The following is a 63,020-nucleotide window of genomic DNA, read 5'->3' on the forward strand; positions in this document are numbered from 1 at the left end:
GGCCTCAGATGCTTAATAATTACATAACTGTATGACCTTGGGCAAGTCATTTAACCCCCTTGCCTTAAACAAATATTTAACACCATTTTCTTGTAAAAAAAGGGGTGTTCCCTCCCATTTTTATTGAAGTTCCAATTTCTCTGCATCAAATGAACTCCAGGCAAAAGCTTCTGTTTCTCTTTCATGTTAACATTTTATTTAAAGTGAAACATTGAAAGTAATTTTATTTAAAGTAAAACACCATAATTAACTAAGACAGTTTCAAATGAGCATCCAGTTTGAGACCACAGATTGATACAATATCTAAAACCCAAACCACTGGTACCATTGAACAGCTTCATGGGACTCTTTAAGATTCACAGGACTGAGCATGAATGTTTCAAGCTCATTTCACAAGGTTATGCTGGAACATTTCTATTATAAGAGAATTTCCTTAGCATGTCAGAGTTTTGAAAATGCTCTAGTAATTGTGAGCATAGAAACTCACATTTTCCTATGCATTTAATTCCCTCCTTTAAAGCCAAGTATAGCATTATCTAGTCATTTTGATGGTAGGAAGATAGATCAGGAAATAATCAACATTTGGGGTTTTGAGTTGATTCAACTAAGGACTCATTTTTTGTGCCAAGTGAGATACAAGTCTATTTACATTTTTTTTCTTGAATACAAAATAAGATTTGGCCAGAGATGTTTGAGATATATACTCTCAAATGATGCTTGTTCTTCATAATCTGGTTCCTTTCTACATTTTCCGTGTTGTTCTCCCTTAGTCTTCTTCACGTAGCTTGTGATCTTAGGTCTTATTCTTCACCCAAGAGCATTGCATCATATTTTCTATTGTTTTTCAGCTGTGTGGGAATCTTCATGGCTCAGACCTGAGTCAGACTTTTATGGCAAAGTTTGACTCCCCAAATAGGAATTTAAATTGATGGGAGGAGAGAAGTGCCTTGAGACCTTTTGCTACAAAGGCTACTACTATTTGTCATGACATTAACACTTGCTTAAACATAAGAGAGTTTTAAACATTATTAATCATCAAATAGTCATTTCCAAAAATAAGACAAAATTGACTCCTTGTAAAAAAAAAATAAGTATGCTAAATTCTTTCATAGGGCGGCTAGGTGGCGCAATGAATAGGGCACCGGCCCTGGAGTCAGGAGGACCTGGGCTCAAATCCGGCCTCAGACACTTAATAATTACCTAGCCGTGTGGCCTTGGGCAAGCCACTTGGCCCCATTTGCCTTGCAAAAAAAATCTAAAAAAAAAGAAATTCGTTCATACTATTTTTATTTCTATAGTGAATAAGATAAATACTATAGAATCCTTAGAGAAATCAATGTAAGTCACGAGATCTTTATTAAATACCCTACTATTTGCCATCTGAGTGAGAATTTCTTCAAATGCAATTGGCCTTCCCATAGTAATTAAATATAGAAATTTGTGCCTAATTAGTTCAAGCTTTTGCTGTAATAATGAAAAACAGAAGGAAGCCAGTGATTTCCCTAATATTATCCTAACTGGCAAGAGTCACTGAAGTAACAGTCCTGAAGAAATTGGTTTTTAAAGTAATCAGACACCATTCCAAAAGGCCCAAGATCTGAAAGTCATTAGACAAGGGAAAGAAAGAAAACCATGCAGAAATATTTGAATATAAAAATTAGATTACAAACCATAAGGGAGGGGTTCATATCAGGAAGGTGGAGAATATAAAAATGGAACAATAAATTCTATAACAATTCTTTGAGGAAGTAAAAAGACAGGATTGAAGAAACTATCATAAACAAATTTAATTGTAATAATATTAGTACTTTTTTAAGGCTTTTTTTTTTTGACAAGGCAATGAGGTTAAGTGGCTTGCCCAAGGCCACACAGGTAGGTAGTTATTAAGTGTCTGAGTTCAGATTTGAACTCAGGTACAATGACTCCAGGGTCAGTGCTCTATCCACTGTGCAACCTAGCTGCCCCATAATATTAGTACTCCAAGGCTTGCAAAGTGTATATATCCAATGTCATTGATTCTCACAACAATCATATAAAGAAAGAATTATCTCCATATAAAATTGTTTCTTAACAACCCTTGTTAAGTGCGCTCCATCCTGGCTAATTGATGTTTTGGATTGATGTGTTTGACTAATTCAGAAGTCCAAATTCTATCCTCAGACATCATTTTCTTAATTCCCTTATCTTTTTTAAGTCAAGGTGAAAACAACACCTATGTCCCTAAAAGTTTCAGTGTTTTCCCACAGAATTTCATAATTCTTAGCAATACTTTCTAGGTTTTTTTCTGGAGGTATCATGAATTTATTTGTCCCTACACAAAACACTAGAATCATGGAGGAGTTGTGAAATTTGACAAGTCTCCAAAAGCTATTCAACATGACCCAGATACTTTTCTTGAAGAGACAGGAATTTTTTTGTTGTTTCTGAGGGGGGGAATATATCCTCTAGAATGGAAGTTATTAACTACCCTTCTTCATTTCTTCTCCTGTTGACCATTACCAGATGTTTTCATTAATCAAGAATGAAAGTCAGAGGTTCGAAGATAATCAGATGCCATCATAGTTGAACATAAATGATGCTGACTAGGGATTCCATGATGCACCAGGCAGCTTCTAGGAAACCAAAGTTTTTGGGTTCCAGGGGGAGCATGTTGAGAGGAAAGTTCATATTGATGATTAGTCCACCAAGGGACAGTTGGAATAACATGTTGTTGTAGCCCAATACTGCTAAAACACCAAGGACCCTCTTGCTATACAAAGAAAACCCATTCAGAAAATTAGTCCATGAGAGACAGCCTTGAATATACCATGTGTTTGGACTTTGTCACTAGATATCACACATTCTTGCCTAGGAGTGCTATGGTGCCTCACTGATACAGGAGAGGAAATCATATTCAAAGACCAAGGACTCCACTATCATCCAGACCATCACCAGAAGTCCTGTTTGCTTTTCAATCAAGTCAGAGGGTGAATTGCCTTTTGGAAAAGGCAAGTGAGAAAGATGTCTTTGTACAATTTACCCTTCACTATAATAAACATAATGTGCAAATCATGCCATCATTTACTTGGTTGGCATGGTTCCCTTTGAATGTGAAAGACAAGTAATATTATTATTATTATTATTAATAGATGTCCCTTACTTGGGATCATTTGTCACTCTCCACCTTCAAACACAAGAGGTTATTTCCTCTAGAGATGGCTCAACTCCCCCTCTCCAGGAAAAGTTTCATATCTCTTAGTTACAGAAATTCAAGACTCTTCCTTTCTTCCTTCCTTCCTTCCCGGTGTCCCATTCCTTCACTGCCATTTCCACCCCCCCCCCCCCAGTACAACTGAGAATTTCCTTGTTCCTCCTCACCCCCTTTTTCTCCTGGGGTTTTTCCTTGAAACACTTTTCACATCCTTTCACATCATTGTTCCTGATAACCTGGAAAGTAGGCATCTGTTCCTCTAGCCTTTTCACTTCCACCTTCATACATCCTCTTTAGGTCAAAGCAAAACCCTCCTTGCCCCACTATAGATATTTGAAGTAAGGTCCATAATCATGTTTGCCCTGGTGACTCACTTGTATAGCAAACTAACTATATGCTACATGCGTCTTCTGCAAAAGTCCTTTATCCTGGGAGACTCATGGCCAAAATGTTTTAGAAAAGACTCTTCCCTTACAGGATACTGTCATCTGCTTAGTATTTAATTGGATATTAAGACTTTCTTGTCATGACCTAACACACGTCCATACACAAGCACTCAATTATTTAATTAGATGTGTCCCTATTTTTCACCTGGCAGTGGATCTCCAGTTCTCTTCTGTGCTTCCCTAATCCCCAAACAATCTATCATTGTGGTGGCATTAGGAGAAGACAGAGGAGAGATACAGCTGAATGTGTTTGGCGGTAAACACAGGTCAGAAGCCCATAATACCTTTATTATATAATAAAACAACCAATGAAACAAAGAGGAAATCTGGATGATTTAATTAGAACAATACACATTTCACCTTGCTCCCCTTGGGTTATCTATCATCTACAGAGGTAGTCAGCAAGGGTGGACGCAAGAAGACTCCAAAATGTCTTAACACCTCACACCAAACCACCCCTTCTTTCTCTACAGACTTTAGCTAATCTCTTTCTAAAAAAAATAGAACCTAAGCTTCCCAGCCTGGGAATTCAAGGTTCTCCAATATGTGACTCTAACTTAACTGCCACTAGACTTCATCAGGAACTTTCTCTGATCAAGGAAGACTTCTCATTATTGTCCTCAGAATATATCATGTTCTTTTTCTTGTGCTAGCTATACCAACCATTCCATCAGTCAAAATTCAATATAAAATTGAATTATATATAATTCAAATATATATGTATATATGCATATATGTATATATACACATATATACACATATGTGTATATATATATATGTATATTATATATATATACTTTCAAATGAGGAATGATTAACTTCTCCAACAGAAGGCAAATCTTCCTCCTCTCCCAGTTTCCACTCTGTTTTTAGTTGGGACCCAGTGTATTGATATAGAAACCTACAGTGTCTTCTATGATGTTACATGGCTATTTCATCTCTCCCATCAAATCCCTTGAGATGATATTCCTTGAGAGCAATTCTATTTTGACTCTTCTATTTAGGATCACAGATCTGTAACTGGATGGGATCTCAGAGGCCATCAACTTCCATCTTTTTTACAGATGAAGAAACTGAAACACAGAAATCAAATGACTTGCCTAAAGTTAGGTAGTAAGGTACAAAAGGTGGTTTGGGAATCCAGGACCTCTGACTCCAGAACCAGAACTATTTCCATTGTGCAATTGTGGGTCCTCCCTTCTTTCATTTCTCTACAGCATCTAGTCATGGCATGGGATATTTGCATTTTCCTAAGCAGGTTGATTAATTTTCTCAAAGCACTTGAAGACCCAAGTAGGTCACGTCGGAAAGAGAAATGTGACAGTAATTATGGTCATCTTTGAACTCAACTTAATTCTATTTAACAAATGTTTGGAAGGCAACTAAGACATTTTTAATGACTATGTTGTAGAGTTATCTGTGTTGTATATTATCCCATTGCATGAAGATACGAATTATATTTTCTTTAAACTTTCCACTTCCCCCAGTCTCTAGCATGGGGCCCAACACACAGTAAGTGCTTATTAATGTGCTGTGAATACAAGAAGTGCTTCATGAAAAAAAAAATTGTTGAATGACTGGAAGCATTTCTTGTGTTCAGAACAGTGGTCCAGGCACTGTGCAGATTCAAGAGTCATGGTAAGACATGTCCCAGTAGTGTCTGAGGGCTAATGAAAGAATCAGACATACATTATGAGCAGTTCTAATGCTCCATGATCCAGGCCCAGAGGTCACAAGGTGATGGGATTGAAAAGGCAAAGTAACAGCCAACATCAAAGCAGGTTTCCAGGAGGAGAATGGGGTTTGAACTGTCCTCTCAAGAATGGCTAAGACTTCTAGGAGAAATGATGAAGAAGGGGGTGACTTCAAGGATATGGAGAGCATAAACAAAGGCATTAAGCCAGGAGGTTGCCATATGCACACCAGCACGGAGTTGGACTGGTAGCAAAGGGTCCAGGTTAGTTGAGGAGAAGGGTGGTTGTATGGGATGAGACTGGAGAATGAGGATGTGGATAGACTGCAAGGCAGCAGAGAGCCATTGATGTTTTTGAGAAGAGGAAAAGCAAAGACTTATAGAAGGATTATAGGTAACTATGTTGTTTCAGATATGAATAAAAAACAAATATGAATAGGGAGCAAAATGTAATAATAAAAATAATTACATTTGTGTTGCATTCAAGGTTTGCCAAGCATTATAAGTATGCTATCTCATTAGATGAATAACTTCTGTAAGACATTGATTCTGGGTCTATAGTAGAAATATTGTGAGGCAGTGGAAAGAGTTTTAAATCTGGACACAGGGGACCAGGCCCAAAATCCTACCTCTGACACGATCTCTGTGACTTTGGGCAAGATTCTTCATCTATTTTGGTCTCAGATTCGACCTCAATCAAATGAGAATTAGGCTGACTTATTTTGCCTCTTCCACTCCTAAAGTTCAGATCTTATCCAAGTAATAGAAAAAATAGGTGGGTTCTGTCTTTGGAAGCTACAGCCCCTGGGCCCTTCTAATGACTCTTTTCTCTCTCTCTTTGTTCCAGCCTTCAGGAAGCTCTGCATCATCCAAGCTGTCCTGACACTCTCTGTTCTTACCCTGGCTGCTGCCCTTAAAGTTGTGGTTATTCTGTGTAAGTTTTCACCCTTACCCTTATAGGTCTACAGAGCTCCAGGCATCCAGACTAGGAGAAAAAAAAAACAGAAAAAATCTTGGGAAGGAGAAGAGTCTACATGGACATGGGGGGTTGGAGGGGCAGAATGAATTCTAATAAATCACTAATAAATCAATCACTTATTAAGCACCTAGTGTATGCCAGAATTTGAGATTCCCAGACCTCAAGAAATTAACACTTAATCAGGAGAAATAACATTATATTTATTAGTATATACCAAACATCCACAAGGGAATTTTGGGTCATGAATGGGGAAGCCCCAACTAGCTGGGAAGAAGGATTAGGAAAGGTCTGTCTGGTAGGACATGACTTTAGGACTGAACCTTTGAAGGAAGTGAAGCTTATAAGTCACTAGGTGGTGCCAGAGTGCGCAGTTCACCTGGATTCAAGAAGAACCTTTCTGAATTCAAATCCATCCTCACTATTGGTGTGACTGCACAAGCCATTAAACTCCCTGCCTCAGTTTCCTCATCTATAAAACGGGGTGGAGAAAAAAATGGGTAAACCACTCCAATTTCTTTGCCAAAAAAACCCCTAAATGTCATCATGAAGAGTCAGAAACAACTGAAAAATGGCTGAACAACAATAAAAGGATTCTAAGAGGAGGCAGTACAATCCATACATAGGGGATGGCATTGGGAAGGGAAATTCCAAGTCAGTTTGACTGAATAGGAGGACCTGGGAACAGACCAGCAGTCCAAGGATGCCATAGGAGGTCAAAAACCCTAACCTAGAGAGGCAGTGTGGTCTAGTGGGGAGAGACATAATTACCTGGGTTCAAATGCTATGTCTAAAATCTATCTGCTGCATAGGGTTGGAATACAGGTCCTCTGACTGCAGATCTATCCATCTTTCTCTCATATCACATTGTCTCCCTTATCTGTTTACTTGTTGCTTCATCTTGATACAATGTGCTATTATGATATTATTGTGATATTATGCCCTTTGGAGGGCATAATAGGTTGGTAATTGTTACTGCCCTCTTTTATCTATTACTTTGGCTCTCAGTTTTTAATTAGCCGCACTCTGTTACAACATTATCTTTTTTAAATCTGGAAATAATGTAATGATCTTTCAAATTCCTTGAGTGCTTTCTTATGCTTTATAGAGTAAATTGAATAAAAGTTAGAACTTTAATTGCAATAGCTCAGAGCCCCCAGGTAGGGAAATAGTTAACATTTAGGCAAATGTTTGTATCTCTGTCCTAATTTAAATGAATGCTTAAGTCTAGCTAATCTCTGGCCTCTCTGTGGCTGAGGGAAAGTTACCAAAACCAATGAGATTAAGAAATGAGGGGAGAATGTTCTAGTATCTGTTAATGAGCAGGCTTTGGGAGGGGAAGTTGGAAGAAGAGAAGACCTTTTTCCTGGAAACTTACCTTAGTCTTTACAAGGTCAATACAACAAGTCCCTTTAACCGAAGGCTTCTGATCCAAGATTCCCCAATGGCCCTCCTCCTTCTTGTTTCCCCTGTTGGGACCCAATTTAAACTTATATTTTTCTTTCCCTTATCATACTTTGTCTCTCAAACTCCACTTCTTGGTAGCTCCATTCCTGAATTCCTTCTTCTCTTGGTCTTTCTCCTGAAGACTGTTTGTAGTGTTGCTTCAAGAACTCAGGAACCTGATATAATTCCCCATTCTAGACAAAGAGCTAGATGGCTTCAGATCATTCTCAAGACACAAATGAAATGTTCATCCCTTTCACCTACAAGTTGCAGGATGCCAGTCAATTCCCAAATCTCTGTTCCAAAGGCTTATCAATGTTTATTGAGTTTGGACTAACCATCTCCCTGAGATTTCTCTCTTTTGAATCTTATGTTCCTTTGATTTTAGATCTTCTTGGGAAAAATGACCAGCTTGAGAGGGCCAAGGTCGCCAATGAAGCTTTGAAACTACAAAACCGTAAGTCCTCTCCCCTCCCCCCAAACTTTTTGCAATGGTCCCCAAGCTCCTGCCCAGTCCCTTCATCCTTCAAACCTCACATGGGGAGGTAACCAAGGTGTAGGCAGCCTCTTCCTCCTCTGCTAGCTTGCTCACTGTCTCTCTTCCTATTTCAGAAAAAGAGAGACAGTAAAAAGTGCCTCAATTCTAGTCCAATAAGGGCCCTTTCCCCTGATACACCTGAGTCTGAGACAATAATAGTGTAACTCTGTCTCACACTGCCCAAACTTTGGTCACTGTTATATACCCAACAGGGTACAGGGGTACAGGGACAAGAGGTCAAGTTGAATCCTGTTCAGTTTTGGTTTGTCCTTCCTCATTCTCACTCTTCTTTCTTCCCAAGAAATCCTTCATCAGAGAATCTCAGAGCGTAACATTGTCCATGGTGGACATCTCTACTACTTTTCCTGCTGCAAAATGTCCTGGAATGATGCTGAGAATTACTGCATGTTACAGAGTTCCCATCTGACCTCCGTGACCTCAGTAGAAGAACAGGTCAGTGCTTTCTTGGTGGTTCTAGAACTGGGAGGTAGAGATGTCAAAAAGTCAGGAATTCTCCCAACTTGTATATAAGGGGAGAATAAATGGAGAAGTCAATAGATCCGTTGGCAGCTCACTTTACCTCTCTACTAGTCTGCAAGGACCCCATACACATAGTTAGGGCTTATTGAAAACATACAAAGGGGCATAGACTAACTGCTTGACCAGGGATAAATCATTTCAACCTGCCTCAATTTCCTTAACTATAAAATGGGGACGATAACAGCATTTACTTCCCAGGTTATTGTGAGGATCAAATGAGATAATAATTGTAAAGGACCTAGCCCACACAGTGCCTGGGACCTAGTGGCTACTGCCTAATTTTCACTATCATTATTATTGCTACCCAAAATCCCCCAGTTGGTATATATAAAACTCCCTGACTATAAGACTTAACCCTTTAGAGATTATCCACCAGCTCCACAGGCAAGAGTAATTTGTAAAATTGATAAAATCAATAAAGGAGATTTTCAGGGTAGAGTAGGAGGTAGAACCCAAACCGCTGGGGAAGATGTATGAATCTCATGGAAAAGTGTCCAAAAGGACACTAGGGATTCTAAGAGACGGGGGTGAGGAGGGACCCTCATGTCCATTTATATAGGCCAATATGAGGGAGGGAAATATGTCATCTGCAAAGAGCAACAAAAAGGGTCCTAAGGTTTGGGAATAGCAACAACAGTTCATATTCATATAGTGCTTATTATGGGTGATGTTTGAAAAATCTTCACAACTAGAGGTGACATTATTATCCCCATTTTACAGTTGAAGAGAGGCAGACAGAGGTCAAATGACTGGCCCAAGTCACTCAGCTGATCCTGAATTTGGAATCAAGTCTTCCAGGTTTCTGGCCTAGTACTCTATTCACTACCCTATTTAGGTAGAAAGTAATAAATTGTCATTCTGGAAAAATAGGTCAGAAACAGAAGTCAGGGAGAGCAATTGTATTTGAACCTAGAGTTAATAGGAAACCACTGGATTGTAAAGGTCAGAGGAGTGAAAAGGGCAGCCCTATGTTTGAGGAACATATATAGACACTATGACAGACCCAGATAGAAAGTATGTGTGAACATGCCTATATATACATGCACATACATCTACATACTTACATTGAAATATTCCTAGGCAGAGACAATCCATATATGAGTACACACTGACACATGCACAAACCTACACAGCTACTCATTAAAAATCCTCTTTTCACTCCATAGGAATTTCTTTATACAAAAGCCAGAGGTACCTACTATTGGATTGGACTGAGTAACCAAACAACTATTGGTTGGCGATGGACTGATGGGACCCCATATGATGAAGTCCAAAGCAAAGAGTGAGTTCAATCCCCCTCCCTCCCCTGCCTTCCCCTTTCCTGTTCCAAAAGAGGTTCTTGGAGATTTCCCCAAAGGAAACTCAGGTTGCCCACCCAGTGTGGCCTCTATGGGAATGCTAGGGGTGTGTGTATGTGTGTGTGTGTGTGTGTGTGTGTGTGTGTGTGTGGCCTCAAGAAGAGAGGAAATTAGGATAGTATATGATCTAGGGTGTGGGGAAGGGGGAAAGAGTGATCATCCAGGTTATCTCCAGAAGGAATTAGAATTGATGATCCACTGGGAAATTGAAGGCCGGGACCCTCTCATTTCAATGATCTTCTCTCTCTTTAGGTTCTGGGCCCAGGGAAACCCAAGCAATGAAAAAGATTATAATTGTGCCCATTTCTGGAGATTTGAACAAAAATCGTGGAATAATTTCCTTTGCTCTTATCATTCTAAGTTTATCTGTAAGAAGAAGTATATATCCCAAGATATGTTCCAAAATAGCTGCTGACACTAACTGACTCCTACCCAGGCTGATCCAACTACCATGCATACAATGGAGTTTGTGGGTGCCATTTTCCTTTTAAATTTCAAATTCTTCCAAAGAAACTCAAAAGATTATATAATGGCCTGATCATCTGTTCCAAATGATGTCCTTCAGACCCTCCTTCTGGAACAATTGAACAGGCTTGTGCCCTCATCATTCATTTATTTCTCTGGGTGCCCCTCACATATACAATGCAGTTCTTGTCCAGACTTCTTTCCTCTTCTCCCATGGGTTAAGGAATAACTCATATGAGGAGAGGAGCCTGACAAACGACTAATCATCCTGCTCCCGCAAGGAAAATAGATCCAAAGATTCCTACCGACTGATCACTAGGTCTGGAAATCAAAAGATTCCAGCTCACCATAGCTTGGAAATACTCCCTCAGGGACAGTCTGGGCCCTTTCTCTGTCTAGGGCTCTGTCCAGTTTGAATGTTTTTGTCTCCTGAAGATTCTGGAAGAAGAAGGCATATGAAATTATTAGGATTCTATACAGAATAAGGAGAGATGAGGGTATGATTGTGAAGGAAGGGTGGTGTTATCTATAATACATATATTCATGCAGATGATACAGATAGAAAGAGATAGATTCATGTTAGAGGAGGTGATAGATAGATAGATACATAGATAGTTATAGATGATAGCTAGCTAGCTAGATAGCTAGATAGCTAGATGATAGATAGGTAGAAAGAAAGAAAGATAGATAGAAAGAAAGATAGAGATGATAGATAGAAAGATAGATAGAGATAGAGGGTGGCTGGGTGGCACAGTGAATAGAGCAACGGCCTTGGAGTCAGGAATACCTGGGTTCAAATCTGACCTCAGACACTTAATAATTACCTAGCTGTGTGGCCTTGGGCAAGCCACTTAACCCCATTGCCTTGAAAAACCTAAAGAGAGAGAGAGAGAGAGAGAGAGAGAGAGAGAGAGAGAGAGAGAGAGAGAGGAATGATAGATGGATGGATGATGAATGGACAGATGAAGAGAGAGAGAGAGATGATGGATGGATGGATGGATATATGGATGGAAGGATGGATGGATGGATGGATGGATGGACAGACAGAAGAATGGATAGATGGCTGGACAGACAGAAGAATAGATAGATAGATAAAGATAGATGAGAGATATAGATAGAAAGATAGATGATAGAGACAGACAGAGACAGAGACAGATAGACAGAAAAACAGAGTCAGATAGATAGATAGATAGATAGATAGATAGATAGATAGATGATAGATAGGAAGATGGTAGAGAGAAACACTTTGCAAACCATTGAGGGCTCTTTAGATACAAAACTTTGCTAAGATTTCATTCACATTTTTTAAATGACTTTTGGATAGAAGTGATCCTTGTATGATAAACTGATGGTTAAATTTCAGTGTGAGCAATTACACCTTAAAAATAAGCAATAGCTCCAAATCAGGACTTGACATATTGTTCTGTTAATTATCTAGGCTTAAGAAACTGTTAATAATACAGTTTAAATTTAAATGTGTCTCATGAGAACATTTACTTTTGAAGAGTCAGGTGGTTAAACATTTACCAACATACCCATGGCCCTGGGAAAAGCCACCAAAGATAGCACTCAGTCTGTAATATCCTGCTATTTCTTTTTAAAACATTTCTTGTTGGGGCAGCTAGGCAGTGCAGTGGATAGAACACTGGCCCTGGAGTCAGGAGTCCCTGAGTTCAAATCCAGCCTCAGACACTTAATAATTACCTAGCTGTGTGGCCTTGGGCAAGCCACTTAACCCCATTTGCCTTGCAAAAACCTAAAAAAAAGCCATTTCATATTTTATGTACTATTGACAAGATGGATGAAATAACAGCTTTCTATAATTGAATAAAAGAATTTGGAAGTAGCCATATCTCCATTTTGGTCTCTCTATCTTTGGTGCCCAGTGCAGATGCTTCTCCAATGTCTAGAAATGAATCAACTGTAACTTCTAGAGCTTTGCACTGACCCAGACCTCCAAAGTTCAACAAAATTCAGCCACTCTACATAACTTCTTCCTCCAACAAAAGATTGAAGACTGGATCCCTTGAGACATTAGTGAGAATAGCAAATGCTGCCTGAGGGATGGAGAACTCTCTGTCCTCTGCCCTTGAACCATCCTGTTGTTGCTCCAGTCAAACCAGAGAGACTTCAGGCTCATTGCTCAGCAGTTTGCTTCTATCATTACTAGGCCAGGGACACACAGACCATCATCAAGCATGGCGTATGACATTTCCCATCCACACTTGACCTTCCGCTCATTTTGGAACTCATATGTTGTGAGAATCAAAAGTTCCGAGCACATAATAAACATTGTATGTATGTTGTTATTGCTGGTGTTATTAGTACTACTTTTCAGAGTTTTGTGAGGACCAAATGAGGCAATATTTTTAAATAGTTTAACACACTATATGACACATAGTAGGTACTAAGAAATGCGTGCTTCCTTCTTCCTTTGTTTTTATGATGAAAAGGCACCTATAATCTCTCACTGTGATTCAAGATTGGTTTTTTTTGTTCTCAAAAGAGGAACAACAGTTTACTGTTCCAGAAAAAATACTGGAAGACAGTTGAGTTCTGTTCTCTTCTCACAACCACCTTTTCCAGCTCAGGGTATAAAATATATAAAAAAGAGCAGAAAATTTAGATATAAAGGCACTTGGTCCAGGGAAAGGTTTGATAGGCATGACAAATGATCAGATCAGAATGGATGAACAGATATGGCTGTTATCCTTGGAAGATTAGGTTGAGTTCTATAAAGAATATATATCCTCTAGATTGATAGTCTTTGTCTTTTGCTCCTCAAAAAGGACTAATGAGATCAGGAAGATGACATCTTGACTTGGAAGGGAATTGATTTAAATGAGTTAGGGCTATGAAAAGTCATCCACTTCACTCTCTTCTCCAGTGTTATCAGAGTCCAGTGGCAAGACATAGGAGGGGACAACTGAAGATGACCCAATATGCAGGAGAAGACTTTGACCTTTTTTAACTTTTTTTAAGCTAAGATGTTTCCCAGGTCTCAGTTTGTCAGGCAATAGCCATTAAGTGATTTGAGGTTAGGTAAGAAATGAAGCAAAAGATGGTCTAATTTGAATACACACACACACAAAATCAAACTGTGAGGGGAAGGGAAAACCCTTGTGGTTTCTGACCAAAACAGAGACAATAGGGCCGGCAAGAAGGCATTAAAATCATTCTCCCTTCTCAGATGATAGTGAAGGTTGTGTACTTCTGCTTAAACAAGATGGAGAAATCCAATTTGAAAAAAAGATAATCAAGCAAAGCTTGTTATACTCATTATCACATTTCAGCCTTTGTGTGATATATAAATATATATAATATAATATATAATATATATAAAAATATACACATATATACAATGGCCCATAAAGTCTGTGATTCTCTCCTCTTCTTATTTAGGTAATTTATTTTAGGCACCAATTATAAGTTCATCCAAAATCATTCTGAGTACCTAGTTAGAAAAACATTCTAATATTTAGACAAAGTATGATTTTCTGCTTAATTTGACATTTTTATCTATCTCTAATAAAGTTCTCCCTTTTGGGGGGTTCATGCAAAGTTTAGTTTACTGGATATATGTGTGTATTGTATTGTATTAAATTGTATTTTTTGCATTGTATTATACCATAGTGTATTGTATTTGCAGATAGACAGGTACTGGAAAGGGAAAGTGGAGAAAGCCACCCTTTTCTTGGGATTTCTTCTAGCATACTTCTACTCTAAGGTGGCCAGAGAGCCTTTGGCCTGCATCAATATCTCCCTTTCCCCCCACAGCTTCACCTTACCTTTGCAACTCTGAGATGTATTAGAATGCTATGATTATGCCAGTTTCGCTAATTCTGAACCCTCAAAATCTCTTTCTGATTTAGAGATAGACCTTCCTTTTATATGAATTCTTTCAATATGACCAAGTATTTTACACAATGATTTATTTCATTGATTCAAAGAAATATTCAGACTAGCTCTCAATCAGTTCTGATTTATTAATTCAATCAAGAATTGGTCTTACCTAAAAAAGCCATTACTTTTAAGTGAGTAGAATCCCACTGTCACAATAATCAAGACAGAAAATTATGAAGATTATAAAAGAGAAGAGAAAGAAGAAAAGAGATGAAGCAAAAGAAAAAGAGAAAAGGGAAGGGAGAAGAGATTAAAGAAAAGTTTTAATACGATCTGATTAAAATTACTTTTCATTCTCCTTAAGTCAAACAGGCAAAGAATACCAAAAAAAATTTTATAGTAACTCTTTGGCGAAGACAAAGTTTCTCCTCACTGAAAGTCTTCAAAACATAGGTTAGATGACCACTTGTCTAATATATGGTATTGGGGATCCTTTTTCAGGTATGACTTAGACTAGCTGGCCACTGACTTCCTATATGACTTTCCTTCAGTTTCCAGACCCACAATGACACAGATGGTGCAGAGCAAGGAAGTACTGATAGTCATTTTTTTAAAAATGTGGTTTCAAGTGGAAATTTTACATAACATACATCCTCAATGCCTTTTTGTTTCTCCCTCTGGGATGCTTTCTTGATTATATTGTGGGGAAATCTACCTTTGCCTCATCCCTCTCACTCCATCACCACCATCCTCTCTCTCGACCCCAATTCCTTGCTTTGATTTAATGCTCTGAACTCCCTTTAATTACTCAGGTTCATCAGAAAATAACATGGCACCATGGAAATATGACTGTGTGGTGTCAAAAGATTGGGTTATTGTCCAGATTCCACAATTAATTAGCTGTGTAATCTTGGGCTACTGATATACCAAGGAAATGGGAGGAGAATAACCTGGCAACCCCTTTTGACTTCCAAATTCCAAGACATCATCCCCTTTTTTGTGGCTTTCTTATGGGGGTCCAATTGGAAGTAAGAAGTAAAATTTCTTCTTATTTCAAAGAATTGGAAATTGAATGAATGCCCATCAATTGAGGAATGATTGAATAAGTTGCAGGATATGAATGTTCTGTAAGAAATCATGAATGAGGACGGCTAGGTGGTGCAGTGGATAGAGCACTGGCCCTGGAGTCAGGAGTACCTGAGTTCAAATCTGACCTCAGACACTTAATAATTACCGAGCTGTGTGGCCTTGGGCAAGCCACTTAACCCCATTTGCCTTGCGAAAACCTAGACAAACAAATTAGTAAATAAGCAAATAAATAAATAGAAGAAATCATGAGTGATCAAACATCAAAGAACCATGGAATGACTTGCATGAACTGATGAAGTGAAGTGAGCAGAACCAAAAGAACATTGTTCACAATAACAGCAACATTGTATTGTTGGATCAACTATGATGGCTGCAGTTCTCAGCTGTTCAGTGATCAAGGACAATTCTGAGAGACCTACTATGTACAATGCCATTCACATCCAGAAAAAACTATGGAATCTGAATGCACAATAAAGCAAACTATGTTCACTTTTTAAAAATTTCTGTTATGTTTTTCCTTTCTTTCTCATGTTTTTTTTTCCTTTCCCCTTAGTTCTAAATCTTCTTTCACAATATGACTAAGATGGAAATATGTTAAATGCAAATGTACACATACAACTTTTACCAGACTCTTGGCCTCTATGGGGAGGGGGGAGGGAAGGGAAGGAAGAAAATGTGGAACTCATAAATTTGCAAATGGATGAATGTTGAAAAACTACCATTGCATGAAATTGGAAAAATAAAATTTCAATTAAAATAATTCTTATTTCAAAATAAAAGTTTCCCTTTTTCCACTGACCTTTGAGCTTGATTTATGAGAGATAGACAACAGGAACCTTAATCCCACATGCAGAATCCCTGAGCAAGTCATAAATTTCCCAGCTATAAGTCACAAAGAGGGTTCAATGATAAAGTAAAAAAAGGGAGTCTAGATATCATATTTTAAGAAAATTATAAAGGAAAACGACCTTGATCTCTTAGATTCAGAAGTCAAACTAGAAACTAAAGAATCCTGGAGTCAGGAGTACCTGAGTTCAAATCTGACCTCAGACACTTAATAATTACCGAGCTGTGTGGCCTTGGGCAAGCCACTTAACCCCATTTGCCTTGCGAAAACCTAGACAAACAAATTAGTAAATAAGCAAATAAATAAATAGAAGAAATCATGAGTGATCAAACATCAAAGAACCATGGAATGACTTGCATGAACTGATGAAGTGAAGTGAGCAGAACCAAAAGAACATTGTTCACAATAACAGCAACATTGTATTGTTGGATCAACTATGATGGCTGCAGTTCTCAGCTGTTCAGTGATCAAGGACAATTCTGAGAGACCTACTATGTACAATGCCATTCACATCCAGAAAAAACTATGGAATCTGAATGCACAATAAAGCAAACTATGTTCACTTTTTAAAAATTTCTGTTATGTTTTTCCTTTCTTTCTCATGTTTTTTTTTCCTTTCCCCTTAGTTCTAAATCTTCTTTCACAATATGACTAAGATGGAAATATGTTAAATGCAAATGTACACATACAACTTTTACCAGACTCTTGGCCTCTATGGGGAGGGGGGAGGGAAGGGAAGGAAGAAAATGTGGAACTCATAAATTTGCAAATGGATGAATGTTGAAAAACTACCATTGCATGAAATTGGAAAAATAAAATTTCAATTAAAATAATTCTTATTTCAAAATAAAAGTTTCCCTTTTTCCACTGACCTTTGAGCTTGATTTATGAGAGATAGACAACAGGAACCTTAATCCCACATGCAGAATCCCTGAGCAAGTCATAAATTTCCCAGCTATAAGTCACAAAGAGGGTTCAATGATAAAGTAAAAAAAGGGAGTCTAGATATCATATTTTAAGAAAATTATAAAGGAAAACGACCTTGATCTCTTAGATTCAGAAGTCAAACTAGAAACTAAAGAATCCATTGATCATCTCTTTCAAAAGATCCTGGAACAAAAACTCTCAGGAATACTATAGACAAATTCCAGGCTTTCCGAGTCAAAGAAAAAACATTGCAAAAATCCAGAAAGAAACAATTCAAAAATAGTGGAGCCACAGTCAGGCTCACAAAATATTTAACATCTTTCATGTTAGAATATGATATTCCAGGAGACAAAAGAGTTAAAATTACAGCCAGGAATAAGCCAACCAGAAAAATTGAGTAAAATCTTACAAGGGAAAATGGATTTTTAATGAAATAAAAGCTTTTCAAGCATTCTTGATTTTAAAAAATAGACTAGAGCTGAACAAAAAATTTACCATTCCAACACAAGACTCTAGAGAAGCAGAGAAGAGAGAAGGAGAAATAGAAGAAAGTAGAATGGATGTAGATACACTGCTAAATAATCTTAACTATGAATGGGATGGACTCACACACACACAAGGAAAATAGATGCGGATAGCAGAATCAATTAAAAACCCAAATCCAATAGCATGTTCTTTACAACACACAGACATAAATCAGAAAACTATATACAAAATAAATGGATGGAGCAGAATCTAATCATATTTATGATCTCAGGTGAAGCAGGAGCAAAAAAATCCAAAATAAAAAGAGATAATCAGAGAAACTATATTTTGCTAAAAGTACCATAGACAATGAAGCAATATCTTTTTTTGGCAATTTTTTCTGATCATTTCTCAATAAAATAAGGAATTTATTTTAAAATTTATTAAAATTTATTTTTTAAAAAAAGAATCATTTCCCAATTGATAAATGGTCATGGGAACAAGCAGTTTTCAGAAGAGAAATCTTTAGTCATGTGAAAAAATACTCTAAATCACTATTGGTGAGAGAAATACAAATTTAAAAATGCTGATGGACTAACATGACACAATTGGAAAATGACAGATGCTAGAGGAGATGTGGGGGGAAATGCTACAGTAATTCAATGTTGGTAAAGTTGTGAACTAGTCCAATCATTCTGAAGAACAATTTGGAGCTATGCCCAAAAGACTACAAAATTTGGCTATACACTCTGATTCAACAATAACACTACTCTTTTTTCAACCCAAAGACTCAAAAGAAAAGGATAAGTATAAAAGTATTTAAATCAGTTCTTTTTGTGATGGGTAAGAATTGCAAACAAGGGGTGGCTAGGTGATGCAGTCGATAGAGCACCAGCCCTGGAGTCAGGAGAACCTGAGTTCAAATCCAGACTCAGACACTTAATAATGACCTAGCTGTGTGGCCTTGGGCAAGCCACTTAACCCCATTGCCTTGCAAAAAAAAAACTAAAAAAAAAAAAAGAATTGCAAACCGAGGGAATACCCATTAACTGGAGAATGGCTGAACAAATTGCAGTAAACATTTTGTGATGGATTACTATGGTACTTTAAGAAATGCTGAGTAGGATATGTTCAGAAAAAATGGGGAGTCTTATCTAAACTGTTATAGAGTAAAGTGAGCAGAACCAGATCGTGGTACATGATAGCCACAATATTGCGATGATGATCAACTCTGAAAGACTTCATTACTCTAAAAAGACAATGACCTATCACAGTTCTAAAGGATTCATGATGAAAAATGAGGAAAACTGATTAACTCTGAGTGCAAATTGAAGTATAATTTTTTCCACTTTATTTTCCTTGCTCACTTTGTGACATGGCTAACATGGAAATATGTTTTGCATAATTTCACATATACAATTGATCAGATTGTTCACCTTCTCAATGGATGGGAGAAAGGCTAGAGGGAGGAAGAACATTTGGAAATGAAAACAATCTACGTGTTAAAATATGTAAACAATATTTTTTAAATAAGCTGAAATTTAAAAGGAGGTTCAGGGAAGTCAAAGGGCTTATCCAAAACCACAAAGCTGGTGACCATGGCAAGGGAGGGTTCATACTTGGGAAATCCTGTAATCTGTGCATTGCACCACATAACTTCTAGAATCTGATTTCAACCATGTGAGTCCTTACTCCAATATGCTCTTGGAGGATTTAAGAAAGACTAAGGTCTGCAAATCTGCTTCTAAGATCCTGTAAGTTCCATTAGGCCTGTCCTTGCAAAATAGGAATATAATATTAAAACAATAAGATGGATTCCAAATCAATTGTTTAACTATTCTCCAAGAACAGATTTGGAAAGTTCAGGACCAATGGAGCAGATCTTCAGTGGAATTACACAGGGAGCTGTCCTTACTCCTATATTGTTTAATATTTGCAACAGTGACTTGGATCAGTATAGGCATCATGCTCATGAAATTTGTAGATCGCTCAAAACTGGAAGGGATAGTTAAAACAATGAGTCATAGTGTCGGAACCCAAAAGGAGCTTGGCACATGAGAATATTTGAATTAAATAAGAAAATTCAGTAGAAATAAATATAAAGTCTTGTAAGACTATTAAAATGAGACAAAAAATAGTATTACAAGTACAAGATGGGAATTAGACAGCAGTTCTGAAAAAGATAATTTGGATTTTAGTGAGTCAGCTGTGTGGCTGGAAACTAGGTTGTGCGGCAAATAGAGGACTGCATCTGGAGTCATGCAGACTTAAATTCAAATCCAACTTCAGACACTTTCTGGGCAGTCACTTCACTTCTGGATGCTTCAGTTTATCCATATATAAAATGAGAATAATAATATCACTTACCTCTCAGGATTGTTGTAAGGATAAAATCAAATAATATGTGTAAAATACTTAGCACATTGTTTAGTAAACACTTACTAAATCCTTCCTTCTCTTCCCATCATCTCTCCCTCTCATTTTTTCCTTCCTTCCTCCCTTCCTTTCATCCTTCCTTTCTTCTTTCTTTCCTTCCTTCCCTCCCTCCCTCCTTCCTCCCTTCCTTTTGTCCTTCCTTCCTTCCTTCTTTCCCTCCTTCCTTCCTTCTTTTCATCCTTCATTTCTTCTTTCTTTCTTTCCTTCCTTCCTTCCTTCTTTCCCTCCTTTCTTTTTTCTTTCTTGTATTCCTTCCTTCCTTCCTTGTCTCCCAACTCTCTCATTCCCTCCTTTCAACCCTCTCTTCCTTCCTAACTTCTTTCTCTCTCTCCCCTCCTTTTCTTCTCTTCCTTCTTTTCTTTATAACATTCTAAAAAAGAGCATGTAATCCTGGGTCACATTATGAACGTATAGCTTCCAGAGTTAGGAGGCAGTAGTCTTTTGTATTTTGATCAGGCCACAATGCACTGCATCTGGGGCATTTTATTCGTTTCTGGGCATAATGCTTTAAGTTGTAGAACATCCAGAGAAGGGCTACCAGAATGACAAAGGACCTTAAATTGGAAATATTAATCCAAGGAGCTGGGTATATTCAGCCTGAAGAAGACAAAATTCAGGGACTGTCGATGGGAGGAGATATCAGACATTTGGTTGACTCCAGAGATAAGAACTAAATTTGGAAAAGAGATAAATCTTGATTTTATTCTAGAAAATTTTCCTAAGAATTTGAGCTATCCAACAATGGAGAGGCCAGATTCCCTTTCCCTTAGAGGTCTTCTAGCAGAGGTTGCCAACCACCTCTCTAGTGGATTAGAATGGAATATCTTTGGTGTCTGGACTGGACCAGATACAGGCTAAGGTTTCTTCTGGCTTTTAGAGTCCATGATTCTCTGTGAATCAAGGTGTTGGTCAGAGATTCTTTGGCCCAGGCACCATAAACTTGTGTCTGTGTAAGATGGGTTCACACAGTGTCTGGGCTATAAGTGAACTTTGAGATTCCCTAGCCTGACACTCATTTTAAAAACTAGAGAGCAGTTAGTTCTTTCTAAACAAAGCTTCAATACCATGACTAGTATCAGCAAAGGATTTATTTTTAAAACTCAAAAGAAAATTTAAAAAAAATAAGGAAAGGGAGAAACTAATGTCTGGAGAGAAGAAATTACTTGGCCAAAACTACCTGGAGAGTTGTCAGCCCAGCTGAGACCAGTGTTTAAGTCTTCTGACTCCCAGGTCTGCATATCATAAAAAGAATTCATGGATTTGAAATAAATGATAAAATAGTTGTAGGTTATAATTCCAGGTTAGAGGTTGTGTCCTGGAGAATGGTCTAGGAAAGATTTTTCATATATGAGTTGAATTAGAAAGGTCATCTATGTCCCTTCTTACTTTCAAATTCTGTGTTCTGTGATATCATTTTCTATCTCTAGGCCTCAGTTTCCCCATATGAAAAAAGTTTAGATAATAATACATAGTATATCTACTTCACAAGGGATAAGCCAAGTATGATACTCAAATGTTCACCCCTTGACCAACACATATTGGGTAAAGCATTTGACTTGAGCTTTCAACAGAGGCTGCTTTAGTCATTCTCCTGTTGTGTTCCCTCACTTCTATTTACTGGTTTAAAGTTTGTCTTTGGTTCCTGAGTGTACTCAAAAGCAAAATTATCTAATTTCATGAAGACTTTCACTGTAACAGTTGTCTGCAATAACTACCTCCAATAATGTCAAAACTGCCTTTGGACAAAGTCACTTAGTTTCACTGATTCTCCATTCCTTAAATGAGATCTTTGGATTGGACAACCCCAGAGGTCTCTTGCAGCACTAAGTCTATGATAATACAATCTCTGTCATGGTTGTTTCAGTAACTATTCTGAATCCTTTCTGATTCCTACCTTCCCTCATCAAGTCATTTCACTTATTTTTTTATTTTAATATACTTATGAAATTAAAAATGAGCCCTTTGCTTAAGAAAGGACTGACTGTTCTCTAGTTTGTAAATGCTACACAGATCACTGATTTCAAATAGAACTCTGTCTTAATATTACCAGAAATCATACATGAAAGAATAAACTGTGCTAAGTTGTATCCTAATGGTCCCTAAAATAATATAAAGACACAGAATCATGGGATCTATGTTTGGTGAACATAGGTCATCACAGATGAATCTCATATAAATTCACTGGGTTGCCCCATTGTCTCTTCTAACACAGATGAGGAGGCTGCCAGTGGGCTCTGCATTGTGAGTAAGAGGGAAATAAAGGAGCCTGGAGTCAGACATTTCAAATCACTTAGTCTCTCTGGAGAAAACCACAAATTTGCACCATTTTGAAAAAACATACAAAGAGCTAGACAGGTGGCAAGTCCTGCTATAGGTTTGATTATTTCCATTTTACAGATGAAATTGAGACTGAGACAAGATTTGCTCAGGGTCCCACAATTGGCGAGTTTCTGGGGAGAGTCTCCAACCTAGGTCTTTTAGCACTTTATCCACCATTTGATACTGCTTCCTATAAAACAAACTCTGTCCAGATTCCCAAATACTTTGTCAGTTGCTCTCATGAAGTCTTTTGCCTAAAGATATCACTGGGTAGAGTTCCTAGAAATGTTAAAATATGGCAGAGAAGCCAAGTAACTCCACAAATGACATCACTGAGTCAATCAGTGAAGCTGACTCAAACCCTGGTTCTCATAACAGGTCTGTTGGAGTTGTTTAGCTTATGACACTACTTTTTTTTGAGTGCTCTCTCCTGCCTCCCCAATGTTATTTCCACTAGTTTCTTAAATCCTCATAGATCTCATCAGCTCCCATGAGTTCAATAATCATCTTTAAGCTGAAGCATTCTGATCCCCCGCCTCAATCTGCTGAAACCCTTCCTCTCAAACCACCTCATACTTAATTACTTGGTATATAATTATATTCTTCATTTTAGGAATATGCAGAATGTCTTTTGACATATTTTGCTGCCTCTCCTATCAGCATGTGACAGGCCTATTTCCTTTCGATTTTTTTCATCCACAGTGATAAGCACAATGTCTGGCCAGAGGGGAGAAACTTAATCAATGCTTGATTGAAAAGGAGAGAGACTGACCATGAGAGTTATGTATTTTAGGGGGGACCTGAGCTGGTACCATGTAATTTCTATAAGTAGTCATCAACCTAAGGGACAAAGACATTTTATGATTTCCATGTTAGACCCTCTCCCCAAATCTTATTTCTAGCTCAAGAGATAGAGATGAGAAGCCTGCAAAGACCAAGAAGATAGAGATTAGACAGATAGACAGACAGATGGACAGATGGATGAACGGATGGACAGAAGGATAGAATAGATATATAGATGGATGGATAATGGAATTGAATAGAGAATAGAAAAATAGAATAGAATAGAGAGATGTATAGATAGAAGGAAGGATTATGGATGGATGAATGGATAGACAGTCAGACAGACAGACAGATAGATAGATAGATAGATTTATACATGCATATTTACATACACACATATATGCCTATTCACATATGTATAGGTGAAGGGATCCCATGGAGATATGAATGTAGATCACATAGCCAGGTCAACACTCTATCATGGATGGTATGAAAAGGAGGTCTGTGGTTGCCTGATGGATTGGGAACATCTCTTGGTCCAGCTGATCAGGTCCAGAGAACTCAGCTTTAAGTGATTAAAAAATGGAACCCATAGAGTAGGTATAGATAGAAGATGGAAGACTATTTGCCACTTGTATCCATTTCTTCACTTGTGGAAGTTAGCAGAGGTCAAGGACTGACTTCACCATCAAGGACAAAATGCAGATGACTTGCAGTTCCATTTACAAATAAACAGGAAAGGTAAGGAACAGTCATTATCATTCCATGATTGGAGTTTGTTCTTTGCAAAGTGAACACAATTTTCATTATTCCCTTTGTTGTTTGGCTCACCTGGTGACCAAAAACTGGAGAGAGAGAGAGAGAGAGAGAGAGAGAAAGAGAGGATCTTTGAGATAAATGGATCCTTCCATTTCCAATTGAACTCTAAATGTTAATAGGAAACTCCCTTCTTTGTGTTTGTGTCTGACCCTGGAGTCTGGTGTGGAGAAGTCTGACCTAGGCAGTGCTGCAATTTGACATACTAAAAAACTCTTAATGATGCCAAGGTCTGGGAAGCCAGGGAGACAGTAGGATTCAAAAACATTGCTTTTTTTTGCTGTCTAATAAAACTATGGAGTATTCAGAATAATATTTGTAAATACATAAAATAAAATACTTGGGGAACCAAATATATTGAAATAAAATGCCTAATATATATATATATATATATATATATATATATATATATATATATATATATACACATATATATATATGGAACAAGTTCATAGAGCCCAGGTTAAGAATCTCTGCTCTGGGAACATTTAACCTATGACTCTTCTAGAGAGTGCCCAGATAACACCATGTTTTCCCCAAACCTCAGACTGAAGTATCTCCCCTCCTTAGCTGAGGCCTATGCTTTCTCCTTACCTATGAGCATCTTATGAATAAACATACATGCACACACAGCACATGCATGTACCACAAATAGACATGTACGAACACACTATATACATACGCACAAACTATACCACATACACACACTACATACACATGCATATTTCATAAGCACATGCAGAAATGTATCACACATACACATGCCACACATCAGACACACATTTACACATCACATGCTACCTATATCCACATGCATACACCATGACATGTGTGTATATCATGCATACATGCTATGTGCATAAAACATCACATGTAAATGCACACTATCCACATACCTACACATCGTATTGCCACATCCATGCACATGCATATATATGCACAGGATATATACTTACAGAGGGAAGAGATGCACAAAGAGAGGATGCACCCTGTTTTTTTTAACCCTCCTCAGTTTTCCCTGGAGAAAGGGGACATTTGGGAAAAAAGAAGGGCATGGGCAGGTTGGGCTTACTCATCACTCTTTGCCTTATTAAAAGGGGTCCCATCAATCCAGCTCCAGGATGAGCTCTTTAGGGTATTCAATCCAATCCAATAGTTGCTCCCGTCAGTTTTTTTATAAATAAATTCCTGTGGAGTGAGAAGAGGGAGCTTTGAAGGACTCATGTCTATAGCTGTCCACTGTGGTGTATACATACTATAAGTATTCCATTGGTGTAGGCAAGGATTTCTAAAGCCCAAGTCTGATCATTAAAATTCAGTGGTTGTCCCTGTGGCCTCTCAGATCCAACACAGTGTCATCTATTTGGCATTAAAAGTCCTTTCCCAACCTTGCAATCTATGACCACTCCACAACTCTGTGAAGCTGACCTTCCTCTTCTTCTGCATTCCCCTTCTTCATGGAATTTCCATCTCTCTTTGCACAGTTATTTCTCATGTCTAATGCGTACTTCCTTCTCACCTCTATCAATCCTTTGTTTCTTTCGTTTTCTTTTTTTTTAGTTTTTTTTTTGCAAGGCAATGTGGTTAAGTGACTTGCCCAAGGTCACACAGCTAGGTAATTATTAAATGTCTGAGTCTGGATTTGAACTGAAGTCCTCCTGACTCCAGGACCAGTGTTCTATCCACAGCACCACCTAGCTGCCCCCAAATCCTTTGTTTCTTTCAAAGATCAACTCCCAGGGTATTTTACACATGAAATTTTTCTTGGTCTCTTAGAAGTTAATTTTTCTCCAAAAGCACCAGAAAGCTATTTTGTTATTTCTTGTATAAGCATTTTGTATATATAGTTATTGAGTAGTAAATAAAAGAGCTGATCTCAGAGTCAGGAAGATTTCCATGTGCATATATGAATGTGTGCATGCATATGTGTGCACGTTTGTGTTTATACTGGTCTTGTCACCTTGAATCAAGTAATTTCATTTTTGAGTATATCAGGTAATCCTCTAATACTCTCCAACATCATAATTTGTAAAAAAAGGTCTATAGATATGTGTATCATATATGTATGTATGCTAGATGGATGGATTTATTTATTTGTTTTCCAGGGTGAAAACTCCTTCCACAAAAGCAGATTGGCACATTCTCTGTAATTTCTATGCTTAGAGATTTTTCTGAGGGTACTAATAGGTTAAGTGACTTGTTCAGAGTTTTTCAGAAGCAGAATTTGAACCTAGTTCTTTCTTTCTTTAAAGTCATAATTCCTATTTTCCACAAATTACTGTTTGTGTGTAGTTACATTTATAGTTTACACAAAGAAAACATAGTGGAACCATTGGTTACAGAAAATGGAGAAGTTTTGAATAAATGGATAAGTTCACTTACCTTGGCAGTATACTTACCAGGGAGGTACACATTGATACAGGTTGACATGTGCATTGCCAAAGCTAGGTTAGTGTTTAGGAGGCTCCAAAAGAAAGTGTGGGAGAGAAGAGGTATTAAACTGACTACTGAACTGAAGGTTTACAGAGCTGTTGGGCTGACCTCATTGCTCTATGCCTGTGAAACCTGGCCAGTCTACCAGTGCCATTTCAGGAAACTGCATCACTTCCATTTGAAGTGTCTTAGGAAGAATCTGAAGGTCACCTGGTGAAGATCACCAGACACCTGAAATCCTTTCTCAAACTGCCAAGCATTCAAATGTTTCCACAGAGAATGCAAGTCTGAAGGGCTGTCCGCATTATTTGAATGCCCAATGTATGCTTGCCAAAAAGACTTTTATGGAAAACTCACAGTACAAGTGCTCATAATAGTTCAGAAAAGGCTGTACAAGGACACTCTGAAGATCTTTCTTAAGAACTCTGGAATTTATTGTACAGCATGGGAGGCATTGGCACAGGACCACCTGGCTTGCTAGACCCTCATCAGAGAGGGTGTTGTACTCCTGTGAACAAGCAGAATTGAAGTAACTCAAAGGAACCATGAGATGCCCAAGTTTAGGGAATATGCCCTAGGTACTCACATGGACAATTTGGACTTATCTATGGTGGAACATTCTGAGTTTGTATTGGTCTAATCAGTCAGGGTCTGATATACTATAACTCGTCTCTTTGAGCTTCTTCAAGAATGAAGGACAAGGGGGCAGCTAGGTGGCACAGTGAATGGAGCACCAGCCTTGGAGTCAGGAGGACCTGAGTTCAAATATGACCTCAGACCCTTAATGATTACCTAGACCTTGGACAAGAACCAACTAACCAGTTTATGGTTTCTATTCAGTTTCTGTGAAGCAACCAAGACTTCCAGCTAGCCAGTTTGGGCTGGAATCATCATCTATGTACTAAAGATTCCTCTGGGCTAAAGGCTACAGTGGTGTCATCCAAATCTAACCTGGATTCTGGAGCTTGCAAAAGTCAGACTGGGAGGATAGCAATAAGAATATTCCTTAAATTAGAGCATTTAGGGCATGTGGAAAGTATGTAACTCTGAGATTCTTGAAGAACACAGCATATAATACTGAGAGAAAATCATAGTATCCCTTCTTCAGAGACTACAGATCAGGAGCAAAAAAAACCAAAAAAAACCCCAACATTCCCTCCGGAAGTGCTCAATATCTAAATCTAACACAAAGTTCCAATCCAGGAATAAAAATGGAAGAAAGAGTTTGGGGGCATTTTTTCAAGATATTGATGATAAATAACAGTTATAAAAATAGGAACTTTCAAGTAATAAACCCAGAAGAAGAGAATAATTTCACCATCTCTAAAAGCAAAGCCTCAAAGCAAAACACAACTTGACCACAAGGTTAATTAGAATGGTTGGATGAAGTGAAGGAAGAGCTAAAAATGATCATATAAATCAAATAGCAACTTTAGAGGAAAGAAATAGAAAATAAATGAGAGCTCTAAGAGAAAGACTTTGGAGCAGAATTAACTGCTGATTTATGAAGTGCAGAGCCTTACCCAAGGAGCAGACTTTTTTGAATAGTAGAATGGATCAAACAAAAATCAATTACTTCCTATGACATCTAGAAATATTTAAAAAAGGACAAAAGCAGGAAAAAATAGAATATGTAAAACATCTCAAGGAAAATGACTGTCTTGGGAAACAATTCTAGGAGAAAAATAAAATCTTCATGGTATTACTAAAATTCCTGATCAAAAAAGAGCCTGAATACCATATTTTAATAAATCATTCATCAAGCTACTCAGGCTTATTAAAATCCAAAGGCAAAGTTAAAGAAGAAAGAATACAAGGATCACTTTCTTAAAGAAATCCCAAAATTAAAACTTACAGAAACTTAATAACCAAAAGTTCAAACAATGCTAAACCAATCAGTAACATTCAAGATTTGACAGCTACCACTTTTAAAAAAAAGAGAAGAATTTGGACTATGACCTTACAAGAGAGAAAAACAGACTTACACCCAAGAAGATTTTATCCAGAGACAAGAATATTGTCCCATAGGGATAATACTAATGAATTCATTTTATAGATATGGAAACTGAGGTCTTAGAAGATTTAATGACTTTCACTTATAGGTAATTACTATGACTTTCCTTGAAGGTTTTTTGGAACATTTGCTCTGTCCCTCTAGAGAGAGAATAATGGAAAGTGAATCCTTAGTGAAATACAGTACTCACAAGCATTCCTGATTAAAAAGTCCATAGTTGAGTAGAAACTTTGAAATGTAAACCCAGGAGACAATATAAATATGAAAAACAATGAATAAATTTGAGCAATTGAAAGGAATTATATAGATAAAGAGATCAGTTATATGGCACAATGCTTAGAGTCAGGAAGATTTGAGTTCAAATCTGCCCTCAGACACTAGCTCTGTGATCCTGGGCAGATCCCTATTTGCCTCAATTCCTCATCTGTAATGGGGACAAAGTGGAGAAGAAGATATCAAATCACTGTGGTATCTTTGCCAAGAAAAGCCCATGGACAAGTACATGAGGTCATGAAGAATCAGACATGACTAAACAACCAAAGCAACATATGGATGAAATATTTATGTACTAATATGAGTAAAAGAAACTTATACTCCCCTGAAATGGAATGTTATTAAGGGTTGTATAGGAAGTAAGATAAGACAGAGGTCCTGGGAATGATTTTGTTATGTTTTGTTGATACTTAAAAAAGAAAGTTTAGAGGGAGAGGAACGCATTAAGAGTTCTCACTGAGACAACTTCTTGAAAGCAAGAAGAAGTGTAGGAATAAATGGATTGTTCCTTAGAATAATAAGCAGTATCTATCTAAAACCATCAACAAGCATTATAGTCAATGGGGAGAGGCTAGAGGCATTCCCAATAAGATCAGGGGTGAAACAAGGGTCCTCATTATCACCACTACTATTCAATATCATATTAGAAATGTTAGCTTCAGAAATTAGAGAAGAAAAAGAAATTGATGGCATTAGAATTGGGAAGGAAGAAACAAAACTCTCACTCTTTGCAGATGACATGATGGTATACCTAAAGAATTCCAAAATATCATCTAAAAAACTACTACAGGGGCAGCTAGGTGGCACAGTGGATAAAGCACCAGCCTTGGAGTCAGGAGTATCTGGGTTCAAATCTGGACTCAGACACTTAACAATTACCTAGCTTGGGCAAGCCACTTAACCCCATTTGCCTTGCAAAATCCTAAAAAAAAAACTACTGCAAATAATTGGCAACTTTAGCAAAGTCGCAAGATATAAAATAAACCCTCATAAATCCTCATCATTTCTATATATGACTAGCAAATTACAGCAGAAAGAGCCAGAAAGAGAAATCCGATTCAAAATAACCTCAGACAATATAAAATACCTGGGAGTCTATCTGCCAAGGCAGACTCAGAAACTTTTTGAAAACAATTACAAAACACTTCTCACACAAATTAAATCAGATTTAAATAAATATGCAAACATCAACTGCTCATGGATAGGTCGAGATAATATAATAAAAATGACAATTCTACCAAAGCTAAACTACCTGCTTAGTGACCTACCAATCAAAATTCCAAAAAATTATGTTAATGAGTTAGAAAGGGTTGTAAGTAAATTCATATGGAGAAATAAAAAGTCAAGAATTTCCAGGGATTTAATGAAAAAAGGTGCAAAAGAAAGTGGCTTAGCCCTACCTGATCTAAAATTATATTATAAAGCATCAGTCATCAAAACTGTTTGGTATTGACTAAGAAATAGAGTAATAGACTAGTAGAATAGACTAGGTCCAATAGCAGGAAATGATTATAGTAATCTGCTGTTCTGTTTGATAAACACAAAGAGTCCAGCTATTAGGATAAAAACTCTCTCCTTGATAAAAAACTGTTGGGAAAATTGGAAGTTAGTATGGAAGAAACTTAGATTAGACCAACACCTCACACCTTACACCAAGATAAGATCCAAATGGTTACAGGATTTAGACATAAAAAAAACAATATTATAAGCAAACTAGAAGATGAAGGAGTAATTTAAAGCTTTTGCACAGACAAAAGCCACTGTAACCAAGATCAAAAGAAACGTAGTAAATTGGGAAACAATTTTTACAACTAGTATTTCTGACAAAGGACTCATTTCTAAAATATACAGAGAACTGAGTCAAATTTTCAAAACAAAATAAGCCATTCCTCAGTTGACAAATGGTCAAAGGATTTGCAAAGGCAATTTACAAATGAGGAAATCAAAGTGATCCATAGTCAAATGAAAAATTGCTCCAAATCACTACTTATTAGAGAAATGCAAATTAAAGCATCTCTGACTGGCCATTGTGACCCTAAAGGACAATGATTGATGTTGGAAGGGATGTGGGAAATCTGGGACACTAATACATTGTTGGTGGAGCTGTGAACTCACCCAATCTTTCTGGAGAGAAATTTGGAATTACACCCAAAGGGCACCAAAAATGTGCATACTCTTTGATCCAGTAATACCACTACTGGGTCTGTACCCTGAAGAGATTATAAACAAGGGTAAAAACATCACTTGGACAAAAATATTCATAGCACCCCTCTTTGTGGTGGCAAAGAATTGGAAATCAAGTGAATGTCCTTCAGTTGGGGAATTACTTAACAAACTGTGGCATATGTGTGCCATGGAACACTATTGTTCTATTAGAAACCAGGAGAAATGGGAATTCAGAGAAGCATGGAAGGATTTACATGACCTGATGCTGAGTGAGATGAGCAGAACCAGAAAAACACTGTATACCCTAACAGCAACATGGGGGTGATGATCAACATTAATGGACTTGCTCATTCCATCAGTGCAACAATAAAGGACAGTTTTGGGATATCTGCAATGGAGAATGCCATCTGTATCCAGAGAAAGAACTGTGGAGTTTGAACAAAGACCAAAGACTATTACCTTTAATTTTTAAAAAATTATCTTATTATGTAATTTTGCTATCTCTTATACTTTATTTTTTTTCCCTTAAGGATGTGATTTCTCTCTCATCACATTCAACTGAGATCAATGTATACCATGGAAACAATGTAAAGACTAACAGACTGCCTTCTGTGGGGGGGGAGGGAAGCAAGATTAGGGGAAAAATTGTAAAATTCAAAATAAATAAAATCTTTCTTAAAAAAAAAGAAGGCAAGAAGAATGACTAGGTACCGTGTATTGACTCAAGGAAAAAACCTGAAATTCTCATTTGACTGAATAATGATTAAAAATGTAAGAGACCTCCTCACCTCTGGGATTACACACAAAAAAGTCACCAAAAGAATGTAGACAATAGCAAAGAGTTCATCCAGCCTAGTTTAACCCAACATAGGCAAACAAGCTGCAAAGTACTACCAGAGATGTGTCAGAGACACATGTATTCTGGAGGGCTTTGTCCAGAAGCAGTTAACTTTAGTACCTCAAGAATTCTCCAAAGAAGTCAGATACAGCCAACACCCTTGGGTAAGTCACTAAATTTCTTTGTACCTTATTTTCCACATCTACAAACTGAGTCAATTAGACTAAGTAACTTCTGAAGTCATAACATCTCAGTGTTCAAATGAAACTTCAGGAACAATGGAATCCAATGTATCCCTGAAAATGCCTACCTGGCAGTCTTGGCTTTACATGCCACAAGGGAGATCTTCCTCCCGAGGCAGCCCATTCCCATGTGTGATAACTATCATAGATGATAGAGAGTTTCACCTGTATCTGGACTAAATGTACCTTTTTTATAAAACTAGCCATTACTTCTGATTCTGCCCTTGGGGATCAAGTGAAATTAGTCAAATTCTTGTGGTCAGTTATCATGTCCCACTAAGTCTTCTCTCCTCCAGGTTAAACATTCTCACTTCCTTCAGTTGAGTCTGCTTGAACTCAGAATCATTCTTCAACCCAGATACTCTCCAGTTTGCTAATGCCCTTCCTAAATTGAGATTCAAAATTGAGATGCCTAAATTCAGAACCAAACCCAATACTCCATTGGATAAAGACCAGCAGTATCATATCACCTCTGTAGTCCTGGATTTTTTGTCTCCCTGTATATTCAATATAATCATTTTCATCATCTAAATGGGAGGCTCTCTCTCAGTAAGGCCAGACCAAGAGAGTGGAGATGACATGCCCATGTACCCATCTTACTGACCTTTCTACCTCTGGCCTCTAAGGTCCCCAAGAATAATACTAACCTGTTCTTGTACTGAGGTCACTGAGGTCAGGTGGGAGCCAAGTGATGTACAGAATGACTCAGCATCTTCCCAGGACTCGTCTGCACAAGAAAAGTAGTAGAGGCTTCCATTGTGGAGCACCCAAGCCTCTGGTACTTCATCTCTGAGTTTTTCTTGAGAAGAAAGAGGATCAGGAATAAGGAGAGAAAGTGAACAGAGTTCTAGATCTATGCTAGACACCTAAGAATGGGGCAGTGACCAAAGCTTGGTCAGTATGAAGCAAAGTCTTCCTATTGCTGTCTGATCAGAAACTCCTTAGGAGCCTGGTATTTCAGGCAAGGAAGAAACTTGGTGGCATGGGAAAGAAGGACTTTTTTCTCTCTCTTTCTGAAGTAGCCAAGATGAGGGACAATGAAGCCTGTAAAGTAGGAGTCAGTTGCCTGCATCTTACATACCTTCCCATGTGATACTGAATTGATGGAGGGGCTGGGCTGGGGCCAGGGGTCAACTCAAAAGGAAGTATGGAGGACTGGACTTACTGTTTTTTGCTCTCAGGTCTTCATTGGAGGCTTGGATCTTCTCCAGCTGATCCCTTTGCCCCTGAAGATCTTGAACTATAGGGTCATGGGGATAAAGAGAGAAGCCCCAGGGGTTAATTTGGCAGAGGACTCATTCAGTAACACCTAATTAGACCCCTGCTCTGCCAGGTGACCTTGGATAAAAATTATATAGAGCTGTGATTCAAATACAGGTTCCCCAACTCCAGATGCTGCACTTTCTCCATTATAGCCCATCACTTACTTTGTCTACATATTTTTTTATTGTTCTGTAGGCCGGAAGCACTTGGAGCTAAGGGACTTTTTCATTTTTGTCTTTGTAGCTCAGATATCTGCCACAGTGTCTCATACATAGGCATGAAAATCATGTAACCAGTCTGGCACTGCAATTTTCCTATCTGGGAAGTGAGGTAGTGAACTAGAGGACATCTTGCTATTGATCTATAGCCACAACTAAATACAAAAATTATAAAGAAAAATACAAAGAAATTTCTGGGGAACGGTCCTTTTATCAGAGATGGTATTCAATCTGAGTTTCAGGCAACTGTGGAGGTGAGGAATAAATACACATACACACACACACAAACACACACACTTTGGAGACAATTAGGGTAAAGTGACTTGCTAAGGGTCACACAGCTAGGAACTGTCAAAAACTGGATTTGAATTCATGTCCTTCTGACTTCAGGACCAATGTTCTACCCACTGTGCCACCTAGCTGCCCCAGAGTGAGCATATTTTAAAAACTAAGAACATCATTGATCAATTCCCAATGGAGTAGATGAGATTTTACAAGACATGGCCCTTTGTTTGGAGAAATGTCCACATGGAGCATGGGTGTAGCCTCTGGAGCTTTGCCAAAAGCATACCCAGAAAGCTTGATGATCAATGGACACCCTTCTCTGTGGTCTATACAAAGGACTTAATAGATGGGGAGACCAATTCCATCTCTGATGCATAGAAGCTTTGTGACCATGGTGAAGTCATTTAACCATCATTTTAATTGGCCCAAGAAAGGTCATCTCCATCTCAAGTGTGAGAATCATTACTGATTTTCTTTCCTCCTGGGAATCTCCAGACCAAAAATAAATAAACAAACAAACAAGCAAGTAAATATGTAAATAAACAAACAAACATATGAATGAATGAATGAATAGGAAAATAACCTATGAGTCATAACAATACCACTTGTATATAATGACTTGTGTATGTCAGAGTGGGTCAGAATGGAAACAACAGCCACAAGAGCTCATGTGGATATAGTACTTACTGTGATAAGCACTTTACAGTTGTCATCTCATTTGATCTTCAGAACAATCCTGGCAAATAGGTTCTAATATCATCCCCGTTTTACAGAGGAGAAAACTTAGGCAGCAGAGGTTAAGTGACTTGCCTGGGTCATATAACCAAAATGCATCTGAAATTAGATGGGAACTCAGGTCTTCTTGAATGGACTGCTAGTGACTCTGATAATGCCACTTTCCTTCTGTGTGACCTTGGAAACCCACTCAGCCTCTCAAGAGCCTCAATTTTCTAATTTGTCAAATGAAAGGTATAGACATCATAATGATAATAGCTAGCATTAATGAGCCCATTAGGGTTTACTCTTTACATATGTCATCTTATTTGATCCTCACCATAACCCAGGGAGCTTTATGCTATCATTATTCTCATTTTACAGTTGGGGAAACTGAAGTTAAAAGCAGTTATGTGATTTGCTCAGGCTCACACAGTTAATAAATGTCTAAGGGAGGATTTGAACACAGGTCTTCCTGACCCAAAGCCCAGCATTCTATTCCTTGGGCTGCCTGGCTGCCCAGATAATCAGATCATAAGGTATAGGTTGGGAACAAACCTTTAATGATCTCCTTGACCCTCAGGTTCACTGTTAATATTCGATGGTTTCTGTGACATTATTTTATTTGTGCTCTATGACAATACTAGCCCCCTCTCACAGGTAATAAAATGAATAATTGGCTTGGTTTTAGATCTTTAGGGCCTAACATTACACAGCTAGGTCTCAGAGGCAAGACCCAAGTCGAGTTCTCTGTGAAATTCTCCATGGTACACACCTGTGTTGTTCAGGGTCACTGATACCACATCCTTTCTGGACTAGTGACCAGATCTCAGCTATTACTCAGCTAAACTGTTCTTCTTGCCAGTCTTCACACATGGGATATTCTATCTCTATCTCCTATCTGCATATGCTGATCACCCCTCCCCTCCTTAGGATCTGCAGCTACCTTCCAAGCTCAACCCTAAAGCCCCTTCCTCTTAACCTTTTGAATTCATTCCTGATTCCCACAGTCCACTCCCAGCTGCTAGCATCCCCCACAATTTGTCTTCTTTTGTATATTTTTTATATTCTCATGTATAGGTGTTATTTCTCCTGATAAACTGCCAACTCCCTGAGGGCAGGGTCTGATTCCTTTCTGTGTGTTTGTGTCCCACCCTCCCATGGTACAGAGCCAAGGACAAAATAGCTATTGTAGTTTATCTTTATTCTTGAAGAAGACTATGACAGGAAGGAAGGGAAGGAGGAAGGGAAAGAGGGAGGAAGGAAAGAAGGAAGGGAGAGAGTGAGGAAGGGAGGATGGAAGGAAGGAAGTCTCTTCAACTGGTGGACTGAGTCCCCAGTATGGCAGATCCTACTATTAATCACAGAGATTGTTGTATGCCCTTCATTCTTAGAAAGGACCATAGCATCAGGGATGTGCTGCCATTGATGAAGAGGAAATGCTTGGTGGAGAGCAAATAGATAACTTGCATTTTTCTATACTGACTTTCTGCCTACAAAAAGTCCATTTTGCGTTGTAAAGGAATGATGTGTTTTGTACCGTGTCTGAGAAAGCTTGCTTTGTTGTATCCCACCATCCTTGGGTTGATACTATCCTATACCTGGTCAGAATCTTTCCTAAACATCACGAACCCTGTATCCTGTATCCTGTAAACATTCTCATATACCTTGTCAATGCTATCCTGCCCCAGATAGGGAACAGGACCATCTGGTCCTGGAAGGGAGACTGAGGTACACAAAAAATATTGAGATATCAAGATTGTCCAAGTGATGAGGCAACTGTCCTAGGTTGTTTCGGATTTGGTTCCCTAAACCATACTTGCATAGAAGGTATTAACTAGTGCCCCCCTAGTTCCTCCCTAAACTCTTCCCAAACCCTTGCTTGCTTTGTCTTGAACAGTTTCTACCTATTCCCTCCCAAGTTGCTAGCTCTTTCTTGAACTCAGCCCACTTGGAGAAGTATAATAAATGTATATCTCTGAGTGATGTCTCTGGGTCACTGAGTCTCTGAATTCTTCACCCCTGTTCAACCCAAACTTCATTACCATGACATAAAGTAAATTAGACTTAAGTGAGAGAGGATTGTACAAAGTCATCAGTCTCACTTTTGACTGATTCTTTAGAATCCCCTTTGCTTTGAGTCCTTCCCTTTCCAGAGAAAATAAATAAGGGGACCTGCCCTCTCCCCCCCACACACACACACACTGTCCCAACCCTTCTACTCCAAAACCCATTAAAGAAGTTAGTCTAAAGATTCTGGACCCTTCTTCCTCTCAGGAATTGCACTGGTATTTATCTCCACCTGATCAGAGAAAGCAATGTGCATCCTGGAGCCCTTTGAATGCAGAACTCACACAGAAGAGTAGTAACTGTCAGAGCCACAGCCAGGATGAGAGCCACGAGAGCCAGGACAACGTCGATGATCTTGAGGATTCCATAGACTGAACAGGGAGAAGAGAATAAAGAGCCTTTAGTTAGCAAGCCCTCTCTGTTAGTCACTGACAGTACCCTCAGTCCAGGAGTAAATGAACATAAATCCAGCAATCAAGTCATCTTGTCTAAAGTACCATTTTACAGATAAAGAATCTGAGACCCAGAAAAGTTGAACGGCACACAGCTAGTAAGTGCAAGGCAGCGCAAACTCAGGTCTTCTTGACTTCAAACCTCACATTTTATCTGCTGTGCTTCCAAGATGCTTCAGAAGATGGAACACAAATCCACTACTCTTTCCAATGTATCATGAGATTCAATCAATAGAATCAGGTTAAAGAGAAAAGGATGGGAACAAGCATTTATATAGTGCCTACTGTTTGCCAGGACTGCATCAAGCATTTTACAAATATTATGTCATTTAATGTTTAGAACAACTCTGTGAGGTTGCTGTTATTTTCCTCATTTAAAGATGGGGAACTGAGGCAGAGAAAAATTAAGAGTCAATGAATTAGTAAGTATCTGAAGTTGTTCAGGTCTTCCTGATCTTTGTGTCCTACTATTTCAAAAACTCTCCTCCAGAAACCCTGGTCTTTTCCATTTGGTCCAGTGGGTGAGATCCATCTCTCCTTCAGAATCCACATACCACTTTGACTCTCATCTCTGGAATGTACTTATCCTGGATCATGGGGCATTATGGTAGCCTATTGTTCTATCTTTTCCCTTTTCTAGACAGTGAACTCTATGAGGACACAGGAACCTTATCATATCTTCTTCTTTTGTGTTCTCTGCTCCCAAGGACCATCCATGCAATCATTTATTCACCCAATAAATACTACTATTAAGAGGTATCTTGTATCTTATATTCACTGTGTCAGTCACCAGGGAAGAGCCAAAGTTTAGAGAAGTCATCACTCCTGTACCCAGGAATCTAGTAAAGGGAAAAAATGGAAATATAGATCACTGTGCCTCACAGGATCATAAGACATCTATCTATCTATCAGTCATCTAATGAAACGTCACTGAATTGGATTTAGTGTCCAGATTTGAACACAGTTCAGAGAGGTTCATCTGGGTCTCTACTTTGGCCAGTCTATCCATCTGCCAAGAAAATGACAAATAGTGATTGACTGGCCCTTGTGAAATGGTTGGTCGACCTAGAAACTCAAGGGAATAAGAGAAGTGAAGCAAGAAGGCAGAGTAAGACAGAAGCTCTGAATCTGTTTTTCACAATCTCATCTGTAAAATGGGAATAATAAAGTACCAGCCTCACAGGGCTGTTGAGAGACTCAAATGACTTAATATTTGAAAGGAACCTGGTACAATGTCTGTCAATAAATCCTTAATAAATACTGGTTTCCTTCCCTCCTTCCCTGTCCCCCTCCTTGTCTCCATTTTCTCTCCTTCCCCACTTCTTCCCTCTTTCTCTTCCTTTCTTCTTTCTTTTTTTCCATTCTCCCTCCTTCCTTCTCTCTTTCCTTCCCTCTCTTCTTCCTCTTCCTCCCTCCCTTTCTTTCTTCTACTTTTCCCCTCCCACCCTTCTCTCTCACTTTCTTCCTCCCTCTTCTCTCCCTTCTTTCCTTCCTTCCTTTCTTTCTCCCTTCCTCTCTTTTACCTCTCTTCCTCATCCTTTCCTTCCTTTCCTCCTTCCTTCTATGTTTGCATCTGCTGAATAAACTAGTCCTCATTCCCTCCCCTCCATTCCCATCCCATTAGGAGTAAAAAACTTTATGGAAGAAGACAGAAAAATGATGATCACTGTAATTAAATAATTTGATTTCTATTTTTTATTATTTTTTGCTTCTATGATGGGGTATATTATCCTATGACTTGTATTTCAATCATCTGCTGACTCCACCATGATGCTGGAGATACTAATGGTCAAGGAAGCACAGGAGAAAATCTGGAGAACAACTTCAAAAAGAAAAGAATAGATAGATTTAATTAAATACATGGGTGTTCATTTATTGGTTTCCTTCCCTTTGCTTCTTTCTGCATTAGGTCATGATAAAAATGTCCTAATAGTCAATTAAAGTCTGAGCAGATTACATGGTCATAAAGACAAGGTGTTGGGGTGGCTAGGTGGTACAGTGGATAGAGCACTGGCCTTGGAGTCTGGAGTTACTGAGTTCAAATTCGGCCTCAGACATTTAATAATGACCTAGCTGTGTGGCTTTGGGCAAGCCACTTAACCCCATTGCCTTGCAAAAATAAACAAATAGATAGATAGATAGATAGATAGATAGATAGATAGATAGATAGATAGATAGATGAATAAATGAATAAATAAATAAAGGCAAGGTATCTACCTTTGAAACAATTAGCTTTGACCAAGAGTCTTCCAGGATGGAGCACTCATGTAGCAAACAGATGAGATATATGATCACTTTGCTCATTAATTACCAGGGCTTCACCCACATATGAAAGGTTTTTGTGACTTACAAAGATTGTCCTATACTTTCATTTCTACTGGCACCATGCTGGTACAGCCACAAATTTATATTGTGTCCATCGCAAAAGTGGAAGTGAAAGGACTAGAGGAACACATCTCTACTTTCCAGATTAACAGGGAGGAAACCAAGAAAAAGGAAGGGAGGAGGCAGAGGGGAATTTTTCCTTCCATCTTGAGGTTGGAGGTTGAAGGAATATGAATCAATGAAGGAAGGAAAGCAGAAAGAGCCAAGGACTTTGGGGACTAAATGATGAGTGTAAGATTCTTTCAACAAAGATGGAAAGCTGGATCTTCTTTGGAGGGAGTCATTGCTTGTGTTCATTGTGATGAGGAATCATAAATGATTAGGCATCCAATAATAATAATCAGAGGGAAAGAGATGGATAAGGGTAATTATGTGGTACTAAGTAGTTTTAAGCTAGCTATTTTTTTAATTTCAAATAAACATCAGAGAAGTTTCCTTTCCCAGGACAAGTGCCTTTTGGAGACATCAAATCTCACAATTAAATTAACTTCTTAGAGAGTTTCACGTGGGATAAAATGAATGATCCAACCAGAAGGAAAAGAGAAAGGACTGCTGAGGATTATAAAGTTCGAGCACAGTTTAAATTTTCACCTCTACAAATAGAGATTAGGAGATTCAGAAAAGAAAGACAAATTTGAAACATGAACCAAAGCTTGGCAGTTGGCCAAAATGATGATCTGAGGAGAGTATTTGGCTTTCTCATCTATAGCTGAAAATATATATATATATATACTTAAAAATACTTAGTTAGAGATGGAGCACACTTAACAAGGACTATGAAAACCTATTTGCTAAATGATGAAGAGAGATTTAAAATGAAAAAGAGATTGGAAGGAAGAAAGCTTCCCACATAAACCTAACAAACCTGATAACAGAGATTCTTGTACAAGAAGAATGACAAAAGAAATATCAGTAATTTGCAGCAAATAATCTCCCCAAAAGAAGGGCAGCAAAAAAACTCAATGATTGTATGTGGCCTAAACATAAATGCATAGTAATTAACAGGATGAACAAGAGATTCTAAAGCAAGGAGGAAAATGTGAACTAAATATCACTGGACCTCGCTAGCTTGAGAATTATACTTGATATATGACTGGATAAAAAATAACAGGTCTAATATATGTCAGTATAGATAAGAACATATATTCTCCCTTATGGAAATCCTCTGGAAATGATTGAATGGAGAAGGGTGGAGGGATGACATGGTGGACCTGTGCCTTAGTTAGATCACTTTGATGGCTGGATGGAAGATGAACAGAAGTGGGGCGACACTGGAGGCAGTATCTGAATTGTAATAATTCAGATGTAAGGTGATGAAAACCTGCATTGGGGAGGGGGCAGTTTTAGAGGAAAGATGGAAGTATATTCAAGATATGTTTGCAGAGGGGAAATCTACAATTTGGACATAGAGGGTGAGAGATACAGAGGACTTCAGGATGACTCTTAGGTCAAAAGTCTGAGAAACTGAAAGGATGGTGGAAGGGAGGAGGGAGGAGGATTTAAGGAAAAAGATACTGAGTTCTGTGGTGAACATAATTGAGTTTAAGATGTCATCCAGGTGGTTGACATATCAATTGGAAGTCAAGAATGAAGGTCAGCAGAGAGGTTAGAATTCAATAAATAAATATGAAAACTATCAGCTAGAAATAATATCTGCATTCATGAAAATTGATGAGATCATCAAGTAAAATGGCATAAATGGAGAAGAAAGTTCAGACAAAACTCTAGTGACTGGACCTGACCTAGAAGGAGATCTTGCAAACAAGACTGACCAGAAGATAACCAGGGTAGTGTAGAATCAAAACAACCTAGAGTTTATCAAAGAAAAGAGGACCATCAATAATGTAAGAGGTTTCAGAGGTCATTAGATTTGGCAACTAAAAAATCACTTTGGAGAGAAGTCTTAGTGGAATGATGAGGTCAGGAGCCAGACTATAGAGAGTTAACAAATTTCAAAAGATGGAGGAAGAAACGGGGGAACTGGAATTAAACTCAGAGAGACTGGTTACTGAAAGAGAAATGACAGGAATGATAAGAGCAAGAAGGAGAAGGCAGCAAATGTTTATGGTAGAGGAGAAGAGGAGACCCAGGCTGTTGAATGCAACTCCTAGGTGTGAAGAGGACAGGTTTCCTTGTTCAGGGGTAGAGCACATAAGTTCAGGGAGGTTGTGACTTGTCTTGAGTGACACAGATGACAAGCATTGAAGTCAGCCCAGTCTCAATCCGATTCACACCAGAGCTTTTAGCCTCCATGTTTTGATTCTCCTGCCACTCTCCTTGCTTTCTCTCTTATACAGGGACTCCTATTGAAGAGCACAATCAACTCCCCCAAAAGAGTTGGGTCTCAGCTCTAGTGGGACTCCTCCCTAGTTATGGTCATAGAGTTAATGAGATTTCCCATCCCTTCTTCTACCCACCCTAGAGAGTAGCAGGGTGTAACAGACAGAGAGCTAGCATTGCTCCTGTTTTGGGGGAATGAAAAGAACAAGCTGATACGTCCTCCATGTGGCTTCCTTTCAAACTGTTTTTAAATCATGGTCATCCCCCTCCTCTCGCCAAGCTTTCTCTTTAACATACTCAGTTTCTTTAAGTGATTCTCCTATGTATAAACTCAAGGCACTTCTTTAGTCTGATTCCCCTCTTCTGAGCACTCTCCAATTTATCCATGTCTTTCCTAATCTTCAAAGTCAAAGAGTGAGCACAAAACTCCAGATGTGATCAAAAATGGCTGGATGGAATGGGGCATAGCCCTGGACTCAGAGGCAGAAAGATCTGAATTCAAATCCAACATAGAAACTTACTAACTGTGTGATCTTAGATAAATCACTTATCAGCTGTCTGCTCCAAATTCCTCTTCTATAAAATGGAAATAATAATAGTACCTCCCTCCCAGAATTATTGTGAGGATCAAATGAGATAACACTGCAAACCTTAAAACAGTGTTATCCATATTATTCTGTGGTCTCACAAGAGTCAAAAATTACCTTGTTCATGCTTCATCTAGAAGAGACCCCAGAAGTCTTCTAGTCACAGAACCATTGGCTATTATAGTGAAAAAAGGGACCTTAGAGTCCTATTAGCCACTCCCTGAAGATAAGTGACTGACTTAGGGTCACACAAGGAGAAGCCAGGTGTCCTTGCTCTCAGCTCAAGACTCTTTCCATTGCACCTTGATACTTCCCAGGCCATTGGTTCTGTCTATGTTGCCTCCTCTCTCAGACTGTGCTGCTTCAAGCTACAGGCTAGAGCTTATCTTTCTTTTGCCTCAGGTCCCTGGCCCAAGCCCCAGGGTGCACCTAGGGTAAAGTGGGATGAACATAGAGAAAGTACCAAAATTTAGACGTGTTTCTCTAAACTCGCATCTACCCTGCACTTCTGGCTCCTCAAATATCCTTCACTCACCACAAGAGAGTTAATCCATGGATGACTGAGCCTTGTGAAGCATCTGCTAGAACTGGAAAACCACCCCCTATCACTTAGGAGTTGTGTGATCCTGGTCTCACAGAGCTGGTTAACCTTTCTGAATTTATTCATCTTTAAAATGGGTGGGTTGAACTTAATGAGCTCTAAGAGTCGTCAGCCCTGGCACGATTGCCCTGATTCTTCACCCATCTCAGGGACATCCCAACACCTTACCCTTTTCATCCTGCTGTGATTCATGGTTCTGGGTCACATTTTCAGCGTTTTTCCATCTCTCCATCCTGCTTCTCCTCAAGATTAGTCTGACCAGTGGGATCCCTTCTCATCCTATGATCAATGCAAGAGGAAGTAGCAGTTCAAATGGTTCACTCCATTACTTCCTCCCTATTGTTATTCCAAGAGTCACTATGGTGAACCAATGATAGGCAGCGCCAGGAGTGACCAATCTTTTTTTGTTTCCCTTCCTCTTTCCCTCATTCAAGAGTTGTCCCTTCTCTCTGATGTGAGTTCCCTCCCCTCTCTCTCCTCCTTCCCTGCCCTCCCCTTTCTCCCTAACAAGGAAAAGAGGGAAATGGGAGCAGAATGAGAAGTCTTGTGGCATGCTTAGGAGAACACTGGAATTCTGGAGTGTGAAGTCAAGTGCTGGTTTTGTTACGTGTGTGTGTGTGGGGGGGGGGAACCAAGGGCAACTCCCCTCAACTCCCGGCCTTGTGAAATGGAAATAAAAGGAACGGCCCCATCTGCTTCCCAGGGTTGGTGTGAGGGAAGCACCTTGGAAACCTTAAAAATGCCACTGAAATGTGACATCACTGTTGGGATGATGGCGTGTGGCTGCACGAGTTCAGATTAACAGAAGCATCTGTATGGGGTGGGAAGGACATGCATCTGGGAGATGTCCTGTATCCTCCTACCATGTGTGTAGCAGTACCTTCTTTAAAAACTACAGTCTGGACAGTGTGTGTGTGTGTGTGTGTGTGTGTGTGTGTGTGTGTGTGTGTGTGTGTCTGTGTGTGTGTGTCTGTGTGTCTGTGTGTCTGTGTGTCTGTGTGTCTGTGTGTGTCTGTGTGTCTGTGTGTGTCTGTGTGTCTGTGTGTCTGCGTGTCTGTGTGTCTGTGTGTGAATCTCTTCTCTATCTCTGTATCTGCCTATATCTCAGTTTCTGTTTCTACCTGTCTCTTTGTCTCTCTGTGTGCATCTCTCTGCCTCTTTGCTGTCTCTGTCTTTCTGTAATCTTTGTATGTCTAATTCTGCTTCTCTTTCTTTCTGCCTCACTGTATGTGCATCTCTCTCTCTCTGACTCTTTGCTCTGTCTCTGTCTCTGTCTTGACCTCTCTGTCTCTTTTTGTTTCTGTCTGTCTCCCTCTCCCTCTCCCTCTCCCTCTCTGTCTCTCTCTCTCTGTCTCTGTCTCTCTGCGTGTCTCTCTCTGTCTCTGTCTCTCTGTCTCTCTGTATTTCTGTCTCTCTCTGTCTCTGTCTTTGTTTCTGTCTCTCTGTGTGTCTCTGTTTCTTTCACTGTCTATCTCTCTCTGTGTGTCTGTCTCTCTCTTTGTGTGTGTGTGTATGTCCTCTCTCTCTCTCTCTCTCTCTCTCTCTCTCTCTCTCTCTCTCTCCATCTCTGTCACTGTCTCTGTCTCCGTCTCTGTCTCTGTCTCTGTCTCTCCACCACTACCACCACCAAGGAGAGAAGGCTCTATTTGACTGCAGCATGGGAACCATGAATGAAGTTGAACAGGAAGGAAGGGGGAGCTTTCCCTCTCTGTTTAGGCTCTGCAACCCCAAGAAATAGGTTTGAAGTGCCAGTCTATGTATTTCTGCTTTTAAGTTCCAGGAGCAGCTTGTGGAATCCCCAGACCCAGGATCTCAGTTGTTGGTGCTAAGCTGAGATACCAGGGTTCTGGGAACCAACCAATGTGGTCTTTGAGCTTGATCCTTTGGGCCACCAGGCTACATAGTAATTGAATTGAGTCAGATAGTGGGGGTTTAAAGTAAGGGGATTGTTCCCCCTCATATTGAGGGGCTTCTTTGTATGTTTGTTCTTGCTTCATCTTCGAAGTAAATATTACTTTATTAAAGTTAATCTTACTGTGAAGTAGTTCAATGGACCTGGAATCTAGGGGACCCCTAAACTTGAGGGAATATAGCTGATGGGGATTTTATCCAATGGCAGAGAGAATAAATTCCTCCCAGAATCTTTAGGGTACCAGAAAACCCTGAAGAAAGGATGAAAAGTAAGACAGAGCCATGCCTAATTCTCCAGAAGTGTGGTAATTAGTAGCACTAATCATTCAAAAATACTCAGACATCCTTGCGATTCTTTAATGGTCTAAGGGACACCCATTAGTACCACCATACTATTCTCTTGATACATTCACAATTTGTTTTTACATTTTTTTTGGCTGTAATGCTACACTCTGGATTTTTTTATTTGCAGTACACTAAAACCCCCAGATCTTTTGTACATGGGCTAACCTATAGTCTGCTGGTGACCCTCTCTCCCAAATCTTCACATCTCCAATGTTAGGTTTTCTCTTTTATCCATTGAGATGATCATGGCTTTGTCTCAGTCTGGTACAATGGAATGAGCATTGAATTTTCGTTCAATTTCTAACTCTGCCACTTCTTTCCTACCTGGATTTGGACAAGTCTTTTTGTGTCTATGAGCCTTGGTTTCCATCTTTATTTTTTTTTATTTAAGGCCATGGGGTTAAGAGTGACTTGCCCAAGGCCACACAGCTAGGCAATTATTAAGTGTCTGAGCTCAAATTTGAACTCAGGTCCTCCTGACTCCAGGGCCCGTGCTTTATCTACTATGCCACCTAGCTGTCCCTCTGGTTTCCATCTTTATTTTTTACAAAAAGTAGTCTGAGATAGAGGAGGAGAGGAGACACCTCTAAGTTCCTCTCTAGCTCTGATGAAATGATTTCATGAAGCCTTGCCTTTGACCCAGTTGTCTAGAGAAATCCCTGAGCTCAGAGACAAGAGAAGTCTTGTGTTTTGCTCTATAAACAGGCTGCTGCTTGGGTCTATATTTTTCCTTAACACTAGGAAGTTCTAGGAAATAGAAATTGTTTTTTCATTCTGAGAAATGGGTTTGGGGAAATACTTCAGTCACAGGTTCCTGTGGGTGGCTCATGGGATCATCATGTTGGAGTTGGAAGGGACCTTAGAAGTCATCTGATTTTCTCATTTCCAAGCTAAGAAAATGTCCCCCTCCCCCAAAGGGGAAATGACTTACCCCAGGTCACACAACTAGAGCTGGGATTTGAACTCTCACCCAAATCTAGCCCTCCCCCCCCCCGTGCCACATTGCAGACCAAATGACCAAATTCAGTTCAATTCTGTTCAACAAAAATGTATTAAATGCTTTCAAGTCCTAAGTTTTAGGGATATGGAGGCACAGACTCAATGAATATTGCCTTCAGGGTAGTTAGGTGGCTCCACAGATAGAGCATGGCCCCAGCACGGCCCCAGAATCAGGAAGACCTGAGTTCAAATTCAGCCTCAGACATTTAAATAACTGCCTAATTGTATGTCCTTGGGCAAGCATTTAACCCTATTGCCTCGCAAAAAATAAAAATGAATCTTGCCTTCCAAAAGAAGATATTTTTCCTGAAGGATTATAGTTATGGGGGCAATTTAGGCACAGAGAAAGGACTAACACCCAAAGGAGATTGGATCTTCAAGAAAGAGGTGGTATCTGAGTTGAGCCTTGAAGCAAGAAAAATCAGGGAAGGGACTGCATTCTGGGGAGGGAAGAAGGGTTGTGCAAAAGGTGAAAAATGGACCACTGTGTCTAGAGAGCACCTCCTAAACTGATCTGGCTGGAATACTGGATGAGTGACAGGGACCAAAATGAAATAAGACTGGAATAGGAGATTGGAACCTATTTTGGTGGACAAAAGATCAAGGAATTGGTATATTTTATACTACCATTAGGAGGGAGTAACAAAAGAGTTTTGATCAAGGGGATGGGGAGGAGTTAGACTGATACCCTAAAAAGATAATTCTGCCAGTCATATGAAGGCGACAGTTACTAAGGGGAAAGTGTTGATTTCCTAGGTAAGACAACCAGTTTTAAATCCCAGTTCTATCTGTTCAGTCTTGCCAAACCATTTACCTTCTATAGGTCTCACTTTCCTCATCTGTAAAATGGGAGGTTGGTCTAGATGAATGCTTAGGATGCTTCTAGTTCTAAATTTAAGAAAGGGTTGAGGGGCAGCTAAGTGGCCCAGTGGATAGAGCACTGGCCCTGAGTCAGGAGGCCCTGAGTTCAAATCTAACCTCAGACACTTAATAACTGACTAGCTGTGTGACCTTGGACAAGTCACTTAACCCCATTGCCTTAAATTTAAAAAAAAAATTTAAAAATCAAGAAAGGGTTGAAGAGAAGAAAGGTTGGAGGTAGAAAGACCAACAGAAGACAATTGTAATAATCAAAGGGAAGATACTGAAATACTGATCCAAGGTGGAAACCAAATGAATGATGAGGTGATGGATATAAAAGCAGTGGCATTGAGGAGACTAACAACTATGAAATGGGAAGTAGGTGTGAGGAGGAGAGAAGAGCAAATGATGATTAGGTTAGGACCCTAAATGTCTGGGAGAATGATGGCCATGGCCACTACCTGACTTTCTTCCTTTCCATCACTCAGAAGTCTCTACTCCTTAAAAGTCCATTACCATTTTGTTTTCCCTCCACAGATCATGGTGACTGCTATCTGATGGCCCACAACTCATCTTTCCTTCTTTCTCCTAAAGTGCAACAGGGTCCGTTCTGAGGATCCCAGTAAGGCCCATTCTGGTCAGATCCCTGATGTGTCCCCTCACTTATCTTTATTGGCTCAGAGTTGGCTCTTAATAAAGCCACATTATGTATTTTCCTAAGGAGTCTCCTTGTAATAGAGCCTTCTATGATCAACTCTGATTGAGTCACCATCTTCCTCGTTTCCCCAGTTCCTGGTCTCATGGTAGGTGTCTTCAGCAATAATGTTAATATTCACTCAAGCCCCTAACTTCCCATCTCTACTCAATGTCATGAGTTTCTCCTCTGCCCACATTAGACACAGATCTCAGCCTAGATTGCACCAAATATTTAACCTTAATCAAAAACTCCAAAGTGGTTTTCTCTGACAATTATCTCCTCTCATTTCATCTCTCTCTGCATCCTGCCCCCGCCCCAAATCAATTCTTTATCTCCTTCTAGGATAGGGGCATAAGATCAAGGGCTGAGTAAGTTGAAATATTTGCCTAGATAAGAAGGGTCTTCTCCTCCTGAGAGATTTGAACAAAGAAGGAAAGAATGGGTGAAGACTTAGTTTGCAGGTAGGGAGAGCTCCGAATAGATGGTTTCAGGATTAATTCATTAACAATCCCTAAATCGATCAGTAGTCATTTACTCTGTCTCAGGCACTATACTAAGCAATCAGATACAAAGCAAAAGTAGCCACTGCCCTCAAGGAGTTTCTATTCTAATGTTCTCAGTAAAGTAGCAGGGGAAGTGGGTGAGGGGCAATCAGGGGACTTAAGGAAAGGAAAGAGGAGAGGGTTTGGAACAGCCAGTGCAGAAAACATGATAGAAATCACAGGCTCATAGATCTAGGGTTATATGGAACTGAAGTCATTTAATGTAAATCCTGGCCAAATTCCTTGTCCAAAGTCAAATAGAGTTGATCAAGGAAGGTTCTATTAGTAATTTTTGTCCCTCATTCTCAAAGAAGGAGGCTATGAAATAAGGTAGGTAATGGCATGACAAGCACATGCATTGAATTTGAATGAGGGGATGCTGTGCTAAGTCACCAGTCTCACTTTCTCCTCCAGAGCCATCTGGGTCCTGTGCCCAGATATGAATCAGGGCAATTGGAGCTGGCCCTGGATCTGGGGCAATCAGTGTTAAGTGACTTGCCCAAGGCCACACAGCAAGTATCAGAGGTTGGACTCAAACTCCCATCTTCCTGATTCCAAGGCCAGTGCTTTATCCCCTGTGCCATCATAAGTTGGCTAAGGAATCAGTAGAACAGATAGAACTGCATTGTAATGACTGTTTTCAACTTAGCTCACCCCTATGAGCTATCCATGTTATGATTATTAAGCCCATTTTTACAAATAAGGAAACTAAGTCCTGGAGTTACAAGGCGAGTTTATTGTTTCACAGATTTTGAGTCCTTAGTCCAAAAAGGAGCCTTCACTATTCCTTGCCCAGCTAGAAAGTCACTGCTGGGAACTGAAACCAGGTTTCTTGATCTCAAGCTCAAACACTTTTTCTGATCTACCTCATCACCGCAATGGTGATGAAAAAAAGGACTGGTCTGGAAATCAGAGCTCTGTCACTATATGTCTGTGTGACATAGGCTGAATTTCCTCCTCCCCTGCAATGGTCCTTAGTTCCCTCTTCAGTAAAATGAGGAAGCTAGACTAGACAATTTTCCACACTGCAAAACCATCCGTCATTACACAAACTTTTTGCCAAACAAACTTTTTGCTGACATCAAACCGAAATTTCCTTCTTTTCACTTTCCTCCCCACTGCTCCTGGGTCCATTTCCATAGGCCAAAGTCAATTCACATTATTCTTCCTTCAAGTGAAAGTCCTTCAAATACATGAAGATAGTGATCATGTCTCGCTGAAGTCTTCTCCAGGCTAACCATGGCCATTTCATTTGGCTGATCCTCATACATTATGGATTCAAGGCTCCTCGCCAAACTGATCACCTCCCATTGAATAATTTTCTACTTGCCAATGTTCTTCTCAAGTCGCGAGACTCAGAACCAATCACAATCTCTACATAAGAATTGATAAGAGCATAGAAGTCCTATGACTTCCCCATCCCTGCAAGTTCTGCCTTACCTTAATTCTACCCAATTCACATGCAAGTCAAGATATTACCTTTGTGACTTCATTAGTCTTCTTCAAGAATTAAGGAGGAACAACAATGATGATGCCATCCAAGATCCCATTGTATTTTTTGGTGACCCCATTGCACTGTTGACTCATACTGAATTTGTAGAATTTTTAAAACTCCAAATCTTTTTTTTCAGAACAACTCATATCTATCTACATCTCCCCTCTATTATTCTTATAAAATTATTTTTATACCCTAGTGCAAAACATTACATTTATCTACTGAGCTTCCTCTTGTTCATTTGAGTCCAATATTCTAGTCTGGTGAGATTCTTTTGGATCCCAACTCTGTCATCCACAGACCCAACCCAAATTTGTGTCACTTGTCATTTTGGTAAGGATGCCAGTTATATCTTTATTTAAGTCATTGATAAAAATATTGAGCAGAACCAAAGAGCATGGATCCTTGGGGATCGTCCACTAAAGCCCTCTTACCATATTAACATTGAACAACTATTAACAACTGTTCAACTTTGTTGAAATGTCTTTTTATTATAAATGACGAGTTGAACTGGACCCTGAGAAGATCATCAGTGTATTTGCAGAGTAAAGAATTTTTCAGCCTAAGACAATTTTCTGAAAATCATTTAAAGTGATGAGGGTATGTAAGGGACATTGGTGGAAGAAGTATCCATAGAAATGAAGTCCCAAATCTTTAAAGTACTAGCTGATATAATATCGTGAAGTCCAGGACTTGGTGTCTGGCAACTCCAGTTGGAATCCTGCCTCTGATGGTTCTCAGCCATATGCCCTTTACCAAGGCATCTTAACTCTCTGGGTCTCAGTTTTCCCATCTATAAAATTAGGGGGCAGGGAACTGGGTGGCTTCTAAGGTTCTCCTAGCTCCAAATCTGTGGTCTTATGGTCATTATTTGTAGGGGGAATGTTACCAACATAAGTTTTTTAGGAAGAGTATTCTAAAAGCAAATTGACTACCCCTAAAATTATACCCAAGAAACCACAAGTATGTATCCATAAACCTCATGACATGAATATTGCAGTCTAAATGGTGATTTGGAATTGGAAAATGTATGACTTGTCCAGTGAGACTGGTTGTGGGAGTGAAATTTCTGTTTTTTTCCCTCTTCCCTTTTTTACCTCATAAGTCAAACTTGTTCCCAGACTAGAGGAAAAAATGAAACAGTTTCATTTTTTAAATCCTAGGAGAAATTTAACTTTCTCTTTGTTCCATTTTAACTCACCATTAGGAAGTCACATCAAAGAAGGAATTTATCTAAACCTTTAGAAAACCAAGAATACCTATCAGGTTGCTTTCTTCTCCCATTCTTCATGGCCTTCCAGAGGAATCTCAGGGTGCAAATAGGTAAGAGTTTGAGAATGAGATCAAGAGATGAAGCTCTGGAGGGTTTTCCTCCATTCCACAGGAGCACAGAGTGCTTCTTGGACAAGCGGGCACATGGTCTGACAGGCGGTGAGTCGTCAGCTCAGTGTATAATTCTCTGAGGAATACACCAATCTATCCACACAACTGCTAGACTGATATTACTAAAACAAATTTGATCCTATCACCTCTCTGACCAAGAGGTTTCTCTATTATCTTTACAGTATAATGCAAGGACCTCTGATTAGCACATAGAATCCTTCATAATTTGGTTCATAAGAATTATATGATAATCTTCTGAAGATATAGAAAGAAGACCAATTCCAAAATGACTCAGGATTATTGTCAGGAAATGAGAGAACTATCATCTGAACTCATGTCTTCAGGCTGCAGATTCATGGGAGTTTTCTACTCTGTTGAGCTGTTCCACTCTCTGTACTCCATCAAACTGGCTACTTTCTCTGTCCTCTGCACCACATTTGGTCCCCTGCCTCTTCTGCCTTTTGGCATCTCATGACTGAGCTCCCTTTCCATATCTCTACCTCTTGGATACCCTGAGCTTCATCCCAAGAGCTGACTTCTTTCCAGATGGCATCCCTGATTTCCCTAGTGCTTGCCCCTCTCCCATGCCCATGGTTGTTTGTTTCTGCATGTGTCTATCATGTCTTTCCTTGTCTGTAAAATGAATAAAAGCTCCTTCAGGCAGGATCTGGCTCACTTTTATCATGTGCCTAGCTTGTAGTAGACATTTGATAAATATAATTGTAGTTAAATATTCCCTCCTCCTCCCCTATCCTCCCTTCTTCTCCACTCCTTTTTCTTTTCCTCTCCTCTCTTCCCCTCTTCTCTCCTCTCCTTGTCTCTCCTCCCCTTTCATCTCCCCTTTCTTTTCTTTCTTCTGTAAACAATATTTTACTGAGTCAGTCTCTAATGTGGGAATGGCAAAACAGCAGACTAGAGACAGGGTACCAGTAACAGTTTAATTAATTCATTTCAGGGTGAGGAATAGATGTGCAAATTGGGAATTCTCCTGATTAGAACTCCAACTTACTGTGGTGAAGGTAGAGATTATATACATAAATCTTAAATGGGAAGGGAGAGGAGAAGGTGGAACACATCATAATTGTTTCTAATGTTTGAGCAGTTTCTCATATAAGACCATGAGTGCAGGATAATACAGTCCTGTGGGAATAGTTTAGCTGATTATTTAGTCTTGGAGGTACTTTGTTGGAGTAAAGAAGAGGTTCTACCATTTTCAATTCACTTTGCGTCACAAACAAAATTACAATATAGCTCAGGGATGTAGCTAGAGTCAGGATTGATTAATCATCTCAATCTGCCTTGTGAGTCTGACTCCCAAGCCAGAGTCTACTTGTGAAAAGGGAGCTCTGAGAAATTCAAATTACCAGGATAGTCCTTACACATATAATACTGATCAATATGAAAATCAACGTCTCCTATCATGCCTCCCTTGCCTCTCCTCTCATCTGTTCTTCCCAACTCTCCCCTTTTCTTCTCCCCATCTCTCCCCTTTTCTTCTTCTCTCCTCTGCTCTATTCTTGTCCCTTTTTTCTCTTCTCTCCATTTCTCCCTTCTTCCCTTCTCTCCTCCCTCTCCTCTCTTCTCATCTCTTCCCTTTCTTCTCCTCTACTCTCCTCTTTTCTATTTCCTTATCTCTCTTCTCCTCTCCTCTCCTCTCCTCCTTTTCCTCTCTCCCATAGCATCTATCCTTTTCTCTTCTCTTCCCCTTCCTTCCCCTCTGTTTAAGGAAACAAGAAAGGTCTTCTCCCCTCTTCTCTCCTTTCCTCTCTTCTCTTCTCCTATCTTCAGAGAACCCAGTCTTTATCTAAATATTTTGAATTTTCCTAAATGGGGCAACAATGTGATTGTGATTGAACTCATTCATTTTTTAAAAGAACTTTCTAAAGTAAAAAAGGAAGAAACCACGCAGACCTTGGAGGACATTATATCCCTCAGATTTAGAGGAGGTGAGATAAATGTAACATTTTTCTTTTGTAGGCATAATCCTTTTTGCTTGACAATATTTTTCTCTACCTCTAGACACTGGGAGGGGGTGCTGCAGCCCCCATTCTCAGTTGGATCAAGGTTTGTGATTTTCATGCCCTCTTTCTTACCACAAATTACAGGAACTATAATTCCCTAGAGGACTCATGTCTCCTATTACCTCACTCTAAGACTGGGGGCAAGTTTACTAACCTTTCTTGATGAAACTAGTGCTTTTCCATGTAAACTTTCCAAAGTTTTCACTGTATCTCAAGAAATCAATAGCAACACTGGACAGGTGGACAGAAGTAAAAAGATACAACCTGTTCTTCTTAGAATTTCCAATGCACAGCGACCCTTTTGAAAATATAAACAACCTGGACCCATAATATGAGGACATTTCATCACAGAAGCCAAGGGAAGAGAGAGTATCAAGAATGAATGGATGATCTAAAAAATGGGAAAAGTCCCACATATTCCAAAATATTCATAGCAGCTCTTTTTGTAGTGGGAAAGAATTGGAAATTGAGGGGATACCCACCCATTGGGGAAGGGCTGGACAAGTTATGGTCTATGTTATGGAGTACTACTATTCTATAGTTCTCCATAACATTCTGGTCAAACTCTAGAGAAGCATGCAAAGAATCATAGGAACTGATGCTGGGTGAAGGGAGCAAAACAAAGAAAACATTGTATCCAATTAATAATAAAATTGAGAGTTGATCAACCTTGATGGGTGCTGTTCCTCTCAGCCGTTCAGAGAGCTAGGACCTGTTATGGACAATGCTATCCACATTCAGAGGAAGAAAAACTAAACAAAGAAACATCTATAAAATCTGAATGAACACTGTACACTTTTTAAAAATTTCTCTTATGTTTTCCTTTCCTATCTCAGGGTTTTCTTTCTTTTTTTCCCCTTAGTCTAATTCCTCATACATAAAATGGTTTATCTGTAAACATGTTAAACACATATATGTACGCACAATTTTTACCAGACCATTTGCTACTAAGGGGAGACGGGAAGTGAAGGGAAGGTGGAAGGAAAGTATATAACTTAAAACTATGTATAAGCATATGGACAAATGTTGAAAAATTTTCCTAACATGTAACTAGAAAAATTAAATTAAAAAACAAAAAAAGAATGAATGGATGATTCACCATGGATGAAGAATGCCACATCTCATGATTGACTACTGCTTGTGGATCTGGGGCCTGGCTAGTGCCTGGGTGAAGCTGCTGGCTATTAAAAGGCTAAACTCTCTCTCTGATAAGATAATCTAAGGGACTCAGGGGAAAGAAATATAATGTCAGTCATGGTGACAGCCTGAGTTAGTATCACTAGTCTATCAAGGGATCCAGTTCTAAAACTCTTGCTAGGCTTCAGATGACAATCCAGGAGGAATTTCTACTGGAAGACTGACATGACCCCACTGAGAAGGGGTCAAGACAAGAATTGAGTTTGCTTTTGATCAATTAACATAGACTATGCTTCCCTAGAGTTGGACCTTTCATAGTTTCTTATAGAACAATAGTACTACCTAACAGTCATAGACCTTAATTTGTTCAGCCATTCCCCAATTGATGGGCATGCCTTCAATTTTCTGTTCTTTGCCACTACCAAAAAGAATTGCTATGAATATTTTGGAACATGTGGGACTTTTCCATTTTTAGATCATCCATTCATTTTTGGTACTATCTCTTCCCTTAGCTTCTGTGGTGAAATGTGCCTCCTCATACTATGATTTTGATGTAGATTTGGAAATTGTAGTTCATTCATTCAACAGACTTTTAAGAATTTCCTACCCTGTGCTCAGCACAGTGCTAGGCCCTGGGCAATATAAAGGCAAAAAAGGAAGTATCTTTTATTAAATGACAAAAAGTAGGGTTTTTTCCCATCTGTGCAACAGTACATAGAACATTAAATATGAAAGGATAGGAGAATATTAGGTGATGTAGTGGATAGAGCACTGGCCTTGGAGTCAGGAGGATGGAAGCATGAATCTAATCTCAAACACTTACTAGCTATGTGACCTTCAGCAAGTCACTTCACCCTAATTGCCTCACATCCAGGGTCATCTCCAGTCAGCCTGATTCATATCACTGGACCCAGATGACCCTGGAGGAGAAAGTGAGGCTGGTGACGTAGCACTGCCCCCCTCACTCAGACCTAATTCATGTGCATGGTGTTGTGGTCTTCTTCGAGAACCAAGGACAAGCAACATCAACTTGTCCTTGGTAGCTTAACCCAGGATCAGGTATAGGTCTTATCAATATAACTACATATACCTAATTTATGTGTGCGTGTCTGTCTGTCTGTATGTATACTAGTATGTATATATGATTTCTAGACATTTACAGCCATGGGGGAAACAACATGCAAGAGCTATGTACAAATAGGATATATTCAGTATACATCTGAGATAATCTCAGGGAAAACACAAAGGTTGAGAAAGATAGTGAAGACTTCTTGTAGAGAATGGGCCTTTAGCTGAGCCGTGAAGGGAGTCAGAGAAGCCAGGACATGGAGAAAAAAAAGGAGAGAATGAGGAATGAGCACAGCCAATCACTGAAAACTCTTGAAGTCAAGAGATGCAGGGACATGATGGAGGAACAACACAGACCTGACCTCTTGTTCTAGTGAAGAGGAAATATCACTTACTATGATTGATAGCTGTAAGCAGATCCAGAATATGTCTGCTGATTTGGAGAAACTGGTCTCTGGCTGCCTGATGGGAGAGGGGCATCACTTGGCTCAGCTGACCCAACCTCTACAGATAGTTCTAGGATCTTTTGGGGGGAAACTTCAAGTTGGAAAGAATGAAGCCCAGAAGTTGGTGAGGGTGGTAGGTAGAGGAATGTTTGTATAGTGCCTGCTATGTAGAAAGTATTTAATATGATTTTGTTGATTTGTTAACTTTGTTAGCCTCTTTGTTTCAAATATTGTGGTCAGCAGAGGTCATAAGCCATGAGCATTTGTTGCATTATGCGGCCTAGATGATTTACAGTTTTTCTTGCAAATGAACTTGAAATGGTTTTGACAGCCCATATGCTTCCAATATTTGTAATTACTGGACTCCAAAACGACACAGTGCTCACTGAGTTCCTTTTTATTTGACTGCCCTGGTGCCCAAAACCTGGAAAGAGAAAGAATAATACAAATGATTTCATTCTCAGGTGCCTACCAAGGATTGATAGGAAACTCCTTCCACTGTGTCTGGGCCCAACCCAGTAGCTTTCAGAAGACCTTCCTTCTAAGGCTACCCCATTCTGGCCCCAGGAAAACAGGGGTACGAGTGGTGCCTAGAGATATTTTCTCTATGACTCTAAACAAGAGGTATCAAACTCATAGTCCATGGGCAGCATGCAGCTGCAACTCTCTTTTATAATTGGGAATTATAAAAGTACAATAAAATATAGATAATATTAGTATGTGTTTTTTAAAGACAAAATGCTGCCTATAGAATATATTGCTATTTGAGTTGGATCCCATTGCTCCAAACCATTATAATTAGAATCCAAACTCTGCCAAAACCCCTCAGGGCACCCACAGTGCTCTTTTAAGCCAGGATCTAGGCTTGCTCCTCGTCCCTGTACTTTCTGAGATCATATATCACAAAAGTGCACATATGGATGCAAGCCTAGCCTATGTGTTCACAAAGGCAGAGATATGCCCAGGACTGGGTGCTCGTATGATTGCCTGGCTCCCACTTGGCTGCAAGCATGACCTTCCTCTGGGGAGAGGTCCCAGAGTCTCTGATGGACTGTTTGCCAGACAGGGAAGGGAAGGCTGTATCCACTCACTTCTTGCTTTGAGACTCATTGAATTTGCTCCCATCAGTCCAGGACCACTCGGTACTCTTCTGATTATTTACTCCAATCCAGAATGTGGCATCAGCACTTTTTTCACAAATATATTTCTATGGAGTGAGAAGGAAGTGATTTTAGGGGGTATATGTATAAATTTGTTTCTGGATATTCACCCACTGTGTATATTTTCCATTGGGGTGTATAGGTATCCTTAAAGTACATACCAGAATGAAGGATTGATCTAATCCCATTAGAAAAGAAATACCCCAACCTCTGAGGGATACCCCTAGAAATCAGAAGGGACATTATAGCCAACCTGACTCTGAAAAGAATGATAGCAGTAGTATTTGTTTATATTTTACATATAGGTGCCTGGATAGATAGATAGATACAGACATATGCATATTAAAAAAATTAATCATTATCTATTTATCAATTTTTCAATATCCATTTACCTGCCTTTTGTAAGGTACTATGCTTAAAACTGGATGGAGAAAAAAAGAAAAGAGAACAAATATCTGCAATTTTATTAGCATAGAGAACTCCAGATGAGAAAAGTACCTCCAGAAATGGGGGTCAGCTTTCCTTTGGAATATAATAATGCTTAAGGGCTTCCTGGGCTGCTGAGAAATTTTCCCAGAGTCTTCAACCTGGACTTTCCTAATCCCCAGGTCATATTTCCTTCCACTATGCTACATTAGAATATTCTAATATAATTCAGGCTTCAACTTGGTACATCCCAACCCCTCCACCCCAATGCCTAGCCCAGTGTCTGGCAAATAAGCAGGCTCTTAAACTTTTATTCAAAAAACAAATGTTTGATCATGCATGTTTGTATGTATAGATGGACCTGCATATATGGACAGATATGCTTGCCTTCTGGGTGTGTGTGTGTATGTCTGTGAGTGTGTGTGTGTGTGTGTGTGTGTGTGTGTGTGTATGTGTGTGTGTGTAAAAGCTTGGAAGTTTCTCCAAGTGTAAAAGTTTCTCCTTATGGTTCCTGAAGGAAGAGAGGTGAGGCTTAGTTCCAAGTGATGCATTAGTTTGTAGAGAAAGGCTACTTTAAGTAAGGTCAGACAGACACTTATGGCAGGACAGAGGTAACAGAGCTTCCATGGATGGAGCTGTCCCAGGTACCCACAGAGCCCAAGGCTGAGTGGCAAACCACAAGGGCTGGTAGATTCATGAAACTCTGGCCATAAAGTTTTGAGCTCTCCTCTCTCCTCCCTCACACACTGCCCTAGACACACGAAACCTGTTTCCCATATAGATGAGGTCCCTGGGGATGGAGACCTGCTGCCCTCTCTGAGGAAGGCGGTGAGGAAGGAGGTGACTGGGTCATTTGATGAGCTCACACTCATTTCACACTCTCCAGCCTAGGGAAGGGCAGCTAAGTAGTAGAGTGGAGAGAGTGTTAGACTTAGAGTAAGGAAGGTGAATCATCTGCAGCCTCGGATATTTATTAGTCACTTAACCCTCATTGCCTCAGTTTCCCTCACTGTCAAATGAATTAAAAAATGGAAAATCAATCCAGTATTTTTACCAAGAAAATCTCAAATGGTATCACAAAGAGTTGGGTATGATGAGTCATTACTGAACAACCAAAACCTGGGGAAGGGTCAGCTGGGAGAGGAAGGGGTTGGAAGGGAGACTGACCTAGGCCAGAGCAGGGGCTAGTTGGGGCATATCTAGAAGATCTCATAGGATAAATGATAAAAGCTAAAAACCATTGAGTACATCTAGGTCTACAAAGCACTCACATACATGATATCATTTGTACATTAAATAAAGTCTACAGATATTATCATTACATTGTAAAAATGAGTTCATTCTAGCTCAGAACCATTAAATGTCTTCTCCATTGTTAACCTGGCTAGTGTCAGATCTAGTGATTAAATGCAAGTCTTCCTGAAAACAAGTCTGACATTCTACCCACTCATCCTTGTTCTTCTACCTATGTTACTAAGAGAAAGACACTTCCCCTCACTTTCCTCTTATGAAAAAATGAAGTGATCTTTAAGAACTTTTCCAGCTTTGAGAGTCTATAACTTTCTGACTCTTGTGCAATGTCTGAGTAGATGTTTGATTAGAACATCTTGGGTAGAACGTGTTGAAGACAACTTGGTGTAGTAAGATCTGAGACAGGTCCCTTAGCATATAAAGAAAACTCAAACCTGGAAATCACATCCCATCTGGGGTAGGAGGTCCTGTCCAAGCTTCCCAAACTCCCTAAAGATTCAAAACTGTCATATTCCTATGGATTTGAGATCTCTTTGGGGACAGATCATGAGCCCTCCAAACCCTCTCATCCTGTGAGATTCTTATTCATCTTATTCATCATTAGCACTGTGGTGCCACTGTTAGAGGCCTTCCTTGAGGTTCTATTACATTCTGTGAGTATTAGAGCAGCCTTTGGACTGTCCATCTGTTATCCTCAAATCATTAAAAGAGGTGGTGTAGCACAGTGGAAAGAGCACTAGATTTGGAGTTAGAGGCCTTGGGTTCAAATCCTTTACTTCAGAGGCTGAGGAAAGGGAGATAGAGGTTAAGTGACTGTCCCAGTATCACACAGCTCTTAAGAGTTTGAGACAGGATTTGAATTCAAGTCTTCCTGAACCCAGACAGGATCAGTTCTACAGTTCACCACCTTGCTGCTCTATTCACAAAAAGAGGCACAGAGGATTACCTCTTCATGTGAGACAGCAAATTGGTGCAGGAAGGATAAAAAGATATCCTTAGGACAATGAAAGCCAGTTGACATTCAATATTACAAATTTAGTGGCTCAGTCAACTGTTCAACATTTTTTGAGTTTTGGAGGTAATCCAAGTAGAGGGAATTAGGGTAGCATAAGGGGCAGGATGGGGGTGACAAAAGATATAAAATTGAACCCAATGTACAGTTGAACTAATGAAGTAAAGTTAAGAAAAGGAAGCGTATAAATCCAGAACAATGATTCCAGAATCATAAGACCATATAACTAAAGTTCAAAAGGAAAAGATTATTTAGTCCAATTTACTCATTTTATACATGAGGAACTATTATAAAAATGAGGAAACTGAGGCATAGTGAAGTCAATGCCTTGTTCATTGGTAATAACTTGGAAGAATTTCATCTGAGAATGAAGAGAGAGTTCTAGTGAGGCTGAAGACTAGAATCAAGAAGACTCTAGCAAAGGAAGGCATGGAATGATAGGAAGCCATTGTGGGACAGATGTATTTCAGAATCCCTGATATGAAAGAGATCATTTCAAAATGAGTATGAGATCAATGTAGTGACTAGTGTATGGCAAATCCCTTCCCCTTGTTGGGCTTCAGTTTCCTTTCCTATCAAATAAAAAAGTAACATGAGGTGTTTTCTTTGGGCTTCACTAACTGTAAATCTGTTCTGCTCATATCTTTTTTCTAATTGCCTGGATGATCTTTTTTCCTACTATTTCCAATGTGTGTCGTCAGAGTAATGTGATACAGACTGCTTTGAACCAACATTGGGCTTTGGTTAGTCATAATTCTCATTCTTGGTAGAGGTGGTGGCCATGGCTCACAATAATAGAACATCACTGGAAAACCATGGCAGCCCAGATGTGGTTAAGTATACAGTCAACAATGTCTGTTTTCACCCCATGATGAGCAAAGAAGACCCAATTACAAAAACCTGGTACATGCCCCAAATTGTTGATTGTGGTTCTTCTGTTACACATCATCATACACTTCTGAATGCACATACTCCTGCAGCCTCTTTCAAGTGAGCATACATCGGGTATGTCCATCCTCTGAAGATAGAATTCCTATTAGCCAGGAACTCATTAAATGCCTTTTGGCTCTACGTGGCTCCCTTGAGGCTAAACAGAACCAGGCAATGCCCTCTTCCCCTGAAATCCAAATACCTGCAGGCAGCTCACATAACTCCTTTTCTTCTCCAGCTTTACACCCCCATTTCCTAGAGTATGTATGGCACAGGCTCTGGTCAACCACCTTTCTGGTCACATTCCAGTTTACTAATGACCTTTCTGTAACCCTAACTGAACTCACTACTCCATAGTCTGAGTGGACAGAGGACAGTGGGACAGCATCACCTCCCTGTACATGGATGCCTCACCTCTTTGTGTGTTAACATTAACCTTAACTCTGTGTGTGTGTGTGTGTGTGTGTGTGTGTGTGAGAGAGAGAGAGAGAGAGAGAGAGAGAGAGAGAGAAACTGACTGGGTCCTTGTAGATTAACAGAATAAAAGTGAGCTACCATGGACACCCACCATACTGACATCTCTCTTTCCCAATTCTAGGACCACTAGAACAACACTGACCTGTTCCCTCTCTGAGGCCACTGAGGTAAGATGGGAGCCCTTCGACACACAGTACTTTCCGGCATCATTCCAGGACATGTTGCCACAGGAAAAGTAGTAGTGATGTCCATCATGGATAAAGTTAGGCTCTGAGATTCTCTGATGAAGGGCTTCTTGGGAAGAAAGAAGAATGCGACTAAGAGGAGAGAGACCAGAACTGAACATGGTTCAGCCCTGAAGAGGGCTGAGTACAGAGCATTGACTAAAGCTTGGTCAGTATGAGCCATTACTTGGTCAGACAGCCATTACAGTCTGATTAGAAGCCTCTAGAATCCAGGTGTATTAGAGGGGAGATTGTTGGGTTAGGGAATGAGGTACTTTTCTCTAGCTTTCATTTTCTGAAGTAGTGAGGAAGAGGGACAGTAAAGGAACTGGCAGAGGAGGAAGAATCAACCTGCCATGTGAGGGATGAAGGAACTGGGCAGAAACCTGGGGAATCACTGAAGCGTATAGGGGAGGAAAGTGAACTTACTGTTTTGTGCTTCCAAAGCTTTCTTGAAGTCTAGGGCCCTCTCGAGTTGATGAGTTTCCCCTTGAAGATCTAGGATCAGGGTCATGGCATTAGAAAGAGAGAAACCTCAAGGAGAGGGTTAGCCCAGCCCAGTGAACATGGATAAACCCCTTGAGTAGAAATTTGGGAATTGATTGCTATCTTGGAACTTGCAACTGAAAAGGATGAACAGATCTTGTAGGAATTATTTGAGAGGAAGCTAGGCAGCATAGTGAATAGAGGAAAGGTCCTGGAGTCAGGAGGTCCTGAGTTGTATGACCTTGAACAAATCACTTAACCCTGTTGCTTGACCAAAAAAAAAAATTGGTTCCATCTTGATCTTTGACTAGAATGGAGAATTGAGTCAGGTTCTTGAGTTCTTAAACTCATGCAAACTTCAAGAGACAAGAGCTAAGCATTCATTTAAATTAGGGCAGGTATGCTGTCATCAGGGAATCACACATATGAAAACTAGGTTTATTAAATGAGAAATCATCATCCATGTGGAGCTAAAGAGTCCATAGAGAAGTTTGCGTATTTATAACAGCAGAATAACAAACCTTCACCCAAAGGGAGTATGTGGGGAGAGTAAATGTGCAATAAAGGTGTAAAAATGATAAACCCCTTTCTGAAGGGTAGAAGTAAGTTGACAGAAAAGCCACATTCTTTTTCTCTGGTTAGTGATAAACTATAAAGATGGGATGGTATGTTTATCTACAGGGTCCCAGTTGTATAAGCAATTTTCCAGTCTAGTGCAGACTAATTGGCACCTGTTTTGTCTCCTGAGGATACCCAGGGAGTCCAGATGGGGATGCAAACAACAAATTATGTCACCTCAAGTAGTGGTGGGGTACTTTGCCATTGACATATTATGGGTTTTCTGTACACTCTGGGCCCTGTGCTCCTGGAAAATATGTCATCTCAAAAAGACAAATTCAGGGAATCCCTTAACATTCCTCAACAATACAAGCTTCTGTCTAATTGTTCATAATTTTTCTAACTGGGACTCTTAGTCATTGTGACTTTGTATTCCTAACTTTTTATTCAATTTAAGCATCATAAAGCATCGGAAGAGGGGATTCCAGGGATGTGACCTCTCTAAGGAAAGACCATGATTTTATTTACATTTATTTAAATTATTTAAGTCTCCAGATTTAAAAGGAGAGAGAATTACTGTAACAGATTATGGA

At 39.4% G+C, this 63,020-nt stretch overlaps 2 protein-coding genes across 3 annotated transcripts in view; one reads left to right on the top strand and one right to left on the bottom strand.

The window, feature by feature from the left end:
* The window catches only part of LOC141494382 (C-type lectin domain family 4 member F-like), a 19,366-nt gene extending 6,062 nt beyond the window's left edge, over positions 1 to 13,304 (top strand). The window contains exons 2-6 of one of the 2 annotated variants that reach the window (XM_074195520.1): positions 6,177 to 6,263; positions 8,140 to 8,208; positions 8,591 to 8,742; positions 9,996 to 10,111; positions 12,544 to 13,304. In XM_074195520.1, the coding sequence (XP_074051621.1) occupies positions 6,177 to 6,263; positions 8,140 to 8,208; positions 8,591 to 8,742; positions 9,996 to 10,111; positions 12,544 to 12,562 (443 nt within the window). In that variant the 3' untranslated portion in view covers positions 12,563 to 13,304. Of the gene's footprint in view, positions 1 to 6,176; positions 6,264 to 8,139; positions 8,209 to 8,590; positions 8,743 to 9,995; positions 10,112 to 10,439 lie in introns of both variants that reach the window. The other variant, XM_074195511.1, reaches the window with a different exon arrangement.
* A 5,058-nt stretch (positions 13,305 to 18,362) lies between these two features.
* LOC141494388 (C-type lectin domain family 4 member K-like) lies at positions 18,363 to 43,269 on the bottom strand. The gene is made up of 6 exons (XM_074195533.1): positions 43,167 to 43,269; positions 36,978 to 37,064; positions 33,309 to 33,383; positions 32,791 to 32,870; positions 25,250 to 25,365; positions 18,363 to 24,206 (listed from the first exon to the last, which is right to left on the bottom strand). Exons 1-6 carry the CDS (start codon positions 43,228 to 43,230, stop codon positions 24,050 to 24,052), a joined length of 579 nt encoding a protein of 192 aa, XP_074051634.1. The 5' UTR covers positions 43,231 to 43,269; the 3' UTR covers positions 18,363 to 24,049.
* Positions 43,270 to 63,020: the final 19,751 nt, after the last annotated feature.

Source organism: Macrotis lagotis, chromosome 1 (assembly GCF_037893015.1).
Source record: "Macrotis lagotis isolate mMagLag1 chromosome 1, bilby.v1.9.chrom.fasta, whole genome shotgun sequence".
NCBI classification, from domain to species: domain Eukaryota; kingdom Metazoa; phylum Chordata; class Mammalia; order Peramelemorphia; family Peramelidae; genus Macrotis; species Macrotis lagotis.

Excerpts from the sequence above, each read along its gene's own strand:
- LOC141494388 (XM_074195533.1), bottom strand. The coding sequence starts at position 43,230 with ATGGAGAGATGGAAAAACGCTGAAAATGTGACCCAGAACCATGAATCA. Across the intron at positions 25,366-32,790 it reads TGACCTCAGTACAAGAACAG|GAATTTATTTATAAAAAAAC; the intron begins GTTAGTATTATT and ends CTCACTCCACAG. Across the intron at positions 24,207-25,249 it reads AATAAGGCAAAGAGTGATGA|TTTTTGGTCACCAGGTGAGC; the intron begins GTAAGCCCAACC and ends CTCTCTCTCCAG.